The 62,175-nt window shown below is 45.7% G+C and overlaps 2 protein-coding genes across 2 annotated transcripts; both read right to left on the bottom strand.

Moving 5' to 3' along the window:
* Positions 1-1,427: 1,427 nt before the first annotated feature.
* On the bottom strand, positions 1,428-6,127 carry LOC143844179 (leukocyte elastase inhibitor-like; the record flags this gene model as incomplete). Its single annotated transcript, XM_077351177.1, has 5 exons — positions 6,025-6,127; positions 5,338-5,407; positions 4,805-4,981; positions 2,078-2,215; positions 1,428-1,545 (listed from the first exon to the last, which is right to left on the bottom strand). Coding segments are annotated over exons 3-5 (424 nt in total), but the record flags the coding sequence as incomplete, so codon positions are not given.
* Positions 6,128-20,384: 14,257 nt separating this feature from the next.
* Positions 20,385-41,207, bottom strand: LOC143844317 (leukocyte elastase inhibitor-like). The gene is made up of 7 exons (XM_077351227.1): positions 41,104-41,207; positions 39,821-39,997; positions 35,406-35,543; positions 32,935-33,052; positions 26,297-26,439; positions 23,984-24,151; positions 20,385-21,928 (listed from the first exon to the last, which is right to left on the bottom strand). The coding sequence occupies exons 2-7, from the start codon at positions 39,986-39,988 to the stop codon at positions 21,524-21,526; spliced, it is 1,140 nt and encodes a 379-aa protein (XP_077207342.1). The 5' UTR covers positions 39,989-39,997; positions 41,104-41,207; the 3' UTR covers positions 20,385-21,523.
* Positions 41,208-62,175: the final 20,968 nt, after the last annotated feature.

The following is a 62,175-nucleotide window of genomic DNA, read 5'->3' as shown; positions in this document are numbered from 1 at the left end:
TTCATAATCCACGTTTCCTGCAAAGGAGGCCCAAGTCAGCTTACAAGGAAACCAATGATGAAACAACTAAAATGAAAAACAGTTGAGTGTGGGCTGGTGACTTAATGCAAGGCAGGGCTGGCTATTGTCACTGTGTTGTACAGTTGGCTTACTGTGTTCAGCCCAAGATCTGCAGTGTGCCTGATGGGTCAGAATCCAGTGTCCAGCAGGAGGTGCTGGAGGAATGCATATTTCGCATAGATTGGATGGGAATTTCCTGATGGTTTTCAGATTATCTTCTCCAGTGCCCTGATTGGCTCAACGGCAGACTTCCTGCTTCTTGAGTGCACTGGCTGTCATAGGACAGCCAAAGAATGATGACAGACAACAGCTAGCTAGACAGTTGGGTACATAGTTATTTGTCATGCTGCTGCTAACTCCCAGGTTGTCACCCGGAAACCTCGACCCTCCCCCGAGAATTCCTCCGCAATTTTCAAAGTATGTTTTTTTTAAAAAAGAGAATCTTTTAAAACAATTACACAAGCAATGGCCCCACAAATATTCATGCAGTCTGCTATCTCTATCCCAAAGCACACCGCTTGCCTGAAGCATGGTAAAGGGCCAACAACTGCTAGCCTAGCCAAGTGATGAATCCTCTGAAGAATTACGCCATGTCCATGGGAAGGGGAACTTGGTTCTTATCGAATGGCTCTGCCATAGCAAGTAATTGTCATGGGAGAGGTTGGGTTCTGCCTCTCCCTAAGAACAATGAAGGACAGCAAACAGAATGGCACAAGATGCTAACCAGGGTGTAAACTGCACGGAGCTTTTATTCCAACCCCAGATCGATTCAGTCCCTGCCCTCTATACAGAATGCGATTTCCGTTTGGATTTGGGGCGATTTAAATTTTCCTTCGGCAGCAAGAAGGATTGATCCGGAGTAACCCTACCTTTATTGTGCAATATCTTAGAGTGTTTTTAATCCTCAATATCCGGATTGGGAAAGAAAGCTCCGTGGTAGAGAACCTCTGATAGGCTACACCTGGTCATGTGACACGCTTGGCTTAAAGGAGAAGCCCCTAATTTCTCTCAACTTCTGTCAGTCCTGGATTTTTCCTCCCTCCTCTGCCTTTTTTGATCCTCTCCCCCACCCCTCCAAGAAAAGAAAGAGGCTCCCTGCCTGGCTCCTCTTCCACCCCCCCCCCTCCAAGAAAAGAAAGAAAGAGGCTTGACTCCCCCGCCCTTCTGAACTACCCTAACCACGTGCAGAAGACTTTCCTATTTCAATGGGGGGGGGGGGGAAGAAGATCCGAGTTCAAAGCAATCTGAATTCAACAGGATTGACAATGGAATAAAGAAAGTAAGTGCAGACTCTGCCCAGGAACAGACTCACCTGAGATCCCTCAGAAAGACAAGAGGTTAGGACAGAAAGTCTATGGCTGTCTCACCTCCAGTTTGTTCTTCAACCCACTGGTTAATCTGCTTGCGGGCTTCAGATGCAGCATTTTGAAAATCCACGGCAGATAACTCAGTGCCATATAGATTCTGAATGTTAGTCAAAAAGTCCTGGAGAAATCATGAAGGATCTGTTTCAATATACAGTGTCAGTCACCCTCGCCCCTAGAAACTAAAGACTGAATTAATCACATTTCTGGATGCCAGCAGGAACTGCATTCCTTTGCATTAATCCTCAATGGCCAAAATAACTCGCATTGCAGGGAAGTTCTTATCAGGGAGAATAAGCACTGAAACAATTTCACAGGATGTGGCACCCCCCCCCCCCACAAGACTCCCCATAAAGGACAATTCCTCTCCTTTCTCTACAATCTGTGGGACTGCAAACGTTTGGGCATCATCTGATTGGCAACTGGCACCAAAATCCCAACATTTTAAAAGACACTGTCTCCTTGACACCAAAAACCCAACATCTTACAAAGCATTCTTAACAATGTACATTGCCTGTTCATTTTTCTTTGGTCAAACAGCAGAGATCAAAGAACTTTAAATCCCAGATTCTCACTGCAAAGAACCATCCCAGGATGCTGCTTGTGGGCCAGTCAAAAGCCAAAGTTCTTTTATGCCCTCAACATCGACTTACCTGCAGAAAGGTGCAGCTCTTCTCTCCATAGAGCCTATTGGCAACCTTCAATATATTGGGGGCATCACTCTTGTTCAACTCAGCATTGAGCTTTTGTAAATGTGAATGAAAGTCATCGACACCATCAAAATGAAGCATCTGTGAGGGGGGAGGAAGAAGAGTGTGTTTTTATCATCACCTTCCCTTTCTCTTCCCACAACAGACACCTTGTGAGGTAAGTGTTAAACATATTTATAAATGATTTGGATGAGGGTTTAGAGGGGATACATTACATTTGCAAATGATACTAAACTGGGAAGGGTAGCAAATACAACTGAAGACAGAATTAGAATACAGGATGAACTTCATAGACTCGAGAAGTGGGTTAAAATGAATAAAATGAAGTTCAATAGGGACAAATGTAAAGTTATGCAATTAGGTAGGAAAAACCAAATATACCAATATAAGATGGGGGAGACTAGTCTTGGCAGTAGCATGTGTGAAAAGGATCTCGGAGTCTTAGTAGACCATACATTGAAAAGGCAAATGGGATTTTGGGCTCTATCAAACGGAATATCGTGTCCAGATCACAGGAGATGATGGTACCACTTTATTCTGCTCTGGTTCAGCCTCACTTGGAGTACTGTGTTCAATTCTGGGCATCCCAGTTGAAGAAGGATGTAGACAAACTGGAGCGTGTCCAGAGGAGGGCAACAAATATGGTGAGGGGTTTGGAGACCAAGACGTATGAAGAAAGGATGGGGGAGCTTGGTCTGTTTAGCCTAGAGAGGAGATGACTGAGAGGGGATCTGATTACCATCTTCAAGTATTTAAAAGACTGCCATGTAGAGGATGGAGCAGTGTTGGCCCCGCAGGGACAGACCAGAACCAATGGGATGAAATTAATTCAAAAGAAATTCCATCTAAACATCAGGAAGAAGATCCTGACAGAGTGGTTTCTCAGTGGAACAGGCTTCCTCGGGAGGTGGTGGTTTCTCCATCTTTTGACCTTTTTAAACAGAGGCTGGATAGCCATCTGACAGAGAGGCTGATTCTGTGAAGGCAAAGGGGTTGTGCATTACAGTAGATGAGCAATTGGGATGTGAGTGTCCTGCATAGTGCAGGGGGTTGGACTAGATGACCCATGATGTCCCTTCCAACTCTAGTATTCTCTGATTCTAGGACTGTGATTGGTCCAAGGTCACCCAGCTGGCTGCATATGGAGGAGTGGGAAATCAAACCCGGTTCTCCAGAATAGGCACTTTTAGGCAATTTGCAGGACACTCACAATCCTATCACTCATCCACTGTAATCTGCCACTCCCCAGGGGGAGGTGGGACTTTCACCAGGTATTTGCTTGAGGCCGACTGAGCGAACAACATCCGCTGCTCCCCCGACAACCCCCTTACATGACTATTTAAGGGTTCCATTAAAGTTGCTATTTTTGTTGAACAATGTTCTGTTGAAATATCCTAGTTACAGGTTATGTTATAATTGTTATATTTTTTGTGATGTTCCATGTAATTACCACTTTATGTTTTATGTAAACTGCCCAGAGCCATATGGAAGGGCGGTATAAAAATCTAAATGAATAAGATAAAATAAATGAATAAATAAAAAAGAAGAGAAGCCAACTCTTTAGGAGTGAAGAGGGGAGATATGAATAAACTACAGGGCAGCCACGTCTGTGAAGGCCAAATAGAGAACTGAAGGAAATGTTGGACCGAGGCCCATTCCACACTTTTTATGCACTTGAGAAGTAGATTTCCTTATTTCGCAGAGGACACTCCAGCTGCAAAAACCACTGAAAAGCCCATTCCATCTGTGCTTTTAGTGGAGTCTCCCAAATTCTGCGTTTCCTGCCTCACAGGAAAACGAACCTTTAGTATATATCCTGTTTCCTTCAAGATCACAGCCTGATACTTGTAGACTGAGATAAACAAGGTAGCAGTAATGTTAAAAGCATGTTAAGATGGCTTTTGCATTTGCTGAGTCTGCAGTTTTGAGGAGGCCTGCCTGGACTGGCTATGTGTTGACTGCAGTCTTTTGATGCAACCTTTGCTATAAGGACCCAGGAAGAACAAAGCCACAGCATTTGCATCAGGAACTTTTGCAGGGATAGATGCATCCCTTAATCATGAGCACTTAATCAAGAGCTTGCTTCTACTGGTTAGTTGATTGCTTAGCTTGGATCTCTTTGGCTGAACCCTGCCCAAGAACATGAAGCACCTTTGTGAGTCACGCCTCTGTGAGTTGTGGGACAAGAATCCCTGTTGAGAATGTGTGTGCGTGAGACTGTGGTGGGAGGGGCTGCCAAATCCAGGTTGAGAAACTCCTGGACCTTTGGGATGGCTTTGGGAGCTTAGGGGTACAATGCCAAGCTGTCTACCCCCCCCCCCAAACAGCCCTTTTCTCCCAGAAACTGGTGTCTGGAGATGAGGTACACTCCCAGGGGATCCCAAGTCCCACCTGGAGGCTGGCATCCCTAGCTGAGAGCTACCTACAGCTGCACCCAGTGCAATGAGGTACACTCCCAGGGGATCCCAAGTCCCACCTGGAGGCTGGCATCCCTAGCTGAGAGCTACCTACAGCTGCACCCAGTGCAAGGAAAGCTTCTCTTCTGGATGTGACAGTTTAAAGCATCCTCACAGGATACGGGAGGTTTTATTAGGGCCAAGTAACAAAACAGCCAGATAGCAGCAGAAGAAGATGTCACCAGGAATAAGGGAGGGGGGAGGGGTTGCTGACCTTGGCGAGTTGTGTGGCTGTGTTTCCTCTGGCCCCTAAGGAGAGCATGACCAAGGCTGTGTAGATGCTGACTGGAGAAAAAATGAAGTTGCCTTTCGGCTTGGTTTCCTGGAACCTGTTGTACAGAGAGACAGCTAATTCCCAATTTCCCTTTTCCAGCACCGCCATGTTGCCAACCTGCAAGCGAGAAACAGAGACTGCTCCGTCTGTGGGTCTCCAACACACAATCCGAAATACCTCTGCCCATTCTAAGGGATCACGTAGGAGGAAGTCAGAGGGGAAGGACTTGGCTGAGATGGGTTACCCCTTTAGCTACACAGCATTGAAAAGGTTCTCTTCCGCCAAGTGAGGGCCTGGCTTGGGTGGCCAGTTTTCACTGGAAGAAGAATGGACCCTGTTGGAGGACACCTCTCCCTTTGCGGCTCTTGGCAAAAAGAAGCCCCCCCCTCACCCCGCACCTGTGGTGGAGTCCCTACCCTGCCAAGAAAAGGAAACGAAAAATGGCAAGAGAAGGAGGAGGAGGACAGAGTTACCGGATCCACAAGCACAGCTGGCTCTTCTTATGGCGTCTCTTGCTTTGGGGGTGATTTTGCGGATGACACACTGGAAAGAAAGGAAGACAGTGGGACCAATAAGACTGTCCTCAGAGCAATGCCGTCACCTTGGAAATGGGAGCAAGTTTGATGGTATGCAGATGGAAAGAGATGGAAAGAGATGGAAAAACAGCCCACCCCAAAAGAATACATGACAAGGTACATTACAGAGCCTTTGTGAAACTCCGGAGTCACTTGAGACAGGAAGGAAGGAAGGAAGGAAGGAAGGAAGGAAGGAAGGAAGGAAGGAAAAGACGATTTCTTCTTTCTCACTTTTCCTTGAATGGACAAACGCTTTTTGCATTATTTTTTCTTTCTTGCACCCTTCTGAATCGGTTTCCAGCGATTAGAGGAGCAGCTTTTTGTACTGCTTCTTTTATTTAACCTTTTATATGGGGGGAGGGGGATTAGAGCTCGCCCCAAATCCCCCCCCCCTTGTGCCCGGCCTAGCTAGGTCTCCAACGACCACCCCACTCCCCCCCCCCCGCGGACCCGACGTGCCGCTCCGCCCCCCTCGCTGCGGCCACCCAGGTGAGCCCCACGCCAGGCCAGGCCAGCCCACGTGGGCGCGAAGCAGGGAGCCCCCCCGGCGGGACTGCAGGGCGCAGCAGCAGGCGACGGACTTACCTGTCCGGACGGCGGCGCCGGTGTGCGGGCTCCGAGCAGGTGCAGCGAGGTCAAGGCGGAGGCGCCTCCCCGCACAGCGCGTCTCGGGGGCCGGGCAGCCGCGGGCGGGAAGGAGGGAGGGAGGGACTAGAGCGGGCAAAAGCCCCAGGGAAAGCTCGTCCCCTCCTCGCTCGGGGTCGGTCAGGGGGGCCCGTCCCCAGGGGAGGACCGTGCCTAGGAGGCGCCTCCGGGGCTTGGCTCCACGCAGAATCCCCACTCCGAGTCCAGGTGCCACCTCTGCGTTGGGAGTTAAATACCATAATTCTGTTGATACCAAAGAAAGGGGAATGTCTGCCCATCAAAGAGGGTCGCCTCCCACCTTCCCAGCACGGAATGGGGAAGTGTGTCCAAAGGTTAGATTCAAGACTAAGAACTACTTAGTCTGAGGAAGAGTGCTTGTGCGCGAAAGCTCACGCCTGGAATAAATGTTTGTTGGTCCTAAAGGTGCCACTGGACTCTGATTTTGCTTTGTTGTGTCCAAAGGTGCTTCTAACCCTTTCCCAGGTATTCCCTCCTGCATGTGATTCTTTCCTGTCTTTCGACATGACTCTGAAGAAAAGGTTTCTATACATCATATTTCCCTACTGTGAGCAGCATCCAAGCGGCTTACAATCCCCTCTCCCTTCCTCTCCCCACAACAGGCATCTTGTCAGGTAGGTGAGGCTGAGAGAGCTCTGAGAGAACTGTGAACATCCAAAGGTCAGCGAACATACTTCCTGTGAAGCAGTTGGGAATCAAACCCAAAACTCCAAAGAAAAGGCTGCTGGCTCCCAGAAGACCCCAGAACAGCCTTTTCCAGCCTTTTGACCCTGGTGGAGCCCATGTTTTCAAGGAGCCTTGGAACGGATATCAACTGGCCACAGCTCCCTCTCAAGCACCCATAAATCGCATGTCACTAGAACTGACATCATGGCCTGTGTTTACAGACAGTCTCAAGGAGGGAGCGGGGAGGGCATAGGACAGGTATAAGGTGGGAATAGGTGTGCAGGCTCCGCCCCCTCCCTGGCACAGAAAGAGAACTCACTCAGTGTTCAGGTCTCTTGTTTGTGGCCATGTCCATTAAGACAGGATGGGAAATATCATGGAGCCCCCCACCTCGAGCTCCCGTAGACCCCTGGTTGGGAATCCTTGCCCTCCAATTTTCAAGTTTAACGGTACTGAATGACAGCAGCAAAACCAGCTGACCCTGAGAAATAGTAATAATCAGGTCTAAGGAAAGACCAGCACTGGAAGAACTGCTCCAAACTTCTTTGATGTAATCCTTTGGGGCACCATTGCTCCTTTGCAGGAAGAGTGGATTATAAATGGCCGAACAAATAATGTTCCCTGTGCCTGGAATTGGGTAGAAAATTAGTCTAGTGTTTCTTCTACCTTTTCATTAAAGGTAAAATCCTTGACTTGTTCCCTGAAGGCTCACTCAGTGAGATGACCAGATGCGTAGTGGTGACTGCCGCTGTGAAGAGCACTTTGAAGTGGGGCTGAGCCCCCCTTCCCTCTTTCAAACATCTGTACAAGATGCTTTTTAAAGTGGTGATAACTGGAGAGTTTGTGATTTTTCTGGGGAATCGTAAACCACATGAGTCCCCATCCTGTTCTACCCACAGCACATCAGTATGCAGATGACACTATGCCCTTTCTGTCGATGGGTGGGGAAGTGTGTCCAAAGCTGCTTCTACCTTTTCATAGATAATCCCTTCTGCACAAATAGTTATAGTATTCTGACTTTTGAAACAACTCTGAAGAGCTTTTTCTGCTTCATATTTCTATACTTTAAGGAGCATCCAAGCGGCTTACAATCACCTAGGTGAGGTAGGTGAGGCTAAGAGAGCTCTGAGAGAACTGGGAACATGCAAACGTCACCTGTGGAGGAGTTGGGAATCAAACCTGGAACTCCAGAGAAAAGGCTGCTGGCTCTCACCACTGGAAGAACTGCTCCAAAATTATTGAATGTATACCTTGGCGCCACTTGGCTTCATTTACATCAATAAATCCCTGGCTGCCTTTCACAGGGAACATTCAGCACAGAAGTGGTGTGACACATCCCAGCAGAATCAGCAAAACAAGCACAAGAGAAGCCAAGCTGCATCAAAAGCAAGGGTTTTGCTAGGCAACCCGAGGCAGGCTTCCTTCCACCTAAGGCACTAAAAGCAGTAAGACTTAAACTTGGACTAACTGCATAGGACTGCACAGTGAGTAAAAGATTTTCATTCTCTCTCAGATTTTCATTCTCTCTCAGTCCACGTAAGGAAATAATCCGTGGGCATTTTGAAACTGCAAGATGTAATTATTCCAGGAGTTGCAGCTGTACATTCTGTTCCTTCTTCATTCACATCTATAAATGTCTTGTGAATAATTGTGGACACTTAATGGTATGGGATCCCGACACACCCAGACAAAGGCTTCCAGTAGACCCAAAGCTGAAAAATTGGACCGTAGATTGTAGATCTCTTCCTGCTTAAATTTCGGGAAATACAAATGAACATCAATGAAGTAAGAAATCTTTTTTGGCTTTGTCTATTCTTGGAGCCCTGCTAAAGTGAGCTCATTCTCCAGGTACAATGAGTGAGAGAGAGGAAATCGCTACACTAGTTTGGTGTAGTGGTTAGGAGTGCGGAATTCTAATCTGGCAATCCGGGTTCGATTCTGCGCTCCCCCACATGCAGCCAGCTGGGTGACCTTAGGCTCCCCACAGCATTGATAAAGCTGTTCTGACCAAGCAGTAATATCTGGGCTCTCTGAGCCTCACCCACCTCACAGGATGTCTGTTGTGACGAGTGGAAAGTGAAGGCGACTGTAAACCGCTTTGAGACCCCTTCGGGTAGAGAAACACGGCATATAAGAGCCAACTCTTCTTCTTCATTACCAAGTACTTTTCATGTTCTGCCCCCCCTCCATCTGTTCAGCTAAGTAGGTTTTTAGGCCATTAGCCTAACTCACCGTCCTTCCTCTGGAATTCCTGGTTTCTCTTTCATTCCGCGGTTACATTTGGCCATCTGGTAGTGAGAACTCTGCCTTATCTCCTAGTGTCCTTGGTTCACAAGAGAGCGGCTAGAGGCCACCTGCAGGCAGCGCTTGGGAAGTGGGACATGATGTCTCATGTCTTTCAAGGCTAAAGATCAAAGGCCTCTAGATGTGAACTGGTATTCCCACTTAAACCCCTAACCTGCAAAATGTCAGGGAGATCACTCTTCATCTCTTTCAATGATTCCGGTTCCTATCATTCTATGTTCTGTTATGCTTAGTGGATCTTATCAAAAACCTTTTCTACTCTATGGATTTTCATCTGCTAGAGGATCTCACTCACGCAAGAACCCTAACAGTACTGTCATGAAAGAAACAATCACATTCAGTTAGCAAGGTACAAGCACTAATGTGCGTGGGAAATCATTTTGGAGAATAGCTTTTGGGGTCCTACTGCAGAAAGGGGCTGCTGTCACAGAGACTACAGCTCAGTGGCTGACCATATTTGTTCAGAAACAAGAACTCAGTGAAAAGGGGCCTTGAGCAGCAGAATTCAGAAATCTGGATCCTCCACAAGCCATCAGAGTACACTGCATATCTAAGAAACCTCCTGTCCCAATACATCCCCAGACCAATTCTAAGATCTCCAGATGAGCATATGCTGGTGGCCCCTGCCCTCTCAAATTGCAACTGGCCATGACCAGGTAATTTTGGCCCTGGCCCCAGCATGGTGAAATTCCTCACTTGCAGAGACACAGGCCCTGACAGGGCCTGCAAACTGGAGCAAGCATTTGGCTGAGGGTGGGTTGCAGAGACGAATCACCCCCCCCCCAAAGAATACTGATAACACTCCAATATACTGAGGCAGAACATCCGGACTGAGTTTTAATTTTTTGTTGTAGAGTTTTCATATTCTGATTTTAAATTTGTTGTGAAATGAGCTATAAACCAGTGGTCCCCAACCTTTTAATCACTGGGGACCAGTCAACACTTGACAATCATACTGAAGCCTGGGGGGGGGAAGTCTTTTGCCAAGGGACATCACTGCCACCTGAGCCCCTGCTCCACTTGCTTTCCCGCCGGTGCCCCTGACTTCCCACCGCCCGCTGGGGGGCGCTGCCAGCAGCAGCTGTGCAGTACCATGCCAAGGGGGAACCCCAGCCATGGCAGCCACTGGAAAGCACCAAAGGTGAGCTGGCAGCAGAGTGGCAGGGCAGCCTCTGAGGCAGCAGCTGGGGAGGAGGAGCCACGGCCTGGTACCGACCGATCTACGGACCAGTCCCAGTCTCCGGACCGGGGATTGGGGACCACTGCTGTAAACCACTCTGAGAGGGGCGGTTAATGAGCTGAATGAATAAATGAAGGAAGGAAGGAAGGACGGACGGACGGACAGAGTATTGGGACAGATGAAGCATTCTTCTGATTCACAGAAGAGTCCTCTACTTTCTGCCTACATTTCTGAATTAAAAAAGAAAAAACTATTGCCCCACTTCTCTGTTTCTGCATTTTCCCATTTCTCTGATATATCACTATTTAGGCAGAATATCTTATAGTTGGGGGGCGGGGGGTGATCACCTGGTCCAGGCCAATGATTTTCAATGTCGTCAGGAAACAGGATGATCATTCTTTTCCCACGTATGGCAGTTCCAGGATGTGTCATTTGCGTTCAGGGATGTACAGAAAAGGAAGCTTCTTGGACATGCACATCATCTTCATGGTATTCTTTTCGTTCTGGATGGAGGAACAAAAAATGGGGGATGGGGATTGTATGTCCACCATTGGCTGAACATTGATGAGTGCCCACAGACAGGAACAATATTGTCTGAATTACATTAAAACAAGTTATGCTTTGTAGCTTCCAGTGGCCATTAACTCCTCCAGAGGCAGAGCCACTTAAATGAGAGAAGGTTCCTCCAGCCTAAGATGAGACACAGCCCAGGGATACTCAGGGTTCTTGTATAGACCCCTATTGGGCCACCTCCAAACCTCATGGAACACTCATAATTTGGGGGACAAATGGGCATACCTGGAATTTTAACCAGTTCCGCCTTCTCAGTTGCAGAGGCCTTTGATCAGCAACCTAAATGTTATCCTTCTCACACAGTATAAAAATCCCAGATCCAGGCCACTAAAAAGCACACGGGTATCAACCAGAACACCAAGGGTTGGGGTGACAGCCAGATGACACAGCGTCTTGTCGAAGCAATTCTTAAGCTCTTTCAGAGGGTTCCACTAGATTCAAATGAAGCTAAACTTAAAGCCTGACTATCATGAATACATCCGACATCAAGTTTGGAGTCCAGTTTTTACTTGCCGCCTGGGAGGACAGTTGATGAAAATGGGTTATCAACCTACCTCAGCTGAGAAACCCCAGAAGTGGTTCCACCATGCAGAATATGGTTGGGATACATAGATGTGGACACACCCACAGGGGGCCTCTCCCCTTCCCACCCCCTCCAGGACAATGACTGGTCATTTGGGGAGGGATGTTTATCAAATTTTAGAACCTGACCCAGAACTAAACTGGAGCTATTGCAGCTCCTGGAGGGCAGGTTGATTATGGGCCCTCCACGGGGTCCTCGTAAGGACCTGAGGAGCCACATCCTGCTCCAGCTGTAATTTCCAGAGCAGCATCAGGGGAAGACCCACGTACAGCCATCCAGCCTGGAGGTAACTGTCATGCGGATCACTGGGGACAGGTGCTCCAGGGCCCCATAGGATACTAGTAGCCTTGCTTGGTGTAGGTGGGAAAATGCCTGCTGTGCTACTCTTGTAAGCTGAGTCTCCATCGTAATGGAGGAGCTGAAGATCATCCCCAAATTCCTGACAGCAGGTGTAACTATCATCTGCACCCCGTCCAGGGTGGCTAGTCATGCTTCCTTCCAGGGGACCTCCCTCTCCGCGGGATTCAGTTCCAGACAACTCTGATGGAGCCATTCTGTCACGGCTCCTGAAGGTCAAGGGTTCACATGGGGTATTTAGTTGGTCCCTCACTGACAGATAGAGCTGGGTGTCATCTGTGCCCCATGGCCAGGTCAGAAGCTGACTGGAACTGATCCGGGGTTGAAGTTTCTTCTAGGTTTGCTTTCAGTTGATCAGCAGCTGCCCTTTCAACCCAGACACAAGGAGGACTCACTCTGTTAGCTATATTGCCATTTTGATGCAAGAATACGCAAGGCACTCCCTCTGAAGCCAAGTCCCGAACTTCAGCACTATGAATACCTTCTGGCGCATAGACCATTTCTGTATATCATCTAAGCCTTTTGAGGGAGGAGCGGCTCCCTTATTATTATTATTATTTCAATTTATTTCCCACCACTTCCAAATGGCTCGTGGCAGGTTACAGTGTCTTAAAACCTCATTAAAACGCCCATAAACCATCACAACATGGTGGTGCAATAATAAGATCCCCTTCCTACCCCCCTCCCTAAAAGGTTGGGGTGGAGGAGAAGGAGGTCAACGCTGTTCAATTAGAAGCCCGGGGGAGAGCAGTCGATGTACCACAGCAGCCCCAGCCTCAACTATAGACCTGGCAGAAGAGCTCCATCTTGCAGGCCCTGCGGAATGTTGAAAGGTCCCGCAGGGCCCGCAGCTCACCCGGGAGCTCATTCCACCAGGTGGGGGCCAGGACCGAAAAGGCCCTGGCCCTGGTCGAGGCTAGGCGTGCTTCCCTAGGGCCAGGAACGACCAGAAAATTCTCACTCTCAGAGCACAGAGCCCTGTGGGGGGCATAGGGCGTTAGGCGGTCCCTCAGGCAGACCCGTGTAAAGCCTTAATGGTTAGAACCAAAACCTTGAACTGGATCCGGACGGCAATTGGTAACCAGTGAAGCTGCCTCAGCACAGGCTGGATGTGGGCCCTCCAAGGTGTGCCGGTGAGGACCCTAGCAGCTGCATTTTGCACTAGCTGGAGTTTCCGCATTAAGGACAAGGGTAGGCCCGCATAGAGCGAGTTACAGAAATCTAATCTGGAGGTGGATCACAGTGGCCAGGTGTTCGGGGGACAGGTAGGGCACGAGTAGCCGGGCTTGGCGAAGATGGAAAAACACCTGGCCTGCCGGTAGAGATAATGTTCCCCTTCAAGTGGGCTTCCCTGAACTATTGGTAGAGATCAAGAGCAAAATGTGCATTCACACTTGCCAGGGGCTCCATGTTGCCAACCTGCAAGTGGGAAACAAAGGAGAACTTGCTGGAAGAGCTGTCCTGGGACTGTGGGGAAGGGCCACCTGTGCAGCTGGGAAGGCAGGAACCTGCTCTGACAATAGACCAGGAGTCCCTGTGCTAAAGACAGAGACCTGCTTAATCAATCCAGGAACACTCAGCAAAATATGTATGACAAAAATATTACATTGAAATTTCCTCAAAAATGGATCATTCCTAAGCATCTAGAGATGATCTTTTGAGTTACAGAGTATTTGAAAAAATATGAAGAATTCTTCTAGGACACTTAAGTTACGAGGTTCTTTCTTATCCAGTGAAGAAGCAGAAGTCTGGCGAAACGAAATGTACCAGATGTGTCTGGTGACTAAAAATCCTTTACAAATTGAAGATTGTCCTAAAAAGGTTGCTGAATGTGTATGGCTGGATTATATACAGCTCTCTTACACAGGGGGTCCCAGGGCTGTAGTGTGCACAGGGCTTTTTACCCACTGCTAGCTCGAATAAATCCCTGCCGTCTACACAGAATTCGATTCACATTTTGATTTTGGGCACATTACATATTATCTCTGCAACAAGCATGATTAATTTGTGATGACTCTACATTTTCCCTGCAATATCCTGGAGTGGATATAAGCCTTGATATTTCAAAAACCAAATTAACTCTGCCTCCAAAGCTGTAGCAAATCAGTCTTCCCTGATTGGCCAGGGCATCAGTTCAAAGTCTTCCCAGTTCCTGGTTGCAAGGCTTGTCTTAAAATGACGATGCTCCAGAAGCCCTAACTTCTCTCAGCAGAGTTTTGCCTCTTAGTCCCCCCCCTCTGCTGTCTCCAATCCTCTCCACCACCATCCCCCATTCAAGAAAAGAAAGAGGCAGCTGCTGCGCTTATCTCCCCTCCATTCTGAGCTTCCACAATCCAGTGCAGAATACTTTCTGTTTCAATGGGGGGATAAAGGAAGACCCAAGTTCAAATCAATCTGAATTCAGTAGCATCCACAATGGAATAAACAAAGTAAGCAGAATCACAGGATCAACCCTGTTCTATTGCAACCCTCCTGGTCTACTGCAAGAATTTGCTTTATGCAGAATGAGGCCAGTCTGCAGATGAGGCCAGTGCTGGAGGAAGATCGGATGGGGCTCCCCTTAGGAAGACATGATGTCACGCTGATGTGGCTAGCTGTCATACTCTCTCGCCATCCTGGCTGGTATATGGAAGGCTTATATCTATTTTCCCGCCAAGTTGAATTGTATTTTTCTGGAAAGTTGTTGGGATTTTAATTGGGGATTTAATTGTGTTTTATTGTATCTGGATTGTCATGGAACACACCACGAGCCAGCATGCCACGAGTGGTGGGTAACAAATTGAATAAATGAAATCAAAATCAAGATGCACACCAAAGATTTCAGGTGCCTGCACAGGATTTTTAAGGAGGTTTACTTTTCATTCCAGAACCTTTGTGCAAGTTCATCATTCGTTGTCTTTCACTTTTCCTTGAATTTTCAAACTCTTTTTCTCTCTCATATCATTGTCAATAGGTTGATTCAATATGTAGTTTTTTGTTTTTTCTTTTATTTAATCTTTTTTGAGGGGCTAAACTCCTCCCAAATCCCCTTTGGACACACCCTTGCTACATTTGCATCCTCTGACCGCACACAGGAATGGAACAGGACCCCATTTGCGGTAAGGGCCCCCCACCCCACCCTAGGGCATACACTTTGCTGTTCTCTCCTAGTTCTCCCCCCTCCCCTGGTCAAAGGCAAGGATGGCCCCGATGTGACCATTCACTCCCCTTGATGCGGTCCTCCAGGTGTGCCCCACACCCAGGACAGCAAAGTAGGGAGCCCCTTCCGTGGGATTTCCGGGGGTGCCACAGAATGTATCAACAGAGAGTTTATATAAGACTAGAAATAAAGCCCATTTTATATCTAAATAAAATGGGTGCTAGGCCCCCGTCCCCGGGGAAGCCTTTGCAGGGGAAAGGCTTCCCAGGGGGGGATGGGGTGGGTAGTGGTGGGTGACCTGGGGTGTCCTGGCACCGTCCCGGGGCATTCTCTTGTCCCCAGGAGCAGCCTCGTCGCGGGGAGGCTGGTTCTGGAGGCGGGAGAAGGGCTGCGGCCGGGCACCCACCCACCCCGAAGGCTTCTGAAGCCTTCTCTGCGCCCCGGGAACAGGCTTGCCGCGGCTACTCTTGGAGCCCTGTCTACTCTTTGAGCCCTGCTAAAGTGAGCTCGTTCTCCAGCTACAATTAGGGACAGAGAGAACCAGAAAATCACTACACCAGTGGGTAAAAAGCCCTGTGCAGACTACACCTGGGACCCCCTGAGTAAGAGAGCTGTATATAATCCCGCCATACACATTCAGCAACCTTTTTAGAACAATCTTCAATTTGTAAAGGAAACATAAATATCTTAAATGTCACCCTGGAGTGCACATGGAGATCTGGTACACTTCATTTTGCCAGACTTCTGCTTCTTCACTGGATTCAAGAAACCAAATAAAAATAAAAACAAAGTCTGAATGGAGCCCAAAGAAAGAACCTCATAACTTAAGTCTCCTGGAAGAATTGTTCATATTTTTACAAATACTTTGTAGCACCTTTCCCTGCCCCAAAGCCTCACCTGGTCGGCCCACTCACCCGGTTGGCCCGGTGATGTCTGGGATAGGCCAAGGGGCCAATCGGGACCCGCGTCCTGGACTGACATTTGGCCCTGAACTGACACTTGGACTGACAATTGGCCCCTTTAAGGTTTGATACCAGACTTGCCCCGCCCCTTTCTCCTCCCACAATGCCCTTATTCCTTTATTCTTTCTGCTCCCATAGTGTGGTTTACGGATGAGATGGTACAGGTGTACAGAGGCCTCTGTAAGGTGTTTGAACTTTGTAACCTAATCATGAGCCCTGCCAAGAGGGACAGCTGGCTGCTGCTGAAAAGAAGTTTGGAAGACCTCTAAATATGGAAGTCTGAATGGACTGTGAGCTGCTTCTTCTTCCAAGGGACTCCCTGATTGTGACCTGCTTGCTTTGGGAATAATATATTTAAGTGGATTCATGTAATTACTCTCTTTTAGCTACATAGAATAGGATTTCCTATATTCTTTTAACTTGAGTCTAAAGATGAAAAGAGTTATGCCTTAATAAAAAGATAACATGGAGGTTAGGACTGTCTAATCTCTTTCTTTGTGTACCATGTCTAAAATGAACCAGGAGTATTTGAAAAAATATGAAGAATTCTTCTAGGACACTTAAGTTACGAGATTCTTTCTTTGGGCACCATTCAGACTTTGTTTTTATTTTTATTTGATTTCTTGAATCCAGTGAAGAAGCAGAAGTCTGGTGAAACGAAGTTCACCAGATGTGTCTGGTGACTAAAAATCCTTTACAAATTGAAGATTGTCCTAAAAAGGTTGCTGAATGTACATGGCTGGATTATATACAGCTCTCTTACACAGGGGGACCCAGGTGTAGTGTGCACAGGGCTTTTTACCCACTGCTAGCTCGAATAAATCCCTGCCGTCTACACAGGATTCTATTCACATTTTGATTTTGGGCACATTACATATTCCCTCTGCAACAAGCATGATTAATTTGTGATGACTCTACCTTTCCCCTGAAATATCCTGGAGTGGATATAAGCCTCGATATTTCAAAAACCAAATTAACTCATGGTTAACTGATTGTGACCTGCTTGCTTTGGGAATAAGATATTTAAGTGGATTCATGTAATTACTCTCTTTTATCTACATAGGATAGGATTTCCTATATTCTTTTAACTTGAGTCTAAAGATGAAAAGAGTTATGCCTTAATAAAAAGATAACATGGAGGTTAGGACTGTCTAATCTCTTTCTTTGTGTGCCATGTCTAAAATGAACCAGGAGTATTTGAAAAAATATGAAGAATTCTTCTAGGACACTTAAGTTACGAGATTCTTTCTTTGGGCACCATTCAGACTTTGTTTTTATTTTTATTTGATTTCTTGAATCCAGTGAAGAAGCAGAAGTCTGGTGAAACGAAGTTCACCAGATGTGTCTGGTGACTAAAAATCCTTTACAAATTGAAGATTGTCCTAAAAAGGTTGCTGAATGTACATGGCTGGATTATATACAGTTCTCTTACACAGGGGGACCCAGGTGTAGTGTGCACAGGGCTTTTTACCCACTGCTAGCTCGAATAAATCCCTGCCGTCTACACAGGATTCGATTCACATTTTGATTTTGGGCACATTACATATTCCCTCTGCAACAAGCATGATTAATTTGTGATGACTCTACCTTTCCCCTGAAATATCCTGGAGTGGATATAAGCCTCGATATTTCAAAAACCAAATTAACTCATGGTTAACTGATTGTGACCTGCTTGCTTTGGGAATAAGATATTTAAGTGGATTCATGTAATTACTCTCTTTTATCTACATAGGATAGGATTTCCTATATTCTTTTAACTTGAGTCTAAAGATGAAAAGAGTTATGCCTTAATAAAAAGATAATATGGAGGTTACGACTGTCTAATCTCTTTCTTTGTGTGCCATGTCTAAAATGAACCAGGAGTAGTTTTGCCTTGTACCTTTTCCCAGGAACTTAATGATACAGGAAAATTAAATAGACCCCTAAAGCTTCTCCAATGCCTGCTTGTACCTGAATCAGACCAGACCAGAGTCACTGAGACAAATGGAAAAGCTTTATTGTATTAATTGATTGTGAAAATCAAAGTCCTGTTGATATCAAAGAAAGAAGTAATGTTGCCCTATTCAAAGATGGTAGCCTCCCACCTTCCTAGCACTCAATGGTGAAATGTGTCCTAAGATGCTTCTACCCTTCCATAGGTATTTTTTTAGGCATAAATGGTTACATTATTCATTCTTGTCTTCCAAAATGACTCTGAAGAGCTTTCTATACTTCACGTTTCTCTACTTTAAGGAATATCATAGCAGCTACCAATCATCTTTCCCTTCCTCTTCCCACAACAGCCATCTTATGAGGTATATGGGGCTTAGAGAGCTCTGAGAAATGTGACTGGCTCAAGGTCACCCAGCAGGCTTCATGTTGACGAGTCGTGAATCAAACCCAGTTCTCCGGATTAAAGGCTGCTGGCTCCCTGAAGAGTCTAGCAGCACCAGTTTTCAGGTTTAACGGTACTGAATTATAGGATCAAAAATAGCTGATCCTATTTTTGATCCTATAATCAGCTTCCATTAAAGACTATGGCCAGCAGGAAAACAAAAACAAAAAGCAGTAGCAAACACCTGGACTAGTGGGCTCTTGAATGTATGGTCAAGATATAATAAGAGACTATCCCCAACATCATCAGTATTGAAATCGCCAATTGAGGCATATTTTGGGAAAGCCCAACAGAAAAGGTTGACTTGTCTCCAGTACAAAGACTTAATATCAAAGACTGGCAAGTTCAAGGACATACAAACAATAAAGAAAGAAGGAGTAGAAATTCAATGGTTAGAGTACAACCAACTAGTAGCTAGATTTAAAGCAGAGCTTCAGCAACCGTTAAATCTAGAGGCTCCAATACCAGAGTTTGAAAACTTAGTAATCCAAGATAAACCACATTTACAGGGCCAAATATATAAACTGTTATTAAGGTATGAGACAGAAATGGAACGGGTTAAGCCATGTATGATCAAATGGATGCAAAATATTGAGATTAATGTGACAATGGAACAATGGGAGTTAGTATGGTCTAGAATACCAAAGTATACTAACAGTCAAATACTTAAAGAAAATTGGTATAAAATGTTTTATAGGTGGTATGTAACACCAAACGTGATCGCTAAAATTGCCAAAAATTGTAACAACAAATGTTGGAAATGTGATGATAAAGTAGGCTCTTTTTTCATATGTGGTGGAGATGTGAAAAAGCCTATACGTTTTGGGCAAAAATACACACTATTATGTAGAAAATGTGGGGTCTTAGATTTCCTATGAAAGCTGAAGCTATGTTATTAAGTGTTCCTCCGCAGTGCCTCCCAACCCACACACAGAGTTTTTTCTTCTACGCGACGACGGCAGTAAGACTAGAATTGGCCAAGAAATGGAAAACGCAAGAAATACCCTCGATAGAAGACTGGCTGAATAAACTAGCTGACTTTGCCAAGATGGCTAAACTGACACTGATAGTCAACGGAAGAACAGAAGAGGCCTTTCAAGAACAATGGGGCCCTTACCTGAATTATTTAAGAAAATAATACAAAGGGGATTGAAACGGGGAACTAAGTGTATTAAATGAAGAGCATAACCCTCCTTTTTCTGTATTGACAATGTAGATTGCATGTATTTCACTGTCTCTAACTCTGGAAAATAAAAATAAAAATTTTCTATAAAAAAAAAAATAGCTGATCCTGAGAAATACTCAGGCCCATTCCGCACAAGTTAAATGTAGAATCATAGAATCATAGAATTGGAAGGGGCCATACAGGCCATCTAGTCCAACCCCCTGCTCTATGCAGGATCAGCCATACCCATCCTAAAACATCCAAGAAAAGTGTGTATCCAGCCTTTGCTTGAAGACTGCCAGTGAGGGGGAGCTCACCACCTCCTTAGGCAGCCTATTCCACTGCTGAGTGTGGCAAATTGAGCAGGAGTGTGGCAAACTGTAAATGCTACTAATTTGCAGTTACGCACGACGTAACACACAATCTGCCACACTCCTGAAACTGATCAGCAAAAAGCGATTCGTTGTAGCGCTTAAAGGGAAATCCAGAAAAGTGGATTGACCCTCCGAAAAGTGCTACACTCTTGCAAACAATCTGCAACAGTAGCGAAAAAGACCTGTGCGTTAACATTGTTGCAGTTCCAGCCATGTCCCTCCTCCTGGCTCTCTCCTCCGAACTTCCGGCGAAGCGATGGCCATTTTTTTTTCTCGGAGCGAGCAGAAAGCAATGAACTGGCGAGGCTTCATTCACTCAGTGAGGCTTCTCAGGCTACAGTCCCTCCACAGAAATGCTTTAAAGCTCCCCCAAGTCACCAAGCACAACACAGCCCCATTTGCAATTTCCATTTATTTTCGGCCAAAAATCGCGCACATGCACGGGGAGGGGATTTTTTTTTCACTTGGGGGAGCATGGTAACAATGCATCGTCAGCTAACACGCCAGCTGCCAGCTAGATGGGTCTCTACGTTAGGAGGAATCAAGGAATCAAGGCATATTCGTTGCAACGTGTGTTTTTCTTAAAAAAATTTTATTTTTGCAGGACTGGAAACCTGTGGGAAACGATTGAAACGCTACTGGATTCCACTACAAACGCAGGTATGCATAGGGCCGAATAGCACTTTTAAATATAGCGTTTCCGCTTTCAGGAACCAATTGGCAACATTGGTCCTTGTGCAGAATGGGCCTCACAATAAGCTTTAGGGAAAGACCACTAATGGAACAACTGCTCCAAAAATTGTTCATGTCCACCTTTGGGGCAACATCCCTTCATTTCAAGCAATGAATGCCTCGCTCCATATTCCAGGAAGCAATCAGTGCAGAAGTGGTGGGACACAGTGTTAAAACATCCGAGCAGAATCAGCAAAACAAAAGCACAAGGGAAGCCAAGCGGCATTGAAATGAAGCCAAGGCAGGCTTCCTTCCACCTAAGCTGCTTCTACCCTTCCATAGGTATTTTTTTTAGGCATAAATGGTTACATTATTCATTCTTGTCTTTCAAAATGACTCTGGAGAGTATTCTATAGTTTACATTTCTCTACTTTAAGCAGTATCATGGCAGCTACCAATCATCTTTCCTTTCCTCTTCCTGCAACAGGCATCTTGTAGGATATGTGGGGCTTAGAGAGCTCTGAGAGAAATGTGACTGGCTCAAGGTCATCCAGCAGGCTTCATGTGGACAAATCGTGAATCAAACCCAGTTCTCCGGATTAGAGGCCACTGAAAAGCTTAGCAGCACCAGTTTTCCGGTTTAATGGTACTGAATTATGGGAGCAAAAGCAGCTGATCCTGAGAAATACTCACAATCAGCCTTAAGGGAAAACACCAATGGAACAACTGCTCCTAAATATGTTGATGTCCACCTCTGGGGCAACATCCCTTCATTTCAAGCAACGAATGCCACACTCCATATTCCAGGAAGCATTCAGTGCAGAAGTGGTGGGACACAGTGTTAAAACATCTGTGCAGAATCAGCAAAACAAGCACAAGGGAAGCCAAGCGGCATTGAAATGAAGCCAAGGCAGGCTTCCTTCCACCTAAGCCACCGAAAGCAGTAGGAATTAAACTTGGGCTAACTGCACAGGATTGTACAGCGAGTAAAAGATCTTCATTCTCTCTCTAGCAGGGTAAGGATAACTAATTGGGGAGTTCTGCTCTATGGTCCTGCCTTTTGTTTCACGTTTCATGGAGAAGCAACTCTTGCGATGAAAAGTATGTCTTCTGTTTTGATATCATGGAGAAAAAGCAGAAAGGCTTGCTCAAATGTTAAAACCGTTCCCCTAGGCAGACTGGAAAGCATTGGTATTCTAGCAGTTGCTGCTGCAGCTTCTGTACCTCCTTCGTTCACTTCTATAAATGATGTGTGAACAATTTTGGACAAGTGGAGCTCAGGATATCTTGACATCCCTGACAAGTCGGCCTTGGAGCTGTCAAAGACATCCAGCACTCCTAAGGCTGGTAAATATGACTTCAGATCGTAAGTCCCTTGCAGCTTAAGTTTCGGGAAGTACACGTGAACATCACTGACGGACATCTTTCTTGGGTCTGTCCACTCTTGGAGGTTTTCTACAGTGAGATCCTTCTCCAGCTACAATTAGAGACAGACACAGAGAGAACCAGGAAATCATTCCAAAGTATTGCCATGAGACATACATTTACACTCAGTTAGCAAAAAACCTAAGTCCTAATGTGCACCTGAAAAGAGCTTATGGAGAAGAGCTCATGGGGTCCTACTGGGGTGGCTGTCACAGATGCTACAGCTCAGTGGCCAACCATATTCCTTCAGACAGGCCAGGTAAGTGAAAAGGGGCCTTGAGCAGAAGAATTTGGAGAGTCCTCTCTGAGTCCTCCAGAAACTATCAGAGTACACAGCGTATCTAAGGGACTGCATCTTGCAATATACCCCCAGACAAGATCTCCAGATGTGAATGTGCTGGTGGTCCCTGCTCTCTCAAAGTGCAACTGGACTCAACCAGGTCCTTTTTGGCCCTGCCCCAGCTTGGTAGAATTCCTTGCCTGCAGAGACACAAGCCCTGAATGAGCTATCAAAGTTCAGTAAGGCCTGCATGCCAGAGCTCTTCTGAGCAGGTATTTGGCTGAGAGTAGGTCACAGAGATGAATCCCCCCCCCCCAAGAATACCCATATCACCCAGCTATATTGAGGCAGAACATCGGGACCGAGTTTTAATCATTTATTGCATAGTTTTGTATTCTGATTTTAACTTTGTTGTAAAACATGTTATACACCGCCCTCAGCCAGGATACAGAGAGGGGCAATGAATGAATGAATGAATGGAATGGAATACTGGGCCAGATGAAGTAATATTTTGAACCATTGAAGGCTCCCCTCCTTCCTGCCTAAATTTCTAAATTAAAATCAAAATATTGTATTGCCTGCTTCTCTGTTTCTGCATTTTTCCATACCTTTGATATATCACTATTTAAGCAAAATATTTTATACTAGGGGCAAAGCCCGTTGTATCCAAGAATACTATGGATGCTAGAGCTTAGAAGTGCCTTCTTGTGTGAATTAGGCCACAGACACCGAAAAGCCCCTCTGCCTTAATACACATGAGGTAGTCACAGTACAGAGGCATCCACTCTGTTCCTTCTTCTCCATTTTTTCACTGTTGATAAAATGTTATGTGCAGACATGCTTCTTTCATGGTTGCTCCTTAGAAGAAGAATGGATTTTTGTACCCTGCTGTTTACTACCCAAAGGAGTCTCAAAGCGGTTTACAAACACCTTTTCCCTTCATCTCCCCACAATAGTCAACCTGTGAGGTATGTGGGGTTGTGAGAGTTCTGAGAGAACTGGGAATGGGCCACAGTGACCCAGCAGGCCTCAGGTGTCTCAAAGCGTTTTCCAATCGTCTTCCCTTCTTCTCCCCATAGCAGACTCCCCATGAGGGAGGTGGGGTAGAAAGCCTCACATTGAAGCTGGCAACCCTAAGAGGAAGACTCTCTGTGCACAGCAGTCTTGACCTTAGTAAGGTTTTTTTATACTGTTTTTTAAAATTTGCCAGGCCAGTTCCCATGTCTGTCCACCCCCCCCCCCAAAAAAAGGAAGGTCCTCAGGCTCCCCTGTGTTGCTCTCTCAAGGAAAATACCTCCCTCCCCTCAGTCAGGGGCTGTCAGAGGCTCCTTCCCAGCAGGCCTGAAGGGAGGGGGAGGGAGAGCACTCTGCAGCCTCCTGCCAGCTCTGTCAGGGTTCTGAGGCAATTCACAGTTGGACATGATAGTAAGGACAGCCCTGGGGCAAAAAGGGCTGGTGCAGCTTGTCCAAACCTCCGTTCTCATCCCCCTTGGCAGCCCTATTTATCTCTTCTCCCTGTGGTGGTCAGGGGCAGACTGGCAGCCCTTTCTCCAGATTGCCCCTGGCTGGGCTGTGTGGGCGGGCCCTGTCAGAACTTTGGCCCTGTCAGAACTTTGGCTTTGCACCTCCCAACTGGCTGGAACTGTAGTCTGTCCTGGTGAGGGCCCAATTAGAAGGCGCGAAGCGCCTTCTGAGTGGCCCCTCCGCTTGTCAGTCCGGGGCCAAGGGGCCAATCCAGGAGTTTTGATCACGGACACAGCCCACCGCAATGCTCCTTACTGATTTATTAAGAGGGACAGATTTTTTTTTTGGTGGGTGGGAGATCACCTGTTCCAAGCCAGTGGAGTTATCTTCAATGTCGTCCGGCAGCAGGACAATCATACTAAGTTCTTTCCCCTTGTACAGCACTTCCAGGACGCTCAATTTGCATTCAGGGATGTACCGAAAAGGAAGCTTCTTGGACATGTACATCATCTTCACAGTCTTCTTTTCCTTCTGGATGGGGGAATGAAGAAAAATGGGTCAGGGAGATTGCATATGCACCATTGATGAATGGACATAGATAGGAACAATATTGCCCAAAATATGTTCAAACAAGTTATGCTTTGTAGTTTCCAGTGGCCATTAATTCCTCCTCTAGTCACAGAGCCACTTAAATTAGAGAAAGTTCCTCCAGCCTAAGATGAGACACAGCCCGGGATACTCAGGGTTCCTGTACAGCCCCCTAGAGGGCCAACTCCAAACTTCAGGGAACATTCATAATTTGGGGAACAAATGGGCATATCTGGAATTTTAACCAGTTCCACCTTTCCACTTGCAATGGCCTCTGGTCAGCAACCAAAGTTTTTTTTCCTTCTCGCACAGTATAAAAATCCCAGATCCAGGCCTTTAAAAGCACATGGGAATCAACCGTAACACCAAGGGTTGGGGTGACTGCCTGAAGACACAACGTCTCGTTGAACCAATTCTTAAGCTCTTTCAGAGATCCTGCTAGAGTCAAATGAAGCTAAACTTCAAAACTGACAATCATGTATAAATCTCACATCAAGCCTGGAACGCTGCTTTTGAGTCCTGATTTTTCTCTTGCAGCCTGGGAGGGGGGGGGGGAGTGGATGAAAGTGGATTAGCAACCTGTCTCAATTTTTTCACCATTCAGAATCCCCTGAAACTTTCTTCAGACTTTGAGAAACCCCAGAAGTGGGGCAGAATACGGTTGGGAAGCAGAGCTGTGGACACCCCCTCCACACCATCACTGGCCATTTGAGGAGGAGGTTGACAAGAAATGTTTAACAAATTCTAAAAATATATTTTAAAAATAAATAACTCCCACCCATTTGGGAAACCCTTCCATGGCTGTTGAGAAACCCCAAAGTTTCACGAACCCTGGTTGGGAAAGCCTGGGATAAAAGGTAAATAACACTGATTTAGAGCATATAGGCATAGTTGATAGGCTATGTGAAGCTGCATTTTGTTATCTGAGTAGCAAAAGCAATTCTGATTTAACCTTTTCACTTTATTCTCTTGCATGCATTCTGTGTGGACTAACTGAAATCTAGGGCAGCATAATATTTTTCAGCCACCAAAATATTGGTTTGGTTGATTAAAAATATAAAAGGAACAAGGTCTACAGAGTTTGAAGCTAAATACAATAGAAAATGTGTTGGGTATAAATAAACTCATCATTATTAATACAAAAGCAATTTGGGTTGTGGATTTATTGCTTGAAGAATCAAAAAATGGAACTCTCTGTGTTTAACAGGATAGACCTTTCGGCTGCCAGCCTGCATCGGCATGAATACATTCATTGGCTCCATCAAAATTCATCCATCCTTTGGGTCAAAAAGCATTTAGATTGAACTCTGGCTCCAAAGAACCTAATGCAGAAATATTCAGTGTTAAATTTAGATGGTTTTAACATTTTAATAACCATATACAGTATTAAGCTGTGCATTTTGAAAATGGCAGGAGGGGTCCTTATTTGGTGTTACTCTTGATGTGATGGGAAATTAGCCAAATCATAAATGTCTTTTTATATTTATTTCTTTGACTTTCTAGACTGCCCTCTCTGCTGAAGTGGACTCAGGGCGCTGAACAACATGTAGAAAAACAGTATTTTTGTCATCACAATTCAACATTTTAGAATCATTTCTAAAGCACAAAGTCCACCCAGAGATGTAATCCCTGAACTGAGGGTGGGCGTGTGGGTACAGGAGGGAGGCAGCCAGTACGATGTTGTTAGTGGTGGTTTTACTTGCCTCAATCACAGGCCTGGTGGAAGAGCTCTGTTTTGCAGGCTCTGCAAAATGTATTGTGCTCTGACAGGGCCCTGATGCTTTCTGGGAGCTCATTCCTCCAGGCACCAGCCAAGGCCAAGAAGGTCTGGTCAAGACCAGCCAGATTTCTTTGTGGCCAGGAATTACTAGCCTGTTTGTACTGGCTGAGCGAAAGGCTCTTCCGAGGACATATTTGGAGAGGTACACTGGGCCCAGACTGCATATGGCCTTAAAGGTTAAAACCAACACCCTAAACCTGACCTGGAATGTAATCGCAAGCTGGTGCACCTGTTGGAGGATGCCACCTTAAAATGCATCTTGTACAGATGGGTGTAAGAGCAAAGGTGAAACTAAGTGCTGCGGTTACCTTATTGAGTTGGAACGGCATTTCCTCGGTCATCCCCACTTCAAATGGCTCCTCCCAGCTGCCGTTGAAGTAGAAGGCATTCACCAGAACGAGTCTGGTCACCTCACTGACCGTGCCTTCAGGTAACAAGTCAAGGATTTTACCTTGAAGGAAAGGGCAGAAGGAATAATGGAGTAATTTTCTACCCAACACTTAAGGCATACAGATCATTGGTTTGTTTGGCCATTTCTAATCCACATTTCCTGCAAAGGAGGCCCAAGGTAGCTTACAAGGAAACCAATGACGAAACAAGTAAAACGAAAATCAGTGCATGAGAGTTGAGTGTGGGCTGGTGGCTTAATGGCAGGGCTGGCTATTGTCACTGTCCCGTACAGTTGGATTACTGTGTTCAGCCCAACCTGCTGACCTAAGCAAGATCTGTATGATTGGTCAGAATCCAAGGTCCTGCAGAGGGTGATGGAGGAATGCATATTTAGCATAGATTGGATGGGAACTTCCTGGTGGTTTTTAAATTATCTCCTCCAGTGCCCTGATTGGCTCAACAGCAGAGTTCCTGCTTCTTGAGCACACTTCCTCCTCCCCCTCCCCCCCGGTTTTGCCTTCAGAACTACAGTTGGAGAGAACTCTTCACTGGCAACTATGAAAGACTATGGAAGATTATACAACTGGATATCAAAAGATGAAATGAGTTGAAACTGTCCTGGTCGGCTCGAATGGCCACGGTCAAGATGAACTTGTTGCCTAAATTTAACTTTTTGTTCCAAATGTTACCAATAGAGATCCAGGAGAAAACGCTGAGAAAATGGCAATCAGTGACCAATAAATTTATCTGGAGTGGAAGAAGGCCAAGAGTTGCTTTTAAAATACTTCAAGATGTGAAGGAGAGAGGAGGTCAAGATGTTCCTAATCTAAAACTATACAAAGACGCAGCAGCACTTACATATATAGTGGACTGGATACGGGAACCGCATTCAAGAGAACTCGTATTTGAAAGAAAAACCATGAAAGACTATGGGCAGCAGGAAAACAAAAACAAAAAGTAGTAGCAAACATCTGGATTAGTGGACTTTTGAACGTATGGTCAAGATACAATAAAAGACTATCTCCAGCACCATCAATATTGAAATCGCCAATTGAGGCATATTTTGGTAAATCTCAACATAAAAGGCTGACTTGTCTCCAGTACAAAGACTTAATATCAAAGACTGGCAAGTTTAAGGATATGCAAACAATAAAGAAAGGAGTAGAAATCCAATGGTTAGTATAACCAATTATTATCTAGATTCAAAGCAGAGTTTCAGCAACCGTTAAATCTAGAGGCTCCAATACCAGAATTTGAAAACTTAGTAATCCAAGACAAGCCACACTTGCAGGGCCAAATATACAAACTGCTATTAAGGTATGAGACGGAAACGGAACGGGTTAAAGCCATGTATGATTAAATGGATGCAAAATATTGAGACAAATGTGACAATGGAACAATGGGAGCTAGTATGGTCTAGAATACCTAAGTATACTAATAGTCAAAAACTTAAAGAAAATTGGTATAAAATGTTTTACAGGTGGTATGTGACACCAAAAGTGATCGTCAAAATTGCTAAAAACTGTGATAACAAATGCTGGAAATGTGATGATAAAATAGGTTCTTTCTTTCATATGTGGTGGAGATGTGAAAAAGTTTATAAGTTTTGGGCAAAAATACATACAATTATGCATAAAATGTGGGGTCTTGGATTTCCTATGAAAGCTGAAGCTATGTTATTAAGTGTTCCTCTGCACTGCCTCCCAACCCACACACAAAGTTTATTCGTCTACGCGACAACGGCAGCAAGACTAGAATTGGCCAAGAAATGGAAAACGCAAGAACTAATTCGATAGAAGACTGGTTGAATAAATTAGCTGACTTTGCCAAGATGGCTAAACTGACACTGATAGTCAACGGAAGAACAGAAGAGGCCTTTCAAGAACAATGGGGCCCTTATCTGAATTATTTAAGAAAATAATTTAAAAGGGGATTGAAATGGGGAATTAAGTGTATCAAATGAAGAGCATAACCTTCTTTTTTCTGTATTAATAATGTAGATTACTTGTATTGTATCATCTTTAATCTTGGAAAATAAAATAAAAATCTTGCTAAAAAAAAAAAGAACTACAGTTGGACATAAGAATGAGTACAGACAACAGCTAGCTAAGACAGTTAGGTATACTTGTCTTGCTGCTGCTAACTCCCAGGAAACCTTGTTCCTTCCCAGAGAACTGTTATGCAATTTTTTAACTATGAGGATTTTTTTTAAAAGAAACTTTTAAACGAATGAAGTAAACAGTAGCTCCACAAATATTCATGCAGTCTGCTCTCTATCCCAAAGCTTGCCTGAAGCATGGTAATGGGGCCAACAACTGCGAGCCTAGCCAAGTGAAAGACATAACCATCAATTATTATTATTATTTTTAGATTTATTTCCCGCCTCTCCCGACAGGCTTGAGGCGGGTCACAACAACTAACCCCATTAAAATTCCCATTAAAACATCAATCTACTAACATGATGGCTAAAAATCCCATCCCTCCCCCAATTATAAAAGAGGTGAAGAGGAAAGGATAGGGGAGTAAGCATACACTCCAACTCCTGGGGGGGGGGAGCGATGTCCCTGATTCGCTGACCCCAGCCTCAACCATAGACCTGGTGGAAGAGCTCCGTTTTACAAGCCCTGCGGAAAGCTGACAAATCCCGCAGGTCCCGCAGATCATCCGGGAACTCATTCCACCAGGTGGGGGCCAGGACCGAAAAGGCCCTGGCCCTGGTCGAGGCTAGGCGCGCTTCCTTCGGGCCGGGGACGACCAACAGGTTCTCACCCACAGAGCGTAAGGCCCTGCGGGGGGCATAGAGCGGGCCAGAGGGCGCATAAAGATGTTAAACAATGTGGGGGAGAGGACCGCACCCTGAGGGACCCTGCACCCGGGCCTTGAGAGAACTGGCCCCAGCAGGTTACTCTGTTCTTCACCAATCCCAGACCCACAAGAGAGGAGGGGGGTGGCAATCTTGGTCCGGGAGGCTCTCGCCTACAGGGCTCTCCCGGGGCCGGAAATCGGTGGGGTGGAGTGTGTCAGTATTGAGTAGGGCTTGGTCGAGAGCTTGGCTATCTGGCTGGTATATCACCCGCCCAACGCCCCGCCAGATGCCCTGCCCCGCCTGCTGGAGGCAGCGGCCGCCTTGGCGTTGCAGTTCCCCAGGCTTCTAATCCTGGGTGACTTCAGCGTCCACGCAGACGCGCCCTCTTCAGGACTTGGTGGGGACCTGGTGTCACCATGGCGACACTGGGGCTCTCGCAATTTGTTGCTGAGCCCACCCATTACGCTGGTCACATGCTCGACTTGATTTTTGGCGCCGGGATGGAGGTGGATCTGGATACAGCTTTGGCTGTGCCATGGTCAGACCACTATGCCCACTATTCCAGAATGCTCTGCGGGACCCGATGCCTCCTGGCGACTCACTTGTGGCCATGGGGGGGGACTGGCAGTCCCGCCTGTCGGCCACCATAGATAAGATCGCCCCTAAACGTCCTCTCTGCCCTCGACTCAAACGGGCCCCCTGGTACACGGGGGTGCTCTGGGAGAAGAAAAGGGAAGTGAGATGACTGGAGCGAGTGTGGCAGAAGACTCGTGACGAGGCTACAAGAACATCTTATCGCACGCTTATGAGGGGGTATGAGATGGCGGTGAAAGTGGCTAAACGTGAGTTTTTTGCCATGGAAATCGCGTCCGCAAGCTCTCGCCCGGCCCAATTATTCAGGGTAGTTAGATCACTCACCGCCCTTGGGGGGCGCCAAAACACTAGACAATTGGAAATCGGCTGCGAGGCATTTGCGAGCTATTTTGCGGATAAAGTCTTGTCACTCCGTCGCGACCTTCCCACCACAATTAATACAGTGAATGAACTGGAGACCTGTTGGCCGCCACTGGTAGTGAGGTTTGATGGCTTCAGGCAGCTCTCTTCTTCTGAAGTGGACAAGTTGCTACGTTCGGTCAGGGTGACCACCTGCCCCCTCAACCCCTGTCCTTCTTGGCTCCTCAAGGGAGGTGGCCAGAAGATAGGAGGCCAGCTCAGAGACATCATCAACTCCTCCCTGAGTACGGGAGAGTTTCCTAAGCGGCTCAAGGAGGCGGTGGTTCGCCCTCTCCTGAAGAAACCATCGCTGGACCCTGCTAACTACCACCCAGTGTCACACTTTGCGTTCCTGGGCAAGGTGGTGGAGAGGGCTGCAGTGGACCAGTTCCTGGCATTCTTGGAGGAAACTTCGGCACTCGATCCATATCAGTCTGGCTTCCACCCTAGCCACGGGGTAGAGACGATTTTGGTCGCCCTGCTGGATGACCTCCGTCGCCAGCTGGATAGAGGCGGGTCACCTGTGTTGGTCCTTTTAGACCTATCGGCGGCCTTTGACATCATGGACCACGAACTGTTGGTCCATCGCCTGGCCGGTACGGGGATACGGGGCACAGCCTTGTGCTGGATACGCTCCTTCCTCCAGAACCGGTCCCAGAGGTCCCAGACTCCCTTGTGGGGTCCCTCAGGGTGCGGTCCTCTCCCCCACATTGTTTAAAGTCTTTATGCGCCCTATGGCCCAGCTGGTACAGAGCTTTGGGCTGGGTTGCAATCAGTACGCTGATGACACCCAGCTCTATCTCCTAATGGACGGTCACCCGAACTCCCCCCCGGAACCATTTGCCAGATGTTTGGAAGCAGTGTCTGAATGGTTCGAGCAGTCGCCTGAAACTCAATCCCTCCAAGACGGAGGTCCTGTGTCTGGGGGGAAGGGGGCGGGAACAGGCAGTGCGTTTACCCACCCTAGCAGGGGTGCAACTTACCATCGTGCCATAAGCTAGGAATTTGGGTCTGACCATTGATGCCTCCCTGACTATGGAAGTTCAGGTCAAGAGAGTAGTGAGACAGGCATTTTTCTACCTTCGCCAGACCCGGCTACTAGCGCCCTAACTGTCCCTTGACCACTTGGCCACAGTGATCCATGCGACAGTCACCTCCAGAATAGATTTCTGTAACTCGCTCTACCCAGGCCTACCCTTGTCCCTGACCCGGAAACTACAGCTGGTGCAAAATGCAGCTGCCAGGGTCCTCACTGGAACATCTTGGAGGGCCCACATCCAGCCAGGGCTGAGGCAGCTGCATTGGCTGCCAATTGCTGCCCGGATCCGGTTCAAGGTTTTTGTTTTAACCTTCAAGGCCATACGCGGGTTGGCACCCACATACCTGAGGGACCGCCTACCGCTCTATGCCCCCCGCAGAGCCTTATACTCTGCGGGTGAGAACCGGTTGGTTGTCCCCGGCCCGAAGGAAGCGTGCCTAGCCTTGACCAGGGCCAGGGCTTTTTCGGTCCTGGCCCCTACCTGGTGGAATGAGCTCCCGGGTGATCTGCGGGCCCTGCGGGATTTGTCAGCTTTCCGCAGGGCCTGTAACACGGAGCTCTTCCACCAGGTCTATGGTTGAGGCTGGGGTCAGCGAATCAGGGACATCGCTCCCCCCCTAGGAGTTGGAGTGTGCGCTACTCCCCTATCCTTTCCTCTTCACCTCTTTAATAATTGGGGGAGGGATGGGATTTTTAGCCGCCATGTTAGTAGATTGATGTTTTAATGAGAATTTTAATGGTATTAGTTGTTGTGACCCGCCTCAAGCCTGTTGGGAGAGGTGGGAAATAATAATAATAATAATAATAATAATAATGATGATGATGATGATGATGATGATGATGATGATGATGATGATGATGATGATGATGATGGAGTCTATAGGGCCGCAAGAATTCCTCCCCCACAGCAACCCTCTGGGACCGGTTCTGGAGGAAGGAGTGTATCCAGCACAAGGCTGTGCCCCGTATCCCCATACCGGCCAGGCGATGGACCAACAATTCATGGTCCACGATGTCAATGGCCGCTGATAGGTGTAAAAGGACCAACACAGGTGACCCGCCTCTATCCAGCTGGTGACGGAGGTCATCCAGCAGGGCGACCAAAACGGTCTCCACCCCGTGGCCAGGGTGGAAGCCAGACTGATATGGATCGAGTGCCGAAGTTTCCTCCAAGAATGCCAGGAGCTAGTCCGCTGCAGCCCTCTCTACCACCTTGCCCAGGAACGCGAAGTGCAACACTGGGCGGTAGTTAGCAGGGTCCAGCAGGTCCAGCGATGGTTTCTTCAGGAGAGGGCGAACCACCGCCTCCTTGAGCCGCTTAGGAAACTCTCCCGTACTCAGGGAGGAGTTGATGATGTCTCTGATCTGGCCTCCTATCTTCTGGCCACCTCCCTTGAGGAGCCAAGAAGGACAGGGGTCAAGGGGGCAGTTGGTCGCCCTGACCGAACGTAGCAACTTGTCCACTTCAGAAGAAGAGTGCCTTTCAATCTTGGGGGAAAGGGAAGAATTATGCCATGTCTTTGGGAAGGGGAACTTGGTTCTTATCTAATGGTTCTGCCATAGCAAGTAATTGTCATGGGAGAGGTTGGGTTCTGCCTCTCCCTAAGAATGATGAAGGACAACAAACAGAATGGCACATGATGCTAACCAGCAACAGACTCACCTGAGATCCCTCAGAAAGACAAGAGGTTAGGACAGAAAGTCTATGACCGTCTCACCTTCAGTTTTCTCTTCAACCCACTGGTTAATCTGCTTGCAGGCTTCAGATGCAGCATTTTGAAAATCCACGGCAGATAACTCAGCTCCATATAGTTTCTCAAGATTCATCAAAAAGTCCTGGAGAAATCATTGTATCAGAGAATAACAGAGTTGGAAGGTACCTCATGGAGGTCATCTAGTCCAACCCCCTGCACTATGCAGGACACTCACAACCCTAATCCTCATTTACTGTAACCTGCCACCCCCTTCACATAATCAGCCTCTCTGTCAGATAGCTATCCAGCCTCTGCTTAAAATTTCCAAAGATGGAGAACCCACCACCTCCCGAGGAAGCCTGTTCCACTGAGAAACCGCTCTAATTGTCAGGAACGTCTTCCTAATGTTTAGACGGAATTTCTTTTGAATTAATTTCATCTCATTGTTTCTGGTCCATCCCTCTGGGGCAAGAGAGAATAACTCTGCTCCATCCTCTATAGGGCAGCCTTTTAAATACTTGAAGATGGTTATCAAATCCCCTCTCAGTCGTCTCCTCTACAGGCTAAACAGGCCATGTTCCCCCAACATTTCTTCATATGGCTTGGTCTCCAAACCCCTCACCATCTTTGTTGCCCTCCTCTGGACATGCTCCAGTTTGTCTACATCCCTCTTCAACTGGGGTGCCCAAAACTGAACACAGTACTCCAAGTGAGGCCGAACCAGAGCAGAGTACAGCGGTACCATCACCTCCTGTGATATGGACACGATACTCCATTTGATCCAGCCCAAAATTCCATTTGCCTTTTTAGCCATCAAATCGCACTGCTGACTCAATGTATGGTCTACTAAGACTCCTATATCCTTTTCGCACATGCTACTGCCAAGACAAGTCTCCCCCATCCTATATTGATGTATTTGGCTTTTCCTACCTAAATGCAGAACTTCACATTTGTCCCTCTTGAACTTCATTTTATTCAGTTTAGCCCACTTCTCGAGCCTATCAAGATCATCCTGTATTCTGATTCTGTCGTCAGTTGTGTTTGCTACCCCTTCCAGTTTAGTATTGTCTGCAAATTTAATAAGTATCCCCTCTAAACCCTCATCCGATATTTATAAATATGTTGAACAGCACAGGCCCCAGGACAAATATCTGGCGAACTCCACTTGTCACTCTTCTCCAAGAGAATGATGAACCATTAACAAGTACCCTCTGGGTCTGATCTGTAAACCAGTTATTGATCCACCTGACAGAATTAGGATCCATACTGCGTTTTACCAACTTGTCAACAAGAATATCATGTGGGACCTTATCAAATGCTTTACTGAAATTTAGATAAACTATGTCCACAGCAGTCCCCTGATCCAGCAATATAGTTACTTTCTTGAAAACAGAGATAAGGCTGGTCTGACATGATTTGTTCTTGTGAGTCTTAGATATCACAGCTCTCTGTTCCAGCTACTCAAGGACTGACTGTTTGATTATTTGTTCCAAACTTTTGCCAGCTACATATATCAAGTTGACAGGTCGCTAGTTATCCGGATCCTCCTTTTTCCCTTTCTTGAAGATGGGGACAACATTTGCCCACCTCCAATCATCTGGCACCTCACCTGTTCTCCAAGAAGTGTCAAAAGTAATAGAGGTTCAGAGATTACATATGCAAGTTCATTTAATACCCTTGGATGCAGCATCTGGCCAAGAAGACTTTGATCTTTTAAAGAAACTAGGTGTTTGTGGACTGCTCCAACAGTGATTCTAGGCCACCATTCCCATCCCCCCTGTTGTGTTATGTTTTTGCCACATTGATCACTATTTTCCTCACTAGAGAAGACTGAGGAGAAATAGGAGTTAAGCAGTTCAGTTTGAAGCATCCCCACAGGCTATGGAAGATCTTACTTAGGGTGAGCAGGGGGTGCCAAGTAACAAAAAAGCCAGATACCAGCAGAAGATACCACCAGAAATATACAGTGTCAGTCCCCCTCGCACCTAGGAACTACAGACTCAATTAATAACATTTCTGGATGGCAGCAGGAACTGCATTCCTTTGCATTAATCCTCAATGGCCCAAATAACTCTCATTGCAGGGAAATTCTCATTGGGGATAATAAGCAATGAAATATCAGCAGAAAAAATATCAGTATTTCACAGGATGTGACCCCCCCACCCCCCACCAAGACTCTCCATAAAGGACAATTTCTTTCCCTTCACTAAGATCTGTGGGACTGCAAACCTTTGGCCATCATTTGATTGGCAACTGGTACCAAAATCCCAACTTCCTAAAAGACACTGCCTCCTTAACAGCAAAACCCCAATATCCCCCAAAGCATTCTTAACAATCTGCATTGCCTGTTTACTTCTCTTTGCTCGAACAGCAGAGCTTGGTTTGGGATCAAACAACTTTCAATCCCAGATTCTCAATGCAAAGAACTATCCCAGGATGTAGCTTGCAGGCCTATCAAAAGCCAAAGTTCTTTTATGCCCTCAACATCAACTTACCTGCAGAAAGGTGCAGCTCTTCTCCCCGTAGAGCCGAGTAGCAACCTTCAATATATTGGGGGTGTCACTTTTGTTCAACTCAGCATTGAGCTTTTGGAACTGTGAATGAAGGTCCTCAAGACCATCTAAATGAAGCATCTGCCAGGGAGGAGGAAGAAAAGTGGGTTTTTACCATCGCCTTCCCTTTTTCTTTCCACAACAGACCACCTTGTGAGGTAGGTCGGGCTCAGAGCTCTGGCAGAACTGTTATGTGAGATCAGCTCTGACACGACTGTGATTGGCCCAAGGTCATCCACCTGGCTGCATATGGAGGAGTGGGGAATCATACCCATTTCTCTAGATTAGGCACTGTTAGGCAATTTGCAGGACACTCACAATCTTATTGCTCATCCACTGTAACCTGCAACTCCCCAGGGGGAGGTGGGACTTTCAGCTGCCTAGGGTGTGGTTTATATGGATTTTATTATTATTTTAGAGCAATTTTAATGCCAGTCGACAACTGTTACCCACCACGAACCACATTAGTGGGAGTGGCGGGATATAAATGTAAAGAGCTCCCTGAAGAGATCAGGGCCTTGCCGGAATTCCCACAATTTTGCAGGGCCTGCGAAAGTGAACTCCTCCAACCAGGCATTTGATTGAGGCTGACCGATCGAACAATATCCGCTGTTTCCCCCTGTCACCCTCTTTACATTACTAAATATAACCTATCAAAGGGTTCCAGTAAAGTTGCTATATCCTAGTTGACATGTTATAGGTTAGTAGGGGCAAAGCCCGTTGTATCCAGGAATACAACAGGTGCTAGAGCCTGGCGGTGGGAAGAGGAAGAGGAGGATCTGTCCAGTCTGTACGGGCATGGGGTTGAATGTGTGTGTTGTGGGGGAGGCTGTGGTGGCATGGTGACAAATGAGGGCATGGGTGTGGAGAGATGGGTGTCAAGAACCTGTGGTTTGGAATGTTCATTGAGTGGGTGAGAGGACTGACCTTTGGGAATTGTGGCATAGTGGTTACAGATGAGCTTTACAGAGCCATGTTTTTAGATATGTGAAGGGAAATTCAGACTGGAGACTCTTCTTAGGGGGAGATTAAATGGCAACCAATTCCTCCCATTTCTGTGTCATTTCCCTTCTAGTGTTAATTAGGTCACAGACATCAAAATGTCCCCCTGCCCTAATACACATGGGGTAGTCACAGTACTCGGGTGTCCACCCTGCTCCTTCTGTCTCCATTTTTTCACTATTGATAAAATGTTATGTCCCCACATCCTTCTTTCATAGCTGCTCCTTAGAAGAAGAAGAACTGAGTCTTGTACACTGTCCCAAAGGAGTCTCAAAGTGGTTTACAAAAATCTTTTCCCTTCATCTCCCCACAATAGTCAACCTGTGAGGGCCGTGGAGCTGTGAGAGGTCTGAGAGAACTGGGAATGGGCCGTAGTGAAGAAGTTTCCAATTGTCTTCCCTTCCTCTCTCCATAGCAGATGCCATATGCGGGAGGTAGAGAGCCTCATGTGGAAGCTGACAGCCCTAAGAGGTGGTCTCTCTGTGCACAGCAGTCTTGACCTTAGTAAGGTTTTTTTATACTTTTTTTTTATTTGACAGGTCAAGCTTTAAAAATGTCACTTCAGTCCCCATGTCTCTCCAGCCATTTACTTGTTCACTATTTACAGTTTCAGATTGTAAATATTTATTTAGATCTTCCTGCACTTTCCAGACTCACAGGACTGATGCTGGTCTGTCTGCCTGCGCCACAGAATACAAACAGTTGCTGGTAAAGTGTGCTAAACCAAAAAAGGAACAAAACCCAACCGTAACAGGTAGGAACTCAAAAGTTGAGCTGAACAATAAAAATAATGTTAAACTTATTAATTATTTATTATACTGTACAGAACACAGTTAAAAACAGAATAAAAACATCTTAAAAACTATACCGAACGAACAGCACATAGAAACTAGGTATTGTTTTTATGTATAGTTTTTAAGAAGTTTTTATTCTGTTTTTAACTGTGCACTATAATAAATAATTAATGTGTTTTACATTATTTTTATTGTTCAGCTCAACTTTTGAGTTCCTGCTGGTAAAGGCTGGCCATATCCCTTAGCTCAGGAGGGACACAACCGCACCACTCCCTCCCAACTGCAGTCTGCAAGCGTCTACCATAGTATCTAGATCGCTGCTCATTTCTAGGTTATAATGATCAGCTGTGCAGGCAAAAATGTCTCTTTGAAGGCCAGACTATGAGGCATTGTATGATTTTGAAGTCCCACCTCCAAACTAGGGGTAGCCAACCTCCAGGTGGGGCCTGGAGAGGTCCTGGAATTATAGCTCACCTGCAGAGTATAAAGATCAGCTCCCCAGGTAAAAAGGGCTACTTTGGACAAGGTTGTGGTGCAGAAGAAATATTTAAGGCCTCCCACACAGGTTGTTGTTGTTGAATGGAAAGACTTGGGTCCTACTGCACAGGGTTGTTGTGCAGATGAAACAGGAGACAAAAGAACCTCTGCAACAGCATCCAGTTTCATCTGCAGAATAACGCTGCGCAGTAGGCCTCAAATCTGCAGAGAGTTGCGAAGAAAAATTACATATGGCTTGGCTTGTCTAACCCCCGACCAGAACAGTATTTTAAGTGAGAATGGGCTTTTCTGTGGCTTCCCTGTCAGCCAACTGTTTGGCAGAAGGGGAAAGCTCCCCCCCTCAAAAGGAATGCCCCCACCCAACCCCTGCATTGCTCTCGGAAATGCATCCCTCCCCTCAATTAGGGGCTGTCAGAAGGTACTTCACAGGAGGCCTGAAGGGAGGGAGTGGGAAGGGAGTGCACTCACCTGCCAGTTCGGTCAGCGTTGTGAGGCAAAGTGAGGGAAGTTGTTGGAAGCGGAAGTTATGACAGCCCTGAAGTATAAAGGGCTGGCACAGCCTGTCCAAGCCTCTGTTCTCATCCCCCCTCAGCAGCCCTACCAACCTCCTCTCCCTGCAGTTGCCAGAGGCAAACTGGCAGCGATGTCACCAGATTTTCCTTGGCTGGGCTAGGTGGGTGGACCCTGTCAGAACTCTGGCCCAATAATTGGGCTAAAGTCCTGAGTGGGCCTGACCTATCTGAGTCAGGGCCCAATTAGGATGCACAAAGCCCAATCGGAACAAGCCATACTCACTCTCCGCCCACTTAGCCCTTAGCGAATTATTATACAACAGCAAGTCCACTGTTACAGATGTTATGATTGTTATATTTGTTGTGATGTTCCATGTAATTACCTTATGATGTTTTATGTAAACTGGCCAGAGCCATATGGAAGGGTGGTATAAAAATATAAATAAATAAACAAATTAGATAAAACAAATAAATGAAAATAAAAAAGAAGAGAAGCCAACTCTTTAGGAGTGAAGAGGGAAATGTGAATAAACCACAGGGCAGCCATGTCTGTGAAGGCCAAATAGAGAACTGAAGGAAATGTTGGACCGAGGCCCATTCCACACTTTTTATGCACTTGAGAAGCAGATTTCCCTGTTTCGCAGACGACACTCCAGCTGCAAAAAACACTGAAAAGCCCATTCCATATGTGTTTTTAGTGGACTCTCCAGAATTCTGCATTTCTTGCATCATAGCAAAACTAATCTTTACCGCATATCCTGTTTCTTTAACATCACAGCCAATGCTTGTAGACTGAGATAAACAAGGTAGCAGTAATGTTAAAAGCATGTTAAAATAGCTTTTCCATTTGCTCCGTCTGGTGCAGTTTTGAGGAGGCCTGCCTGGACTGACTATGTGTTGACTGCAGTCTTTTGATGCAACCTTTGTTATAAGGACCCAAGAAGAACAAAGCCACAGTGTTTGCATTTGGAACTTTGGCAAGGATAGATGCATCCCTTAATCATGAGCACTTAATCAAGAGCTAACTAATTAACTTCTACTGGTTAGTTCCTTGCTTAGCTGGATCTCTTTGGCTGCCCAAGAAGATGAAGCACCTTTGTGAGTCACGCCTCTGTGAGTTGTGGGACAAGAATCCCAGTTGAGAATGTGTGTGTGAGAGAGTGTGGAGGGAGGGGCTGCCAAATCCAGGTTGAGAAACTCCTGGATCCTTGGGGATGGCTTTGGGAGCTTAGGGGTACAACGCCAAGCTGTCTACCCCCAAGAACAGCCCTTTTCTCCCAGAAACTGATCTCTGTAGTCTGGAGAGGAGGTACACTCCCAGGGGATCCCAAGTCCCACGTGGAGGCTGGCATCCCTAGCTGAGAGCTACCTTTACCCAGACCCAGTGCAAGGAAAGCTTCTCATGTTGACATGACAGTTTAAAGCATCCTCACAGGATAGGGGTAGTTTTACTTAGGGCAAGCAGCCGGTGCCCAGTAACAAAACAGCCAGATAGCACCAGAAGAAGATGTCACCAGAAATACGGAAGGGAGAGGAGGGGAAGGTTGCTGACCTTGGCAAGTTGTGCAGCTGTGTTTCCTCTGGCCCCTACGGAGAGCATGGACAAGGCAGCAGAGATGCTGAGTGGGGAAAAAATGATGTTGCCTGTTGGGTTGACTTCCATGAGCCTGCGGAACAGATTGATGGCAAAACGGCCACGTCCCTTTGCCAGCTCTTCCATGTTGCCAACCTGCAAGCGGGAAACAGAGAATGCTCCGTCTGTGGGTCTCCAACACACAATCCGAAATACCTCTGCCCATTCTAAGGGATCACGTAGGAGGAAGTCAGAGGGGAAGGACTTGGCTGAGATGGGTTACCCCTTTAGCTACACAGCATTGAAAAGGTTCTCTTCCGCCAAGTGAGGGCCTGGCTTGGGTGGCCAGTTTTCACTGGAAGAAGAATGGACCCTGTTGGAGGACACCTCTCCCTTTGCAGCTCTTGAAAAAATCAAGCCCTGCACCTGTGGTGGACTCCCTACCCTGCCAAGAAAAGGAAACGAAAAATGGCAAGAGGAGGAGGAGGAGGAGGAGGAGGAGGAGGACAGAGTTACCAGACCCACAAGCACAGCTGGCTCTTCTTATGGCGTCTCTTGCTTTGGGGGTGATTTTGCGGATGACACACTGGAAAGAAAGGAAGACGGTGGGGCCAATGAGGCTAGTCACCATGGAAATGCTAGCAAGTTTGATGGTATGCAGATGAAAGAGATGGAAAAACAGCCAACCCCCAAAAAAGAATACATGCCAAGGTACATTACAGAGCCTTTGTGAAACTCCGGAGTCCCATGAGACAGGCAGGGCACTGGAACAAGGAAAGAAAGAAAGAAAGAAAGAAAGAAAGAAAGAAAGAAAGAAAGAAAGAAAGAAAGAAAGAAAGAAAGAAAGAAAGAAAGAAAGAAAGAAAGAAAGAAAGATGTTTAAACGCTTTTTGCATTGTTTTTTCTATCTCGCACCATTGTGAATCGGTTTCCAACGATTCAACAAGCAGGTTTTTGTACTGCTTCTTTTATTTAACCTTTTATGTTTTGGGGCGGGGGGGGGGTTAAAGCTCGCCCCAAATCCACCCCCTTGTGCCCGGCCTAGCTAGGTCTCCATCGACCACCCCGCCCCCAAAGCCCTTTCGCTCCCGGGTCCTCCCCCACCCCCCTGCCAAGGCAAGAGCGCCCCCGACGTGCCGCTCCGCCCCCCTCGCTGCGGCCACCCAGGTGAGCCCCACGCCAGGCCAGGCCAGGCCACGCGGGCGCGAAGCAGGGAGCCCCCCGGCGGGACTGCAGGGCGCAGCAGCAGGCGACGGACTTACCTGTCCGGACGGCGGCGCCGGTATGCAGGCTCCGAGCAGGTGCAGCGAGGTCAAGGTGGAGGCGCCTCCCCGCACAGCGCGTCTCGGGGCCGGGCAGCCGCAGGCGGGAAGGACAAAACCCAGCGAAGGCACCACCCTCCTCGCTCAGGTTCGGCCAGGGGGGCAGTCCGTGCCCAGAGGCGCCTCCGGTTTGACTCCAGGAGGAATTCCCTCTCCAAGTCGAGGTGCCAACTCTGGGTTAGGAAAGACCTGGGAGTTAAATACCAAAGTTCTGTTGATACCAAAGAAAGAAGAATTGCTGCCCTTTTCAAAGAAGGTCGCCTCCCACCTTCCCAGCACGGAATGGGGAAGTGTGTCCAAATGTTAGATTCAAGACTAAGAACTAAATCTGAGGAAGAGTGCTTGCGCACGAAAGCTCACACCTGGAATAAATGTTTGTTGGTCTTAAAGGTGCTACTGGACTCTGATTTTGCTTTGTTCTGTCCAAAGGTGCTTCTAACCCTTTCACAGGTATTCCCTCCTGCATGTGACTCTTACCTGTCTTTTGAGATGACTCTGAAACGAAGGTTTCTATACTTCATATTTCTCTACTGTGAGCAGTATCCAAGCGGCTTACTATCACCTCTCCCTTCCTCTCCCCACAACAGGCATCTTGTCAGGTAGGTGAGGCCGAGAGAGCTCTGAGAGAACTGTGAACATCCAAAGGTCACCCAACATGCTTCCTGTGGAGGAGTTGGGAATCAAACCCAAAACGCAAGAGAAAAGGTTGCTGGCTCCCAGAAGACCCCAGAACAGCCCTTTTCAGCCCTTTGACCATGGTGGAGCCCCTAGTTTCAAGGAGCCTTGGAATGGATGTCAACTGGCCACAGCTCCCTGCCAAGCACCCATAAATCACATGTCACTGGAATTGACATCAAGGCCTGTGTTTACAGAAAGTCTCAAGGAGGGAGTGGGGAGGGCATAGGGTAGGTATAAGGTGGAAATGTGTGCAGGCTCCGCCCCTCCCTGGCACAGAAAGAAAACTCACTCAGTGTTCAGGTCTCTTGTTTGTGGCCGTGCATTAAGACAGGAGGTGAAATGTCCCAGCTCCCGCAGACCCCTGGTTGGGAATCCCTGCCCTCCCAGCATGAATTTTCAAGTTTAACGTTACTGAATTACAGGCGCAGAACCAGCTGATCCTGAGCAATAATAATCAGGTCTAAGGAAAGACCAGCACTGGAAGAACTGCTCCAAACTTCATTGATGTAATCCTTTGGTGCATCATTGCTCCTTTGCAGGAAGAGTGGATTATAAATGGCCAAACAAATAAATGTTCCCTGTGCCTAGAATTGGGTAGAAAATTAGTCTAGTGTTTCTTCTGCCTTTTCATTGAAGGTAAATTCCTTGACTTGTTCCCTGAAGGTTCACTCAGGCAGATGACCAGATGCGTAGTGGTGACTGCCGTCTACAGCTGAGAAGGCAGCTGTGAAGAGCACTTTGAAGTGGGGCTGAGCCCCCCTTCCCTCTTTCAAACATCTGTACAAGATGCATTTTAAAGTGGTGATAACTGGAGAGTTTGTGATTTTTCTGGGGAATCGTAAACCACATGAGTCCCCATGCTGTTCTACCCACACCACATCAGTATGCAGATGACACTATGCCCTTTCTGTCGATGGGTGGGGAAGTGTGTCCAAAGCTGCTTCTACCCTTTCATAGATAATCCCTTCTGCACAAATAGTTATAGTATTCTGACTTTTGAAACAACTCTGAAGAGCTTTTTCTGCTTCATATTTCTATACTTTAAGGAGCATCCAAGCGGTTTACAATCAGCTAGGTGAGGTAGGTAAGGCTAAGAGAGCTCTGAGAGAACTGGGAACATGCAAACGTCACCCAGCAGGCTTCCTGTGGAGGAGTTGGGAATCAAACCTGGAACAGAGAAAAGGCTGCTGGCTCTCACCACTGGAAGAACTGCTCCAAAATTATTGATGTATACCTTGGCGCCACTTGGCTTCATTTACATCAATGAATCCCTGGCTGCCTTTCACAGGGAACATTCAGCACAGAAGTGGTGTGACACATCCCAGCAGAATCAGCAAAACAAGCACAAGAGAAGCCAAGCTGCATCAAAAGCAAGGGTTTTGCTAGGCAACCCGAGGCAGGCTTCCTTCCACCTAAGGCACTGAAAGCAGTAGGACTTAAACTTGGACTAACTTCATAGGACTGCACAGCGAGTAAAAGATTTTCATTCTCTCTCAGATTTTTCATTCTCTCTCAGTCCACGTAAGGAAATAATCCGTAGGCATTTTGAAACGGCAAGATGTAATTATTCCAGGAGTTGCAGCTGTACATTCTGTTCCTTCTTCATTCACATCTATAAATGTCTTGTGAACAATTGTGGACACTTAATGGTATGGGATCCCGACACACCCAGACAAAGGCTTCCAGTAGACCCAAAGCTGAAAAATTGGACCGTAGATTGTAGATCTCTTCCTGCTTAAATTTCGGGAAATACAAATGAACATCAATGAAGTAAGAAACCTTTTTTGGCTTTGTCTATTCTTGGAGCCCTGCTAAAGTGAGCTCGTTCTCCAGGTACAATGAGTGAGAGAGAGAGAGAGAGAGGAAATCGCTACACTAGTTTGGTGTAGTGGTTAGGAGTGCGGAATTCTAATCTGGCAATCCGGGTTTGATTCCGCGGTCCCCCACATGCAGCCAGCTGACCAAGCAGTGATATCAGGGCTCTCTCAGCCTCACCCACCTCACAGGATGTCTGTTGTGGGGAGAGGAAAGGGAAGGCGACCGTAAGCCGCTTTGAGACCCCTTCGGGTAGAGAAACACGGCATATAAGAGCCAACTCTTCTTCTTCATTACCAAGTACTTGTCATGTTCTGCCCCCCCCATCTGTTCAGCTAAGTAGGTTTTTAGGCCATTAGCCTAACTCACCGTCCTTCCTCTGGAATTCCTGGTTTCCTTTTTATTCCGCGGTTACATTTGACCATCTGGTAGTGAGAACTCTGCGGGCCGTTCCGCATTCGTCCAAAACAGCACAATGGTTACTAATTGAAATTGCTACAGTTTTGCCGTTATGCACAACGTCATTGACAATCTGCAACACTCCTGAAACCGATCCGCAAAAAGCGCTTCGTTGTAGCGCTTTCAGGGAAATCCCAAAAAGTGCATTCGCCCTCCGGAAAGCGCTACACTCCTGCAACCAATCTGCAACACTAGCGGGAAAGTTCTGTGCATTACCATTGTTGCGGTTTCTGCAAAGTCCCTCCCTCTGGCTCTCTCCTCTGATCTTCCAGCGAAGCGATCACCATTTTTTTTCTCCGAGCGAGCAGAGATCAACGCACCGGCGAGCCTTCGTTTACCCAGGGAGGCTTCCCTGGCTGCAGTCCCTCTGTTTAAAGTCACCAAGCATCATAGAGGCCCGTTTGCTGGTTTATTATCACTTTATTTTTCACACTGTTTTCGGCTGAAAATCACGCCCGTGAGGGGGGGGATTTTTTTTTCACTCGGGGGGAGCATGGCAACGATGAAACGGCAGCTCAAACATCACCTGCTAGCTGGATGGGTCTCTCCGTTGCAACGAATTGCTACATGGATCCCGGTGCGGAAAGCACACTTATCTCCTAGTGTCCTTGGTTCACAAGAGAGCGGCTAGAGGCCACCTGCAGGCAATTCAGCGCTTGGGAAGTGGGACATGATGTCTCATGTGTTTCAAGGCTAAAGATCAAAGGCCTCTAGATGTGAACTGGTATTCCCACTTAAACCCCTAACCTGTAAAATGTCAGGGAGATCACTCTTCATCTCTTTCAATGATTCCGGTTCCTATCATTCTATGTTCTGTTATGCTTAGTGGATCTTATCAATAAAGACTGTTAACCTTTTCTACTCTATGGATTTTCATCTGCTAGAGGATCTCACTCACGCAAGAACCCTGGTACTTAACAGTCCTGTCATGAAAGAAACAATCACATTCAGTTAGCAAGGTACAACCCCTAATGTGCGTGGGAAATCATTTTGGAGAATAGCTTTTGGGGTCCTACTGCAGAAAGGGGCTGCTGTCACAGAAACTACAGCTCAGTGGCTGACCATATTTGTTCAGAAACAAGAACTCAGTGAAAAGGGGCCGTGAGCAGCAGAATTCAGAAATCTGGGTCCTCCACAAGCCATCAGAGTACACTGCATATCTAAGAAACCTCCTGTCCCAATACATCCCCAGACCAACTCTAAGATCTACAGATGAGCATATGCTGGTAGCCCCTGCCCTCTCAAATTGCAACTGACCAGGTAATTTTGGCCCTGGCCCCAGCATGGTGAAATTCCTCACTTGCAGAGACACAGGCCCTGACGGAGCTGTTAAGTTCAGCAGGGCCTGCAAACTGGAGCAAGCATTTGGCTGAGGGTGGGTTGCAGAGACGAATCACCCCCCCCCCAAAGAATACTGATAACACTCCAATATACTGAAGCAGAGCATCCGGACTGAGTTTTAATTGTTTATTGTAGGGTTTTCATATTCTGATTTTAAATTTGTTGTGAAATGTGCTATAAACCAGTGGTCCCCAACCTTTTTATCACTGGGGACCAGTCAACACTTGACAATTTTACTGAGGCCCGGGGGGGGGTAGACTTTTACCAAGGGACATCGCTGGCACCTGAGCCCCTGCTCCACTTGCTTTCCTGCCGGCACCCCTGACTTCCCACCGCCCACTGGGGCGCGCTGCCAGCAGCAACTGTGCAGTGCCACGCCAAGGGGGAGCCCCAGCCATGGCAGCCACCGGAGAGCACCAAAGGTGAGCTGGTAGCAGAGTGGCAGGGCAGCCTCTGAGGCAGCAGCCGGGGAGGAGGAGCCACGGTCTGGTACTGACCGATCCATGGACCAGTCCCAGTCTCCAGACCGGGGATTGGGGACCACTGCTGTAAACCACTCTGAGCTTGGACACATAGAGGGGCGGTTAATGAGCTGAATGAATGAATGAATGAATGAAGGAAGGAAGGAAGGAAGGAAGGAAGGAAGGAAGGAAGGAAGGAAGGAAGGAAGGAAGGAAGGAAGGAAGGAAGGAAGGAAGGAAGGACGGACGGACGGACGGACGGACGGACAGAGTATTGGGCCAGATGAAGCATTCTTCTGATTTCTGTGAATCCTCTACTTTCTACCTACATTTCTGAATTAAAAAAAGAAAAAAAACTATTGCCCCACTTCTCTGTTTCTGCATTTTCCCATATCTCTGATATATCACTATTTAGGCAGAATATTTTATATTTGGGGGGTGGGGGCAGATCACCTGGTCCAGGCCAATGATCTTCAATGTTGTCAGGAAACAGGATGATCATTCTTTTCCCTCGTATGGCAGTTCCAGGATGTGTCATTTGCGTTCAGGGATGTACAGAAAAGGAATCTTCTTGGACATGCACATCATGGTCTTCTGTTCCTTCTGGGTGGAGGAACAAAAAATGGGGGATGGGGATTGTATGTCCACCATTGGCTGAACATTGATGATTGCGCACAGGCAGGAACTATATTGTCTGAATTACATTAAAACAAGTTATGTTTTGTAGCTTCCAGTGGCCATTAACTCCTGCTCTAGAGGCAGAGCCACTTAAATGAGAGAAATTCCTCCAGCCTAAGATGAGACACAGCCAGGGATACTCAGGGTTCTTGTACAGACCCCTATTGGGCCACCTCCAAACCTCATGGAACACTCATACTTTGGGGGACAAATGGGCATATCTGGAATTTTAACCAGTTCCCCCTTCTCATTTGCAGAGGCCTTTGGTCAGCAACCTAAGTTTTATCCTTCTCACACAGTATAAAAATCCCAGATCGAGGCCACTAAAAAGCACACGGGTATCAACCAGAACACCAAGGGTTGGGGTGACAGCCAGATGACACAGCGTCTTGTTGAAACAATTCTTAAGCTCTTTCAGAGGGTGCCACTAGATTCAAATGAAGCTAAACTTAAAACCTGACTATCATGAATACATCCGACATCAAGTTTGGAGTCCATTTTTTACTTGCCGCCTGGGAGGACAGTTGATGAAAATGGGTTATCAACCTACCTCAGCTGAGAAACCCCAGAAGTGGTTCCACCATGCAGAATATGGTTGGGAAACATAGATGTGGACACGCCCACAGGGGGCCTCTCCCCTTCCCACCCCCTCCAGGACAATGACTGGTCATTTGGGGAGGGGGAGGAGGTTGATATAAACATATATGGTTATATCATCTTAACACTGCCCGTGGCGCCATGGGCGCCACGGACTAAATAAAAGGCTAAGGGGTTCTAGGGCGGGATGTGTCTGTGATGAGGAAGGGTCCGGATTGGACCTTTCCTCCGGACAGACAATCAGAGGGACTAATCGGCAGGCGCACAGCGCCTGCCGATTGGTCCCTCCGATTACCAGCCCCAGCAACTGCGATCCCTCCTGCTCTTAAACGCGCTCTTCAGTTAATGGCAGACAGTCAAGAGTGCATCTTTTCAAGAAATTTCCTTTGCTCATTTCTATACCGCTCTCCCCCAAGGCAGCCCCCGGCAGTCGCGCGGAGTGCGGCTGCCGGGGGCTCCCTGCCTGGCCGCCTGACGCGGCGAGAGGCACGAAGCGCCTCTCGCCGCCTCAGCCCACCACCCAAGGAAGCCCCCGGCAGCCGTGCTCCGCGCGACTGACGGGGGCTGCCTGCCCTAGCGCCCGCTGCTTTAGTTGCAGTGGGCTTGATTACTAGTCCATGAAATGTTTATCAAATTTTAGAACCTGACCGAGAACTAAACTGGAGCCATTGCAGATCCTGGAGGGCAGGTTGATTATGGGCCCTCCACGGGGTCCTCGTAAGGACCTGAGGAGCCACATCCAGCTCCAGCTGTAATTTCCAGAGCAGCATCAGGGGAAGACCCACGTACAGCCATCCAGCCTGGAGGTGACTGTCATGCGGATCACTGGGGACAGGTGCTCCAGGGCCCCATAGGGTGCTAGTAGCCTTGCTTGGTGTAGGTGGGAAAATGCCTGCCGTGCTACTCCAGTGAGCTGAGTCTCCATCGTAATGGAGGAGCTGAGGATCATCCCCAAATTCCCAACAGCAGGTGCAACTATCATCTGCACTCCGTCCAGGGTGGCTAGTCATGCTTCCTTCCAGGGGACCTCCCTCTCCGCGGGATTCAGTTCCAGACAACTCTGCTGGAGCCATTCCGTCACGGCTCCTGAAGCTCCAGGGTTCACGTGGGGTATTTAGTTGGTCCCTCACTGATAGACAGAGCTGGGTGTCATCTGTGCCCCATGGTCAGGTCAGAAGCTGACTGGAACTGATCCGGGGTTGAAGTTTCTTCTAGGTTTGCTTTCAGTTGATCAGCAGCTGCCCTTTCAACCCAGAAAGTAGGAGGACTCACTCTATTCACTAGTGTATTGCCATTTTGATGCATGAGTACAAAAGGCGCTCCCTCTGAAGCCAGGTCCAGAACTTCAGCACTATGAATGCCTTCTAGCACACAGACCATTTCTGTATAAAATCTAAGCCTTTTGAGGGAGGAGCGGCTCCCTTATTATTATTATCATTTCAATTTATTTCCCACCACTCCCAAATGGCTCGTGGCAGGTTAAAGGTAAAGGTAAAGGTATCCCCTGTGCAAGCACCGAGTCATGTCTGACCCTTGGGGTGACGCCCTCTAGTGTTTTCATGGCAGACTCAATACGGGGTGGTTTGCCAGTGCCTTCCCCAGTCATTACCGTTTACCCCCCAGCAGCAAGCTGGGTACTCATTTTACCGACCTCGGAAGGATGGAAGGCTGAGTCAACCTTGAGCCAGCTGCTGGGATTGAACTCCCAGCCTCATGGGCAAAGCTTTCAGACGGCTGCCTTACCACTCTGCGCCACAAGAGGCTCTTCGTGGCAGGTTACAGTGTCTTAAAAGCTCATTAAAACTCCAATTAAAAGACTTAAAACCATCACAACATGGCGGTGCAATAATAAGATCCCCTTCCTACCCCCCTACCTAAAAGGTGGGGGTGGAGAAGGAGGTCAACACTGTTCAAGAAGAAGCCCAGAGGACAGCAGTTGATGTACCACTGCAGCCCCAACCTCAACCGTAGACCTGGCGGAAGAGCTCCGTCTTGCAGGCCCTGCGGAATGTTGAATGGTCCTGCAGGGCCTGCAGCTCTCCCGGGAGCTCGTTCCACCAGGGGTGGGCCAGGTCCGAAAAGGCCGTGGCCCTGGTTGAGGCTAGGTGTGCTTCCCTAGAGCCGGGAACGACCAGAAAATTCTCACAGAGCCCTGCGGGGGGCATAGGGCGTTAGGCGGTCCCTCAGGCAGACCCGCGTAAAGCCTTAATGGTTAGAACCAAAACCGGGCTTGGCGAAGATGGAAAAACACCTGGCCTGCCGGTAGAGATAATGTTCCCCTTCAAGTGGGCTTCCCTGAACTTTTGGTAGTGATCAAGAGCAAAATGTGCATTCACACTAGCCAGGGGCTCCATGTTGCCAACCTGCAAGTGGAAAACAAAGGAGAACTTGCTGGAAGAGCTGTCCTGGGACTGTGGGGAAGGGCCACCTGTGCTGCTGGGTGTCAGGATTGTAGAATCTCTGTCATAAATTAGCCTGAGTTCTTCCATGACAGTTATATTGCTTGGTGCCTGGTTGCCACAGGTCCTATATTCTTGCTTATAATTAAAAGTGAAATATGTTGTTGTAACTCTTATCACTTGTTGAGGCCTCTCGGCTGGGCCCGGTTTCGCTATCACCCAGTCAAGGCCATGTGAATGTATCACTGTTTTAATTGCCTGTGCCTCTTCTCTCCTTCTCCCCTCCCTTGGGAACTTTCAAGTTTTGAGCGGGAGAATTGTATTGATAAGGAGAAGCAAATCTGTACTCAGGTCAGATTTGACTTCGCCAGTCTTGATGCGTGTAGTACTTTTCAATAAAGCTTTCTATTAATTAAGAAGCTAGTTGTGAGTTCTCTCGGCGCCTGACATTAAGTCAAATCTCACAACTCCTTTCGCCTGCCAACATGCAGGACGAAGGCAATATCTATACTGAACAGGAAGAAGGCCTGGATTGGGATCTCTCTCAGGGCGATTTGGCGGCGCGGGCTCGTATAGCTCGGGCATGGTCAGAGCCTTGGGAGAGGCAACCCCGGGTCAGGCAGAATTCCTGGAAAGGCACATCACCGAACGCAGGCGTCTGTCGAGGTACGACCGCCTGACGGGTGATGAGCAGTGGCCTGAGCAACTGCCCCTGGGGGCGCCCAGTCAAGGGATGGCGTCCACCTTTGAGGTGCGCGAGTTGCAACAAAAACTGGACAAGGTGACCAGCTGGCTGCAGGATGTGTCGGGATGGCTGGATCCCGAAGAGCAGCGTGAGGCGAGACGCTTGCTGCGCGAATTGCACGTAGACTTTCGCGAACCCAGTGGCCGGAGGCTGGGGGATCTTCCCACCCTGAGGGAGCGCAAGGAGGCGGCGATGACTGCCGCCGCCGAAGCCGAAGCTGCAGCCTTGGCGGCGGCGAGAGCAGCAGCGCAGTTGCAGGAGGAAAAAGACGCCGGCCTTGGTGGAGCCGATGCTGGGAGAGGAGCGGCGGCTGCTGACGGAGCCGGGGCGGCGGACGGTGCGGCGGCTGATGCTGGTGGAGCGACTGAGGCGGCGGCGGCGGCGAGAGCAGCGGCGGCGGCGAGAGCGGCGGCGGTGGCGAGAGCAGCGGCAGGAGTTGGTCGAGGCGTTGGTCGAGGAGCGCGGGCTCCGATGGATTGGGGTCCGGGACGCCTGCCTCCCCATCTCAGAGGGGTGGAGATGCGGAGCACCTACAAGTTTAAAGCCAAGTTCTCAGGGGATCCGTCAACCTTTCCGTCGTTCCTGGTGCACCTCCAAGCCTATATGATGGACATGGGGTTCACTTTTAACGATGATGCTGAGCGCATTCGTTTCGTGGGAGAGTGCCTGGAAGGGAAGGCGGCAAAGTGGTTCATTGACCTCTATCGTTACAATCCGAGGGCCGTCCGTAACTACAATCACTTCCTGAGAACCATGCGCCTGATGTATGTGGAGCCTTTCGAAAAGGAGACGGCGGAGAAGAAACTTAAGGCCCTGAAGCAAGGGAAAATGACGGTGGCCGAGTATGCCCGGGAATTCAAGGAACTTTCATCTGTGGTGCCGGATTAGACTGAGCCCCAGAGAGTGCATGCCTTCGTGGGGGGGGGCTCTCTGGAGATTTATTTATTTATTTATTTATTTATTTATTTATTTATTTTTATTTATATTTATATTTTTTTTATACCGCCCTTCCCTACGGCTCTGGGCGGTTTACATAAAACATTTTTCAACATTCACATAGAACACTATCAAAATCAATATCAAAATCAATATAACAATATAACAATAACAACAACATATAAACTGAAACAATTAGAACGGCACTTCAACAATAACTTAACAATCCCTCAGTAGGTTCGGTCCCTCAGTCTGGGGGGCACCTGTAGGTGTTGTGGCTCAGTCGGCCCCACAAAATGCCTGGTGGAAGAGCTCCTTTTTGCAGGCCCTGCGGAATTGTGGAAGTTCCGGCAGGGCCCTGATCTCTTCGGGGAGCTCATTCCACCAGGCATTTGGTGGGGCCGATTGAGCCACAACACCTACAGGTGCCCCCCAGACTGAGGGACCGAACCGTTCACTGGGTTATTATCCGTACGAAAATCCCTATTGATTTACCATTTTTTACAACGAAATAAAATGTGAAAAAAATATTTCTACATCCCATGGCCTTTCCCATCCATTTAAATATTTCTCTTACAGGTCTAACACTTCCGAAAAACCAAAACAATGCGCACCCGGAACAATATATATGGCTAAACGAACCGTTCACTGGGTACTTAGACGTACGAAAATCGCTATTGATTTACCTCTTTTTACAAAGGAAATAAAATGTGAAAAAAATATTTCTACATCCCATGGCCTTTCCCAACGATTTAAATTTTTCTCTTACAGGTATAACACTTCCGAGAAACCGATAGAACGCCCACCCGGAACAATATATAAAGGTAAACGAACCGTTCACTTGGTAATTAACCGTACAAATATACCTATTGATTGACCAGTTTTTACAAGGAAAAAAATGTGGAAAAAATATTTCTACATCCCATGGCCTTTCCCAACCATTTAAATTTTTTCCGGACAGGTCTAACTCTTCCGAAAAACCAATACAACACCCACCCGGATCAATATATAAAGCTAAACGAACCGTTCACTGGGTACTTATCCATACGAAAATCGCTATTGATTTACATGTTTTTACAAGGAAATAAAATGTGAAAAAAATATTTCTACATCCCATGGCCTTTCCCAGCCACTTCAGTTTTTCTCCCAGATGTCTAACACTTCCGAAAAACCAACAGAATGCCCAACGGGAACAATAAATGAAACTAACCGAACCGTTCACTTGGTAATTATCCGTACGAAAATCCCTATCGATTTACCATTTTTTACAAGGAAATAAAATGTGAAAAAAATATTTCTACATACCATGGCCTTTCCCATCCATTTAAATATTTCTCTTACATGTCTAACACTTCCGAAAAACCAAAACAATGCGCACCCGGAACAATATATAAAGCTAAACGAACCGTACACTGGGTACTTATCCGTACGAAAATCACTATTGATTTACCAGTTTTTACAAGGAAATAAAATGTGAAAAAATATTTCTACATCCCATGGCGTCTCCCAGCCACATCAGTTTTTCTCCCACAGGTCTAACACTTCTGAAAAACCAATACAACGCCCACCCGGAACAATATATAAAGCTAAATGAACAGTTCACTGGGTTATTATCCGTACGAAAATCCCTATTGATTTACCATTTTTTACAACGAAATAAAATGTGAAAAAAATATTTCTACATCCCATGGCCTTTGCCATCCATTTAAATATTTCTCTTACAGGTCTAACGCTTCCGAAAAACCAAAACAATGCGCACCCGGAACAATATATATGGCTAAACGAACCGTTCACTGGGTACTTAGACGTACGAAAATCGCTATTGATTTACCTGTTTTTACAAAGGTAATAAAATGTGAAAAAAATATTTCTACATCCCATGGCCTTTCCCAACGATTTAAATTTTTTTCTTACAGGTATAACACTTCCGAAAAACCAATAGAACGCCCACCCGGAACAATATATAAAGGTAAACGAACCGTTCACTTGGTAATTAAACGTACAAATATACCTATTGATTGACCAGTTTTTATAAGGAAAACAATGTGGAATACATATTTCTACATCCCATGGCCTTTCCCAACCATTTAAATTTTTTCCCCACAGGTCTAACTCTTCCGAAAAACCAATACAACACCCACCCGGATCAATATATAAAGCTAAACGAACCGTTCACTGGGTACTTATCCGTACGAAAATCGCTATTGATTTACATGTTTTTACAAGGAAATAAAATGTGAAAAAAATATTTCTACATCCCATGGCCTTTCCCAGCCACTTCAGTTTTTCTCCCAGATGTCTAACACTTCCGAAAAACCAAGAGAATGCCCAACGGAAACAATAAATGAAGCTAACCGAACCGTTCACTTGGTAATTATCCATACGAAAATCCCTATTGATTTACCAGTTTTTACAAGGTAAAAAATGTGGAAAAAATATTTCTACATCCCATGGCCTTTCCCAACCATTTAAATATTTCTCTTACAGGTCTAACACTTCTGAAAAACCAAAACAATGCGCACCCGGAACAATATATATGGCTAAACGAACCGTTCACTGGGTACTTATCCGTACAAAAATCGCTATTGATTTACCTGTTTTTACAAGGAAATAAAATGTGAAAAAATACTTCTACATCCCATGGCCTTTCCCAGCCACTTCAGTTTTACTCCCAGAGGTCTAACACTTCTGAAAAACCAACAGAATGCCCAACGGGAACAATAAATGAAGCTAACCGAAACATTCACTGGGTACTTAGACGTACGAAAATCCGTATTGATTTACCTATTTTTACAAGGAAATAAAATGTGAAAAAAATATTTCTACATCCCATGGCCTTTCCCAGCCACGTCAGTTTTTCTCCCACAGGTCTAACACTTCTGAAAAACCAATACAACGCCCACCCGGAACAATATATAAAGCTAAACGAACCGTACACTGGGTACTTATCCGTACGAAAATCCCTATTGATTTACCAGTTTTTACAAGGAAATAAAATGTGAAAAAAATATTTCTACATCCCATGGCCTTTCCCAGCCAATTCAGTTTTTCTCCCAGAGGTCTAACACTTCTGAAAAACCAACAGAATGCCCAACGGGAACAATAAATGAAGCTAACCGAACCGTTCACTGGTTACTTAGACGTACGAAAATTCCTATTGATTTCCCTGTTTTTACAAGGAAATAAAATGTGAAAAAAATGTTTCTACATCCCATGGCCTTTCCCAACCATTTAAATTTTTCTCCCACAGGTCTAACACTTCAGAAAAACCTATACAACGCCCACCCGGAACAATATATAAAGCTAAACGAACTGTTCACTGGGTACTTATCCGTACGAAAATCCCTATTGATTTACCAGTTTTTACAAGGAAATAAAATGTGAAAAAATATTTCTACATCACATGGCCTTTCCCAGACACTTCTGTTTTTCTCCCAGAGGTCTAACACTTCCGAAAAACCAACAGAATGCCCAAATGGAACAATAAATGAAGCTAACCGAACCGTTCACTGGGTACTTATCCGTACGAAAATCGCTATTGATTTACATGTTTTTACTAGGAATTAAAATGTGAAAAAAATATTTCTACATCCCATGGCCTCTCCCAGCCATGTTAGTTTTTCTCCCACAGGTCTAACACGTCTGAAAAACCAATACAACGCCTACCCGGAACAATATATAAAGCTAAACGAACCGTTCACTGGGTAATTATCCGTACGAAAATCCCTATTGATTTACCATTTTTTACAAGAAAATACAATGTGAAAAAAATATTTCTACATCCCATGGCCTTTCCCAACCATTTAAATATTTCTCTTACAGTTCTAACACTTCTGAAAAACCAAAACAATGCGCACCCGGAACAATATATATGGCTAAACGAACCGTTCACTGGATACTTATCCGTACAAAAATCCCTATGGATTTACCTGTTCTTACAAGGAAATAAGATGTGAAAAAAATATTTCTTAATCCCATGGCCTTTCCCAACCATTTAAATTTTTCTCCCACATGTCTAATACTTCAGAAAAACATATACAACACCCACCCAGATCAATATATAAAGCTAAACGAACCGTTCACTGGGTACTTATCCGTACGAAAATCGCTATTGATTTACATGTTTTTACAAGGAAATAAAATGTGAAAAAAATATTTCTACATCCCATGGCCTTTCCCAGCCACTTCAGTTTTTCTCCCAGATGTCTAACACTTCCGAAAAACCAAGAGAATGCCCAACGGAAACAATAAATGAAGCTAACCGAACCGTTCACTTGGTAATTATCCATACGAAAATCCCTATTGATTTACCGGTTTTTACAAGGAAAAAAATGTGGAAAAAATATTTCTACATCCCATGGCCTTTCCCAACCATTTAAATTTTTTCCCCACAGGTCTAACACTTCTGAAAAACCAATACAACACCCACCCGGATCAATATATAAAGCTAAATGAACCGTTCACTGGGTACTTATCTGTACGAAAATCCCGATTGATGTACCAGTTTTTACAAGGAAATAAAATGTGAAAAAAATATTTCTACATCCCATGGCCTTTCCCAGCCACTTCCGTTTTTCTCCCAGAGGTCTAACACTTCCAAAAAACCAACAGAATGCCCAACGGGAACAATAAATGAAGCTAACCGAACCGTTCACTGGGTACTTAGCCGTACGAAAATCCCTATTGATTTACCTATATTTACAAGGAAATAAAATGTGAAAAAAATATTTCTACATCCCATGGCCTCTCCCAGCCACGTTAGTTTTTCTCCCACAGGTCTAACACTTCCGAAAAACCAATACAACGCCCACCCGGAACAATATATAAAGCTAAACGAACCGTTCACTGGGTAATTATCCGTAACAAAATTCCTATTGATTTACCTTTTTTTTTCAAGGAAATAAAATGTGAAAAAAATTTTCTACATCACATGGCCTTTGCCAGCCATTTCCGTTTTTCTCCCACAGGTCTAACACTTCCGAAAAACCAATACAACGCCCACCCAGAACAATATATAAAGCTAAACGAACCGTTCACTGGGTACTTATCCGTACGAAAATCCCTTTTGATTTACCTGTTTTTACAAGGAAATAAAATGTGGAAAAAATATTTCTATATCCCATGGCCTTTCCCAACCATTTAAATTTTTCTCTTACAGGTCTAAAACTTCTGAAAAACCAATACAACGCCCACCCGGAACAATATATAAAGCTAAACGAACCGTTCAATGGGTACTTATCCGTACGAAAATCCCTATTGATTTACCATTTTTTACAAGAAAATAAAATGTGAAAAAAATATTTCTATATCCCATGGCCTTTCCCAACCATTTAAATATTTCTCTAACAGGTCTAACACTTCTGAAAAACCAAAACAATGCGCACCCGGAACAATATATATGGCTAAACGAACCGTTCACTGGGTACTTATCCGTACAAAAATCGCTATTGATTTACCTGTTTTTACAAGGAAATAAAATGTGAAAAAAATATTTCTTAATCCCATGGCCTTTCCCAACCATTTAAATTTTTCTCCCACTGGTCTAACACTTCAGAAAAACCTATGCAACGCCCACCCGGAACAATATATAAAGCTAAACGAACCGTTCACTGGGTACTTATCCGTACGAAAATCCCTATTGATTTACCAGTTTTTACAAGGAAATAATATGTGAAAAAATATTTCTACATCCCATGGCCTTTCCCAGCCACTTTAGTTTTACTCCCAGAGGTCTAACACTTCTGAAAAACCAACAGAATGCCCAACGGGAACAATAAATGAAGCTAACCGAAACATTCACTGGGTACTTAGACGTACGAAAATCCGTATTGATTTACCTATTTTTACAAGAAAATAAAATGTGAAAAAAATATTTCTACATCCCATGGCCTTTCCCAGCCACTTCAGTTTTACTCCCACAGGTCTAACACTTCTGAAAAACCAACAGAATGCCCAACGGGAACAATAAATGAAGCTAATCGAAACATTCACTGGGTACTTAGACGTACGAAAATCCGTATTGATTTACCTGTTTTTACAAGGAAATAAAATGTGAAAAAAATGTTTCTACATCCCATGGCCTTTCCCAGCCACTTCCGTTTTTCTCCCACAGGTCTAACACTTCCAAAAAACCAATACAACGCCCACCCGGAACAATATATAAAGCTAAACGAACCGTTCACTGGGTACTTATCCGTACATTAAATCCCTATTGATTTACCTGTTTTTACAAGGAAATAAAATGTGAAAAAAATATTTCTACATCCAATTGCCTTTCCCAACCATTTAAATTTTTCTCTTACATGTCTAACACTTCTGAAAAACCAATACAACGCCCACCCAGAACAATATATAAAGCTAAACGAACCGTTCACTGGGTACTTATCCGTACGAAAATCCCTTTTGATTTACCTGTTTTTACAAGGAAATAAAATGTGAAAAAAAATATTTCTATATCCCATGGCCTTTCCCAACCATTTAAATTTTTCTCTTACAGGTCTAAAACTTCTGAAAAACCAATACAACGCCCTCCCGGAACAATATATAAAGCTAAACGAACCGTTCACTGGGTACTTATCCGTACGAAAATCCCATTTGATTTACCTGTTTTTACAAGGAAATAAAATGTGAAAAAAATTTTCTACATCCCATGGCCTTTGCCAGCCATTTCCGTTTTTCTCCCACAGGTCTAACACTTCCGAAAAACCAATACAACGCCCACCCAGAACAATATATAAAGCTAAACGAACCGTTCACTGGGTACTTATCCGTACGAAAATCCCTATTGATTTACCTGTTTTTACAAGGAAAAAAATTGTGAAAAAAATTTTCTACATCCCATGGCCTTTGCCAGCCATTTCCGTTTTTCTCCCACAGGTCTAACACTTCCGAAAAACCAATACAACGCCCACCCAGAACAATATATAAAGCTAAACGAACCGTTCACTGGGTACTTATCCGTACGAAAATCCCTTTTGATTTACCTGTTTTTACAAGGAAATAAAATGTGAAAAAAATATTTCTATATCCCATGGCCTTTCCCAACCATTTAAATTTTTCTCTTACAGGTCTAAAACTTCTGAAAAACCAATACAACGCCCACCCGGAACAATATATAAAGCTAAACGAACCGTTCACTGGGTACTTATCCGTACGAAAATCCCTATTGATTTACCAGTTTTTACAAGGAAATAAAATGTGAAAAAATATTTCTACATCCCATGGCCTTTCCCAGCCACTTCAGTTTTACTCCCAGCGGTCTAACACTTCTGAAAAACCAACAGAATGCCCAACTGGAACAATAAATGAAGCTAACCGAAACATTCACTGGGTACTTAGACGTACGAAAATCCGTATTAATTTACCTATTTTTACAAGGAAATAAAATGTGAAAAAAATATTTCTACATCCCATGGCCTCTCCCAGCCACGTCAGTTTTTCTTCCACAGGTCTAACGCTTCTGAAAAACCAATACAACGCCCACCCGGAACAATATATAAAGCTAAACGAACTGTTCACTGGGTACTTATCCGTACGAAAATCGCTATTGATTTACATGTTTTTACAAGGAAATAAAATGTGAAAAAAATATTTCTACATCCCATGGCCTTTCCCAGCCACTTCAGTTTTTCTCCCAGATGTCTAACACTTCCGAAAAACCAAGAGAATGCCCAACGGAAACAATAAATGAAGCTAACCGAACCGTTCACTTGGTAATTATCCATACGAAAATCCCTATTGATTTACCAGTTTTTACAAGGAAAAAAATGTGGAAAAAATATTTCTACATCCCATGGCCTTTCCCAACCATTTAAATTTTTTCCCCACTGGTCTAACACTTCTGAAAAACCAATACAACACCCACCCGGATCAATATATAAAGCTAACCGAACCGTTCACTGGGTACTTAGCCGTACGAAAATCCCTATTGATTTACCTATATTTACAAGGAAATAAAATGTGAAAAAAATATTTCTACATCCCATGGCCTGTCCCAGCCACGTTAGTTTTTCTCCCACAGGTCTAACACTTCTGAAAAACCAATACAACGCCTACCCGGAACAATATATAAAGCTAAACGAACCGTTCACTGGGTAATTATCCGTACGAAAATCCCTATTGATTTACCATTTTTTACAAGAAAATAAAATGTGAAAAAAATATTTCTATATCCCATGGCCTTTCCCAACCATTTAAATATTTCTCTAACAGGTCTAACACTTCTGAAAAACCAAAACAATGCGCACCCGGAACAATATATATGGCTAAACGAACCGTTCACTGGGTACTTATCCGTACAAAAATCGCTATTGATTTACCTGTTTTTACAAGGAAATAAAATGTGAAAAAAATATTTCTTAATCCCATGGCCTTTCCCAACCATTTAAATTTTTCTCCCACAGGTCTAACACTTCAGAAAAACCTATGCAACGCCTACCCGGAACAATATATAAAGCTAAACGAACCGTTCACTGGGTACTTATCCGTACGAAAATCCCTATTGATTTACCAGTTTTTACAAGGAAATAATATGTGAAAAAATATTTCTACATCCCATGGCCTTTCCCAGCCACTTTAGTTTTACTCCCAGAGGTCTAACACTTCTGAAAAACCAACAGAATGCCCAACGGGAACAATAAATGAAGCTAACCGAAACATTCACTGGGTAATTAGACGTACGAAAATCCGTATTGATTTACCTATTTTTACAAGAAAATAAAATGTGAAAAAAATATTTCTACATCCCATGGCCTTTCCCAGCCACTTCAGTTTTACTCCCACAGGTCTAACACTTCTGAAAATCCAACAGAATGCCCAACGGGAACAATAAATGAAGCTAATCGAAACATTCACTGGGTACTTAGACGTACGAAAATCCGTATTGATTTACCTGTTTTTACAAGGAAATAAAATGTGAAAAAAATGTTTCTACATCCCATAGCCTTTCCCAGCCACTTCCGTTTTTCTCCCACAGGTCTAACACTTCCAAAAAACCAATATAACGCCCACCCGGAACAATATATAAAGCTAAACGAACCGTTCACTGGGTACTTATCCGTACGAAAATCCCTTTTGATTTACCTGTTTTTACAAGGAAATAAAATGTGAAAAAAAATATTTCTATATCCCCTGGCCTTTCCCAACCATTTAAATTTTTCTCTTACAGGTCTAAAACTTCTGAAAAACCAATACAACGCCCACCCGGAACAATATATAAAGCTAAACGAACCGTTCACTGGGTAATTATCCGTACGAAAATCCCTATTGATTTACCATTTTTTACAAGAAAATAAAATGTGAAAAAAATATTTCTATATCCCATGGCCTTTCCCAACCATTTAAATATTTCTCTAACAGGTCTAACACTTCTGAAAAACCAAAACAACGCCCACCCAGAACAATATATAAAGCTAAACGAACCGTTCACTGGGTACTTATCCGTACGAAAATCCCATTTGATTTACCTGTTTTTACAAGGAAAAAAATTGTGAAAAAAATTTTCTACATCCCATGGCCTTTGCCAGCCATTTCCGTTTTTCTCCCACAGGTCTAACACTTCCGAAAAACCAATACAACGCCCACCCAGAACAATATATAAAGCTAAACGAACCGTTCACTGGGTACTTATCCGTACGAAAATCCCTTTTGATTTACCTGTTTTTACAAGGAAATAAAATGTGAAAAAAATATTTCTATATCCCATGGCCTTTCCCAACCATTTAAATTTTTCTCTTACAGGTCTAAAACTTCTGAAAAACCAATACAACGCCTACCCGGAACAATATATAAAGCTAAACGAACCGTTCACTGGGTACTTATCCGTATGAAAATCCCTATTGATTTACCAGTTTTTACAAGGAAATAAAATGTGAAAAAATATTTCTACATCCCATGGCCTTTCCCAGCCACTTCAGTTTTACTCCCAGAGGTCTAACACTTCTGAAAAACCAACAGAATGCCCAACTGGAACAATAAATGAAGCTAACCGAAACATTCACTGGGTACTTAGACGTACGAAAATCCGTATTAATTTACCTATTTTTACAAGGAAATAAAATGTGAAAAAAATATTTCTACATCCCATGGCCTCTCCCAGCCACGTCAGTTTTTCTTCCACAGGTCTAACGCTTCTGAAAAACCAATACAACGCCCACCCGGAATAATATATAAAGCTAAACGAACTGTTCACTGGGTACTTATCCGTACGAAAATCGCTATTGATTTACATGTTTTTACAAGGAAATAAAATGTGAAAAAAATATTTCTACATCCCATGGCCTTTCCCAGCCACTTCAGTTTTTCTCCCAGATGTCTAACACTTCCGAAAAACCAAGAGAATGCCCAACGGAAACAATAAATGAAGCTAACCGAACCGTTCACTTGGTAATTATCCATACGAAAATCCCTATTGATTTACCAGTTTTTACAAGGAAAAAAATGTGGAAAAAATATTTCTACATCCCATGGCCTTTCCCAACCATTTAAATTTTTTCCCCACAGGTCTAACACTTCTGAAAAACCAATACAACACCCACCCGGATCAATATATAAAGCTAAATGAACCGTTCACTGGGTACTTATCTGTACGAAAATCCCTATTGATGTACCAGTTTTTACAAGGAAATAAAATGTGAAAAAAATATTTCTACATCCCATGGCCTTTCCCAGCCACTTCCGTTTTTCTCCCAGAGGTCTAACAATTCCGAAAAACCAACAGAATGCCCAACGGGAACAATAAATGAAGCTAACCGAACCGTTCACTGGGTACTTAGCCGTACGAAAATCCCTATTGATTTACCTATATTTACAAGGAAATAAAATGTGAAAAAAATATTTCTACATCCCATGGCCTGTCCCAGCCACGTTAGTTTTTCTCCCACAGGTCTAACACTTCTGAAAAACC

The sequence above is a fragment of the Paroedura picta genome, chromosome 9 (genome assembly GCF_049243985.1).
Source record: "Paroedura picta isolate Pp20150507F chromosome 9, Ppicta_v3.0, whole genome shotgun sequence".
Lineage (NCBI taxonomy): Eukaryota > Metazoa > Chordata > Lepidosauria > Squamata > Gekkonidae > Paroedura > Paroedura picta.
The sequence above is the reverse complement of the archived record's forward strand: the minus strand, read 5'-3'. Positions and strand labels throughout refer to the sequence as shown.

What these genes read in the sequence shown, in the direction of transcription:
- LOC143844317 (XM_077351227.1), bottom strand. Translation starts at nt 39,988, where the DNA reads ATGGAAGAGCTGGCAAAGGGACGTGGCCGTTTTGCCATCAATCTGTTC. An exon ending in AGAGCTGCACCTTTCTGCAG is followed by an intron (nt 33,053 to 35,405) that starts GTAAGTTGATGT and finishes TGATTTCTCCAG; the next exon opens with GACTTTTTGATGAATCTTGA. An exon ending in ACTCCACTGGCTTGGAACAG is followed by an intron (nt 21,929 to 23,983) that starts GTGATCTCCCAC and finishes CTCTAATTGTAG; the next exon opens with CTGGAGAAGGATCTCACTGT.